A 72089-nucleotide genomic window follows, 5' to 3' on the forward strand; every position below is an offset into this window, starting at 1 on the left:
GGGGGAGGCACACAGAGAGAGAGAAATACTGTCTTCTGCTAGCTCATTCCCCAAATACCCACAACAGTCAGGGCTGGGTCAGGGCCAAGTCAGGAATGCAATCCAGGGCTCTCACATGGGCAGAAGAAATCCAATTACTTGAACCAACAACTGCTGCCTCTTATCTAAGATGTGCATTAGCAGGAAGCTGGAGGCAGAAGTCAGAGCTAGGAATCAAACCCAGGTGCTTCAATATGGGATGTGAGTGTCTTAACTACTAGACTAAATGCATGCCCCATTAAAAAAAATATTTGTTTGGGGCCAATGACATGGTATAGTAGGTTAAGCCTCTGTCTGTGGCACCAGCATTTCACATGGGTGCCAGTTTGAGTGCCAGCTGCTCTACTTCCAATCCAGCTCTCTGCTGATGGCCTGGGAAGGCAGTAGAAGATGGCCCAAGTGCTTGGGCCCCTGCACCCGCATGGGAGATCAGAAGAAACTCCTGAATCCTGCCTTCAGATTGGCCCAGCTCCAGCCGTTTTGGCCATTTGGGGAATGAATTAGCAGATGGAAGACCTCTCTAACTGTCTCCCCCTCTGTCTGTAACTCTGCTTCTTAAATAAATAAAATAAATCTTTAAAAATTGCTTGTTTTAGGAGGGAGAAGAAGAGAGAATATACATGTATATCTGTATATACACGTATATGTATATATAGATACATATTCCATAGATTTCGCTCTGCCAAGATATATAACAAATGACCTCATTAATTTTTTTGAATCTGCAATCATCACATGCTATATAGCCATATTAATTGAGAATAGAGTTATTCAAGATTCTCAGGTTAAGCTTTGGTAAGAATAAAGAGTGGGTTTCATTACTTTCAATTTTAAGATACTGAGGACATGACTGATCAGTCTCCAGTGTCCAAGGGAATGAGGTATTGTGGGGAGCAACTGGGAGCAACTCGGACTAGACTAAGTTACTGGAATTAAGACTTATTCTATGCATCTGCTCTCCCACAATATGGTGCTGAGAAGGGAAACAGCTTCTACACAGCTGCCTCCAGTTCAACCAATAAACTGTAGGACTTGCTCCTGATTGGAGGAGAGCAGCGTACTCGGCGTGTGGGTAGCAGAGTTAGGATTGGCGGAGGAGGACTATAAAGGAGGAGAGAGACGGCATGCACCAGGAACATCTAAGGGGAACATCTAAGGGAACCCGTGCAGCCCCCGAGAGAACCGGCCGGCGGTGTGCCGCTCCCCTGCGGAAGTGGGGAATGTGGCAGGGGGAACTGCCCTTCCACGGAGGTGGAAGGGACAGTAGCCAACCCGGGAAGAACCAGCAGCAAACCCGGGGAGGGCCGAGCAGACAAAAGAACAGCGCAGGGTCCTGTGTCGTTCCTCCACGAAGAGGGGGGGCGACAAGGTATGTTATATTTTTTATCAGTCATTTGGCAATAGGTGCCATTGTAGCTATTCTAAGAATTAGGGTTTAGGGGCCGGCATGGGAGACCAGGAAGAAGCACCTGGCTCCTGGCTTCGGATCGGCGCAGTGCCAGCCGTAGTGGTCATTTGGGGAGTGAACCAATGGAAGGAAGACCTTTCTCTCTCTCTCTCTCTCTTTCTCTCTCACTGTCTACAACTCCACCTGTAAAATTATAAAAGAATACTTAGGGTGTAGAAATGTTATATATTTATTTTAAAATTGCTTGTTAATGCATGAACACTGTGATTGATAGCACATGAAAACTGATTTAATATTTGCCATTTTGTGTCTCTAACGTAGAATAGAGAAGAATTCTCATCTGGTATCGTAGGGAAGAGTGAAAGAGAAAATTCACTAAAATTAATGGACAAGCTGGTGATACCTTTAACTTAGACATATGTCAATTTCACTGTTTCTATAATTTGCAATTTGTTTTTGTTGGAATAGTAATTTAGGACAATAAATAGTGTTTGTTGAAAGAATGGGCACCATAAAACCACATTTGATTGGACTGTTTGTCATTGGAGATTTATCTACATACATGAGTTCATTATGGACATGTATTTGGCCTGAGGGGCTCATAGACAAGATTTCTATATGTGAACTTATAATGTTGGATAATTCTGTTTTGCTTCTCATGTTTTTACTTGAATGATTTTAGAGTGATTTTCTTGTGTTACATTAATGGCACATTTAAAGTTTCATTCATTGCACCTGTGTTGATGTATATTCCTCCTTTCTCAAGACCTATATTTTCTTCCTATTTGCAAATTTTCTGTCCTTGTGGCTAAGCCTGTTGAAGCCATTCTGACACTGAGATCTTTTCATTTTTCCACTGTAATGTCAGCATCACCACCTAACACTTAATGTCCCTTGGTTGTCAGATTTTTTTGAGAACCATAATTAACTAGATACAGGCATCTTTGATGTTTACATGCAACAGATGGCTTAGCTGGGAGAGGCAGATAAATTTAGATTCTGTTGGGCATGTATGAGTAATATACTGGAAGGAAAAATGTGTAGAAAAAACCAACTTGAATTTTTCTGGATTTTGAGAGCTTTGTAAGTTCAGCTTTGGGGAACTATATATTTTTATAACACTGAAGTTCCTTGAAGGTAGAGGTCTGGCATATGTTTCTGTTGGTGAGTAACTGGTGTGAATAAAGGGAAATTCATGACTTCAGAATTTGGAGCAGGACCCAAGGCTAATAATGGCCTCATGGAGAACAGGCAGGTAGCTGATCCTTAAGGGCCTTTTTTATTGTATTTTGAATGATTGTTATAATCTTAATAAAGAATTTCTGGTAGATGAAGAAATGAATGAATGCTGCTAAGGATATTAGTAAAGTCTAGTAAAACTCATAGTTCCAAAAATCCTTTCACATGTATTTTGTCTGAATTTCATGCCCTTTTCATGGGTGAAAATTATTGTCCTTATTTTGTAGCTACGAAAGTCGAAGTCCAGAAAGGGGCAGTCAGCTGTGTAAAGTTCCTGGCTGGTAAATAATGAAGATAGAATTTAACCAAAATTTCAGGTTTCAAGTTTCCTATGCCTTTAGTTACACTCGGCCATATCATATTACCCCTTTTCAAACTGAACTTGACTATCTAGGAGGATAATGGAAGGATTTCTGGAGTGCTGGATATTTATGGAGTTAAAACTTCCTTGAGGGTCTAACCTAGGTCTCCATTTTTTTATGGCTTATGAGACAGGCCGAAAGACCCCCGGATCCTTGAGAATTACACCTGACCCTTCTCATGGCAGCAGCTTCCAACACTGAAGCCAGAAGAGACTCAAATAATATGATAGCTTTTCAAAAAGAAGCAAAGCTATTTTTAAAGCCCTAGAAACTTAATTTAGTTCAAATCATTAACTGAATACTCATTTTCAGTAGACTTCCTCAACTTCTGAATCTGACACTTTTCCTGAGTAACAACATTCACAAATAAAATAACTTTCCCACACTAACACTGGGTGATTTAAATATATATATGCATATATGCATATAAATATATATGCATATAAATATATATGCATATATGCATATATATAATGAAATGATTTGTTGTGAGCTAATATTTTTTCCTGGGTTAATAAGAATGAGCGAATCACCCTACACCCAGGTGTTTGGGAAACAAGATGTCAGGGAGACACTCCGCAGCCTCTAGTCATCATTATTTTAAGTTTTTTCACTTAACTTCCACATATGAGAGAGAACATGCAGTTTTTGTCTTTCTGCATCTGGCTTATTTCACTTAACATAATGCTCTCCAGTTCCATCCGTTTTGCTATAAATGTCAGGATTTAAGTATGTTTTGAAGGAAAGAATAGAATGTAGGCATAGCTTCATTATGGAATTGATAGACGTTAGAACTGGAAGGGAAATTTAAAGGATTTTGGAAAGAATAAAGTGAGAAGAAAGTTGTTACCACAATATCTTGCAATCTAGAGTTTGGTAAAAACTAATATTTAATCCTTCTCAGTTGTGCTCTCTTATGTCTATTTTTCTTATTGGATTAAAGGAATTTAAATTCTGCTTTGAAATGCTGGCTGTCATGGATAATGCAACCTATTATATACTTGATAAAAATTATTTAAAAGGATCTAAATATTTCAGAGGATGTTATCAGATCACTTTTTGCAATTTCCTTCTATAGCACTGTTAGAATTTTCTGATAAATGATGAAACTATTCTATTATGTGTGCTATCCAATATGGTGGCCACCTACTACATGTGGCTACTGAGCACTTGAAAAGTGCCCAGTGCACCCGAGGAATTGAATCTTTTAATTTAAATAATCACATGTGACAAATAGCTACCATATTGGGAAGAGTGTTTCTAGAGGAACTTACTAGATTTAGGATGCTTTTGTGTATCGCTACTTATGTAGGCAAGGAATAAAGTTTTCTGAAACCCAGTACCTTGAAGGAATATATCAAATCATCTGTCAATTTTCTTCCTTCTCCATCTCTTGACAAATAGAGAAACTGGAACCTGAAGAAGTGAAATGGTTTGTCCCAGGTCATAACATTTATTAGTGATGACACAGAAATCAAAAATTAGGTCTCCTAATACAGTGAATAGAACAGATTCTTTAAATGAAGTGCTCAAATTATACAGAAAAGTACAAAATAATTGAACGAGTATCCATTCTCACTACCTATAGTTAGTCAATGCTCCACCCTGTGATTTATTTGCATAGAATGAAACCATTTTGTGACCTCCCCTCATCCCATTCCACCTCTTTCCTTACACTTGTAGTATATGAGGAGTCTTCAAAAACTATGGAACGTATGTATTATGAAGAAACTATGCATGGATTTCAAAAATATTTTGCATGAAATTAAACTTGCCTTTAAATTCCATTTTTCTTCTCCACGAACTTTCTGAAGTGCCTCTGTATGTAGGTTTCTGTAATAATTTGCAGTATAGCATATTTAAAATTTTAAATAAATGGTATTAACCTGGGTGTATCTTTGGGCAATTTTCTTTTTTCTCAGTCACAAGTATTACAATATTTTTAATGTGGACATAGAGCTCTAGTTCGATTTACTTGAACTGTTGACTAGTATTACATTGTATTCTTGTACCACAATTTGCTTATTCATTCTTTTTTTTTTTTTTTGACAGGCAGAGTGGACAGTGAGAGAGAGAGAGACAGAGAGAAAGGTCTTCCTTTGCCGTTGGTTCACCTTCCAATGGCCGCTGTGGCAGGCACGCTGCGGCCGGCGCACCACGCTGATCCGAAGGCAGGAGCCAGGTGCTTCTCCTGGTCTCCCATGGGGTGCAGGGACCAAGCACTTGGGCCATCCTCCACTGCACTCCCGGGCCACAGCAGAGAGCTGGCCTGGAAGAGGGGCAACCGGGACAGAATCCAGTGCCCCAACCGGGACTAGAACCCGGTGTGCCGGCGCCGCAAGGCGGAGGATTAGCCTAGTGAGCCACGGCGCCGGCCTACTTATTCATTCTTGAGAAGTCTGATTTTATCATTCTAAGATTTATATTTTCCCCATTCAAATTTCATATTAATTCTTCCATGTTTGGGGAAAGATTAAATACATAATTAACGCATTGCATCTTAGTCCAAAATTATGGCCTCAGAACTCTGCTATTTGAAGACTGAAAGAAGGAATGTGAGGGTGGACTTTTGGCACAGAGTTTAGGACAAGGTTTGGTTTTCTTACATATCTTATCAGAGTGCCTAGGTTCCAGTCCTTCCTCTACTCCTGATTCCAGTTTTCTGCTAATGCACACCCTGGACAGCAGCAGCAAATGACTCAAGTACTTGAGTTCCTGCCTCCCACAAGGGAGACCTGGACTGAGTTCTGAGATCTTGCCTTGTGCCTAGCTCAGACCAGGCTCTGTTGTGGGCATTTAGGGAGCACATCAGCAGATTGAAGATCTCTTTCTCTCTGTGTCTGTCTTTGTCTCTCTTCCTTTCAAATAATACCAAAAAAAGACAATGAATATGTTGTTAAATCAACTACTGAAGTCATTTGAATGACTTTGGATTGATAAAAATAATAACCATATTTAGAATAACTGACATTTAATCGGTGCTTAGTATGACATGGGCTTATATTAAATGCTCTGCTCATATTAATTTAACAACTTCTCACAAGTCTCAGGAGATTATTTACTTTCTCAATATATGAATAAGTTAGGCAGAATAGGTATTAAATTACTTTCTTACTAGTTTTCTGTTGCTGTTCCACAAATTACTATCAGTTTAGCAGTTAAACACAACACATACGTCCTGTTTCACAGTTTCCATGGGGCAGGAGGTCAGACTTGGCTCAACTAGGTCCTCTGCTTCTCACAAAGCAACAATCAAGGTGTCAGCCAGCTACATGGTCATCTGCAGGCTCGACTAGGGAAGAATTCACTTTCCTGCTTGCTAGTGTTGCTACCCCAATTCATACGTTTGCAGTTGTAGGAATGAGGTTCCAGCTTTCTTGCTGGCTGTTGCTTGGAATCCACTATTAGTTCCTGGCCATCTGCCCTTGCTTGCCACACAGTCCTTTCAAAAGGTGGCAGCTTATTTCTTCAAAGTTAGCAGGTTTTTGAAATCAAGGGGGAGACATTCCATCATGTTTGCCACATTTTACTGGTTAGAAGCAGATCACAGGACCTAGCTATACACAAGGCAGTGGTGTTGCACAAGGGTGTAACTCGGTAGTTCTGAAGGACACAGCCAGTAATTGGTTAAGCTAGGATTCTAACTGATATAGTCTTAGCTCTAGGATCTAGGATCTTAACTGTTATGCCATAGTGCTTGGAAAATATTGAAATGCTGATATAATAATTATAGCAATTATAACATTTGCAATGATACTGAGCACCCACATACATAAGTTACCTAGTGCTAAACTTTTCGGTGTACCAAATTATGACAAAACTTGGAGGCATGCAATAATGGATATTTGTATTTCATATGTCTACAGCAACTGAGTCTAAGGTAGGCTTTGTTTCATGGCTATTCAGATCTTAGATGCTTCTTCCCTGCATTTGTGGATTGGCTAGAGGAGACTTTATCCAGATCAGGCTCAAATAAAGTGAGTTGGCTCTGTTACAAGAGTCTCTTGGGGCACTGGGTTAGGTTGGGCATGCCCTTTTCATGGTGATAGAAAGAGCCAGAGAGAGGAACCAGAAAAACTCTAAGTCTCTTGAAATCTAGGTACGGAATTCATATTATCACATCTGTCTCATTCTTTTCACCAAAACAGGCCACGCGGCTGAGTCCCAAACTATTTGACAGGAAAATAGACCACCACCTCCTGAGAGAGAACTTCAAAGTCACCTGGCCAAAGGTGGTGGGGAAAAGAGAAACAGGCCATAATGCAATCTGTACACCTCAATATAGTAAGAATTTTTTTGATGTTGAATCGTGTGTAGTCGCCTAGGGTGGACAGAACCAGCAGAGGTCTAAAAATACATATTCATTATTTTTGGGTAGCATTTGGCACTCTCATCTCTCTCTTCCTTCTAAGCAAACAACAAATTTCTTATTTGGGTCAGACTATCCTTAGATGAAGAGCAACTTGGGTCTGTCCTCAGACTATATTTTGGTGCAAGAGTTTTCCGTCACTTTTTCACATGCTATTTAATTTTTATAGTGTAAATTCCCATCTCCTAAATTACTTCTAAGTGACTCCAATTTCTAGATCCTCCTGCCAACTATGAGGTAAAATTTTATCTACTATATTTACTTCCTAATTCCAAAAGTTAGAAGACAGAGAAAAATATTTGCTCATTACTTTCCATCTCACTTTAGGAGAGCAAATCTTTACAACTAGTAAACCTGAAGGGCTGGGCAATAAAATTTAGTGCTTAGATCATCCATTTTATGGTCCTATGGATTATGTCACTGTCAAAGATGTTTGAGTATCATTTTCTTTTTCCCAAGTCTCTGAGTTTTTAAAAATGGCTATATTTTGTATTTGTTCACAGAAAAAAAAGTTTATCACCATTAAAATCTCTTAGCAATTTAGTATTTCCACAATGTATGGTGCTGAGAGTTGTACAACGTGAATCTGACATCATACCAAGAAAACCTGTACAGAAAAAGACTCTGGTTATTGGAAAAAAGCAAAACCAGGATATGCATATTTTATACCCAACTGCTTTCCAAACCTCAGTTTCTTCAACTGTGACAAAGCAGACTAGAAATGAGCATTTCAAAGTTCCTTCTAGGACTGAAAAGATAAATGATTTTCATCATTTTTTCTGCTCCCCCAAATTACTTCTTCCACCTACATGTTAACATTCCCTCAGAATTTTCTTAGAGTAACTCTCCCTTATCTTGTCTGGAAAGACTCCCTTCCTTCCCACACATGCATATTATTTGACTGTGAATTAGACTAATATGATAGACCAGGGGTGAGCAAACTGTAGGCCACAGGCTGAGTCCAGCAGCCATCTGTTTTTGTAAAATTTTATTGGAATACTGCCATGCCCATTAACTTAAATACTGAATGTTCACTGAATATATCAGCTTTTGTGCTACGATCACATAGCTGAATAGCTGCAATACACAGTGTGGCCCACAAAGCCTTAGATAGCTGCTATCTAGTCCTTCACACAGGAAGACTGTGGATCCTTGGTATAGACCTGGACTATGTCAGTTCACATAGGAGCACTTGGTAGGTACCTTTTTACTGGAATGACCATTTAATTCATTGTTTCCATATCTTCTATAAAAATATGTGATTATCAAGAAGCTTTCTTTAAAGTTGCATTATTTATTTAAAATAAATAATTTGTTTATCTGAGAGAGCAACAGAGAGGAGAGGGGAGGGGAGGGGAGAGAAAAGGAGAGATTTTCCAACTATTCGTCCACTCCTCAAATGCCCACAATGGCTGGGAAAGCTAGAAATTCAAGTGTCCCATGTGGGTGACAGGAACCAAAATACTTGAGCCTGATTGCTGCTGGCCAGAGTTTGCCTTATCAGGACTGGAATTAGGAACTAAAGTTGGATATCGAACCAAGGCATTGAGATGTGGTATGTGGGTGCCCTAAACAGCAGCGTAACCACTATGTCAAATGGCTCTTATTTGAAGTCAATGGCCTCCCCTTGAACTCCTCCAGCATGCCTTCCCTACAGAAGGCAAGGTTACTGCGGCATTCTTACTGAAAGTCAAGCCACCCTTACTGACTTACGGTGGCCACACTTTACCTGTCTTAAGCCCGAGTATTAACAGAAAGGCAAATAGAAGTATATTAAGTGACTTGACCAGCCAGAGATATTTATAAATCTGTGAAAGAATTGTGATTGATTTAGAAACTTCTTTCCCTCAAATTACCCAGAAAGGCAGCTCGGATGACACATTATTGCTTTGTGAGAGCAATAATGGGCTGGAGGTCTAGTTTGTGACGTGCATCTCATTTGACCCCCTCCTGGTGGCTGACAGATTTCCAGATCTTTCTGTCCATGCTTCAGCTGGCTGGACCAATGATGGCCTTCACTTCCATGTTCCTCCCACACCAAGGCACATGTAGCTTCATTCCCCCTCCCCCCGCCAAACATGAGGTAGACTGCTTTGGGAAGCCGCTTGTGCAGCCAGTATTAGGACTGAAAATACCCAGAGGCTTCAGGCTTTAAGGTTCAAATAGGAACTTAAAAGCAAGAGTTCTTTTTTAGAGGGTTCAGGGCCATGGATCCATAAAAAATGTTGAATAAATTCTCATTAATATGACCATTGAACATAGAACAAGATTTTCTTAGGGTATAATTATACCTTGAGGCAATCTTTGATGCTTCATTAACTCAGGTTTCTAAGATAAATACCTATTTCGGAAGACCCTAGGAGGCAGATCCTAACAGATTTAAAGAGTTCGGGATCTTGGGGGTACTACATTAGCCTGGCATGGTTTCATGAATTCACTAGTTGAGTGTTCAAATACTTTATGGGACCACAGACCTTAATAGACTCCAGGAAGGTAGGGCTTCTAATATATCTGGAAATCACAAAACCACTTTAACCATCATCCTACCTTCTCTATAAACACCAAGCGGGTAGGGACCACGCCAGTCTTTCCCACAAAGCTTCCCTTCATGCACTGCATGACTTCTGAAACACAGTACTGTAGTTTTCCAGGGAGTACACTTACCCCTTATTCTTGACTTCAAATTGAACCTGAAAACCTGGCTGCAAAGTGAAAAAAATCTTCCAATGAGAAAACACTTCATCTAATATCAGTGTGAAAAATGATGCTGCGCTTTACCCAACCTCAGACCTCAATTAACTTGTTACAGAAATTTCACCCAATCAATGAAAATAGGCTTTTATAAGTAATAAGCATCAGTGTGAAAGTAATTGAATACTATTTGACAAGAAACATAAGAGAAGCTTATTACAATTAACCTGTATAATTTTATTTCAGTCCAGTTTTTCTCCACTACTTGTTTTTTTCTCCACTACTTTTTCAACCTCCTGGGGGTCATGATTATCTTGTACTCAAACTATGTTCAGTGAGATAAACTATGTTCAGTGAAATAAGTCATACACAGAAAGACAAACACCATGTTCTGTAGCAAATTGAGAAATTATGGTTGACAACAATTAACTGATTATTTTGAAATACAAGGGTACTTCAAAAAGGCTGTGGGAATAGAATTTAAAATTGTGAAATCCATGTATAATTTTCTCATAATATGCATTTTACATGAATTTTTCTGAGGATGTTGAATGTTCTCAACACAATGAAATGATCCACTTCTGAGGTGATAGACATGCCAACGACTCTGATTTGATCATTACACATTGTAGACATGTATTGAAATGTCACACTTAACCCATAAATATGTGTTGATTTTAAAAGGAAAAAAGCAACTTTTTAAAAAATAAACAAAAATATTAGAGAATAGAAAAAAGGACCTAAAGGTCAAAATAAACAATTTATGAAAGGAGTTTGAAATATGTGGAAATAGCTTGAATATCCACAGATGAAAGGACAATTTGTACAGTTTCTTTTACTAAGTATATGGTCACAATACAAAACATTTGAGTTCATCCCAATAAATATGCCTTTCAAGCATGCTCCACTTGATTTTATCTGTTTTGTCTGTTTTCTCTGATTTGTCTACTGTTATGAGTAAATTGTAGAATGTGTATTTTTATGAAATGATAATGCTATAATATTATTTCTTCAGCAAATTTACTTAGTGCACTTCATTTTTTTTTTAAAAAAGATTTATTTGAAAGAGTTACAGAGCGAGGTAGAGCCAGAGAGAGAGAGACAGGTCTTCCATCTGCTGGTTCATTCCCCAAATGACCGCAACTGCCAGAGCTGAGGTGACCCAAGGCAAGGAGCCAGAAGCTTCTTCCAGGTCTCCCATGCGGGTGCAGGGGCCCAAGGACTTGGGCCATCTTCTACCACTTTCCCAGGCTGTTGCGGAGAGCTGGATGGGAAGCAGAGCAGCCAGGTCTCAAACCGGTGCCCATATGGGATGCTGGCACTGCAGGCTGGGCTTTAACCCACTATGCCACAGCGCCAACTCCTACTTAGTGCATTTTAAAAAGTGGTTATACCTGGGGCTGGCTCTGTAGCATAGCGGGTAAGACTGCCACCTGCAGTGCCAGCATACTATATGAGCACCTGTTCAAGTCTTGGCTATTCCACTTCCAATCCAGCTCTCTGCTATGGCCTGGGAAAGCAGTAGAAGATGGCCCAAGTCCTTGAACCCATGCACTGGCACGGGAGACCTGGAGGAACCTCCTGGATCCTGGCTTGGGATCAGCACAGCTTTGGCCATTGAGGCCAACTGAGAAGTAAACTAGTGGATGGAAGACCTTTCCCCCCCCCCCCCACCTCTCCTTCTCTCTAACTCTGACTTTCAAATAAATAAATAAATCTTTAAAAATTGGTTATACCAAAGAAAAAACAATAGATACCTAAAAAGTGGAACAATTCTTAAGGTCTCTTACAAAGGCACTATTAACTGATAGTCACTATGTGAAATAAGTATATGTTTTATAATTGATTTAATCCTGATACATAGCAAAGTAGAAGCTGTGGGAGTGGTCTGGATGTGGGTGGGGCTGGACTCTGTCAATGAATATGTGTAACTCTGTCAGAAACTTGCTAAATTCACTGTTGCTGGAACAAAGCCCGAAATCAGTAGATCTACTTCTTGAAGAGGGAAATAAGGGCATGGTAGAGAGGATCTGTTCTACCACCCCACCCCCACCTCCCTGCCCCAGCCTAGTCTTCCCCCTTCAGGTCCCATCTGTCTACCCAGATGCCTTCCTCTTACTTCCTTCCACTCCTGTGATTCATGGAATTTTCAGTTTGAAATCTTCAAAAACAGTTTGAAAAGACTACTTGAATTTCAAACCTTAAGTTAGAGGTAAAAAAAAAATCTAATATTGGTAAAAAATGTGCTCAATTCTTTGATTTGAAGCAAAAGTTTATATGCTCTTTTTTAAAAATATTTTCCCAAAAATCCCTTTATTTAAGGAGTACAAATTTCATAAGGACAACTTTAGGAATATAGTTATTTCCACCATAACCATCCTCCCACCCTCTTTCCCACCCAATGTCCTCCTCCCTCTCCTATTCCAATTCTTCATCAAGATTCATTTTCAATTAACTTTATACACAGAAGACCAACTCTATACTAAGCAAAGATTTCAATGATTTACATACATACACAAACAAAACTATTTGAGAACAAATTTTACGGTTAACTCTCATAATACTACTCATTGAGGTCAGAAGTCCTGCATGGGGAGTAAGTGCACAGTGACTCCTGAAGTTAATTTAACAATTAACACTTATGTACTACATCAGTGATCATCCAAGGCCCTTGACATGAGCTGCCAAGGCTATGGAAGCCTATTGAATCCACAATCTCTGCCAGTATTTGGACAAGGCCATAAGCAAAGTGGAAGTTCTCTCCTCCCTTCAGAGAAAAGTACATCCTTCACTGGTGGCCCCTTCTTTCCACTGGGGTCTCATTCACAGAGACCCTTCATGGGACCTATATTCAATTTACTTTATACATATATGATTAACTCTATGCTAAATAAAGAAATCAATAAATAGTATGAAGAAGAGAAAAAAAAAAAACTGTTCCTTGAGAGTCAAGACAAGGGCTGTTCAAGTCATTGCTTCTCAAAGTGTCAATGTTACTTCTACAGATTGCCTTTTAGGTGCTCTATTGGTTCTCACAGATCAGGGAGAACATATGGTATTTGTCCCTAAGGGATTGGCTTATTTCACTAAGTATGATGTTTTTTCAGATTCACCTAATTTGTTGCAAATGACTGGATTTCACTTTTTTACTGCTGTGTATATCCCATAGAGTACATATCCCATAATTACTTTATCTAGTCTTCTGTTGATGTGCATTTAGGTGGATTCCATGTCTTAACTATTGTGAGTTGAGCTGAAATAAACATGGGGGTACAGATAACACTTTTATTTACTGATTTCATTTCCCTTGGGTAAATTCCATGGTGTGGGACGGCTGAGTCATATGGTAGGTCTATATTCAGATTTCTGAGGTATCTCCAAACTGTCTTCCATAGTGGTTTTACCATTTTGCATTTCCACCAAAAGTGGATTAGGGTACCTTTTTCCCCACATCCTCTCCAGCATTTGCTGTTTGTTGATTTCTGTATGAAAGCCATCCTAACCAGGGTGAGATGAAACCTCATTGTAGTTTTGATTTGCATTTCCCTAAAGGCTAGTGATCCTGAACATTTTTTCATGTGTCTGTTGGCCATTTTGGATTTCCTCTTTTGAAAAATGTCTAAGTCTTTGGTACATCTCTTAAGTGGGTTGTTTGTCTTGTTGTAGTGGAGTTTATTCATCTCTTTGTAGATTCTGGTTAATAATCCTTTATCAGTTGCGTAGTTTGCAAATAGTTTCTCCCATACTGTCAGCTGCCTCTTCACTTTCTTATTTCTTTTGCCATACAGAAACTTCTCAATTTGAAGTAATCTAATTTGTTAACTTTGGCTTTGACTGTCTGTGCCTCTGGGGTATTTTTCAAGAACTCTTTGCCTGTGCCAATGTCTTGGAGGGTTTCTCCAATGTTCCCTGATAATCTGATGGTGTCAGGTTATAGATCTAGATCTTTAATCTATGTTGAGTGGATTTTTGTGTAAGGTGTAAAGTAGGGGTCTCACTTCATACTTCTGCCTGTGGAAATACAGTTTTCCCAGTATCATTTGTTGAAGAGACTGTTTTTACTCCAGGGATTGGTTTTAGCTCCTTGGTCAAATATGAGTTCATTGTAGATGCATGGGTTGATTTCTGGTATTTCTCTTCTGATCCATTGATCTATCCATCTGTTTTTGCAGCAGTAGCAGTCTGTTTTGATTATAACTGCCCTGTAGTATGTCTTGAAATCTGGTATTCTGATGCCTCCAGTTTTGTTTTGTTGTATAATATTGCTTTGGATATTTTAGCTCTCCTATGTTTCCATATGAATTTCAGCATCATTTTTTCTAGATCTGAGAAGAATATCTTTGGTTCCTGATTGGTTTTGCATTGAATCTGTACATTCTTTTGGTAGAATGGACATTTATATATTGATTCTTCCAATCCATGAACATGGAAGATTTTTCCTCTTTTTATCTTCTTTTTTTAATGTTTTGTAATCATCATAAAAATTTTTGACATCCTTGGTTAAATTTATTCCAAGGTATTTTATTTTGTAGCTTATTTTGAATGGCATTGATCTTAGAAGTTCTTGCTCAGCTGTGTCATTTTCTGTGTATACAGAGGCCATAGATTTTTGTGTATTGGTTTTATATGCTGCTACTTTATCAAACTCTTCTATGAGTTCCAGTAGTCTCTTGGAGGAGTCTTTTAGATCCCCTATATATAGAATCATGCCATCTGCAAAGAGGGATAGTTTGACTTTGTCTTTCCCAATTTGTATCCCTTTGATTTCTTTTTCTTGCCTAATGGCTCTGGCAAAAAATTCCAGAACTATATTGAACAGCAATGGTGAGAGTGAGCATCCCTGTCTGGTACCAGATCTCAGTGGGAATGCTTCCAACATTTCCCCATTCAATAGGATGCTGGCCATGGACTTGTCATAAATTGCCTTGATTGTGTTGATGAATGTTCCTTCTAAACCCAATTTGCTTAGAGTTTTCTTCATGAAATGGTATTGTATTTTATCAAATGCTTTCTCTGCATGTATTGAAATCATCATATGTTTTTGTTCATCAATTTGTTGATGTGATGTATCATATTGATTGATTTGTGAATGTTGAACCATCTCTGCATACCAGGGATAAATACCACTTGGTCCAGGTGAATGATCTTCCTGATGTGTTTTTGGATTTGATTGGCTAGAATTTTGTTGAGGATTTTTGAGTCTATGTTCATCAGGGAAATTGGTGTAGTGCTCTTTCTCTGTTGCATCTTTTCTGGGTTTAAGAATTAAGATGATGCTGGCTTCATAGAAATACTTTGGGAGGTTTCCCTCCCTTTCAATTATTGTGAATAACTTGAGAAGAATTGGAGTTAGTTCTTTAGATGTCTGGTAGAATTCAGCAGTGAAGCTGTCCATCCAGTCCTGGGATTTTCTTTGTTGGGAGGGTCTTTATTACTGATTCAATCTGCATCTTGGTTATTAGTCTGTTTAGGTTTTTGATGTCTTCATGGGTCAATTTAGGTAGGTTGCATGTGTCCAAGAATCTATCCATTTCTTCTAGGTTTCCCAATTTGTTGGCATACAGCTCTTTTTAGTAGTTTCTAATGATTCTTTATTTCTCTGGTGTCTGTTTTTATATTTTCTTTTTTATTTCTAATTTTATTGATTTGGGTCTTCTCTCTTTTTTGGTTAGTGGGCCAATGGTGTGTCAATTTTGTTTATTTTTTCAAAAAACCAGCTTTGTTTTGCTGAACTTTTGTATTTTTTTTTTGTTTTTATTTTGTTGATTTCTTCTCTAATTTTGATTATTTCTTCTCTCCTGGTTTTGGGCAGGGTTTGCCATTGTTTTTCTAGATCCTTGAGATGCACTGATAACTCACTTATTTGGTGCCTTTCCAATTTCTTAATGTAGGCACCAACCTCTATAAACTTTCCTCTTAACACTACTTTTGCTGTATCATAAAAGTTTTTATATGGTGTATTGTTATCTTCATTTGTTTCCAGAAATTTTTTGATTTCTCTTTTGATTTCTTCTATGACTCACTCTTCATTCAGGAGTATGTTGTGCAGCCAGGCATATGTATTTGCATATATTCTAGAGATTCCTGAGTTGCTGATTTCTAGCTTCATTCCATTGTGGTCTGAGAAGACGCATGGTATGATTTTGATTTTTTTTGAATTTGCTGAGACTTGCTTTATGGCTTAGCATGTGGTCAATCTTAGAGTATATATACTATTGTAGGACTTTTTTTTTCTATATCTGCTTTAACATTATGTCAAGATTATTGTCCTAAGTATCTTTTCTCTAATAGTAAATGCAACTCCTTGTTCATTTTCATTGTACTATTTCTTATGGTTCCCATATGCAAAACACTTAATTGTTTCTTGAAAATAGATACTACAAAGAGACTGAGAGAAAGCTAATCTAAAAGGTCTTATACATATTCACATATAAGCTCATCAACTTATGTACATGTTGACTTTCCAAAGAATCTAAGTATGTTGCCAGTATACTAGGTTATCTGGTAAAGGTATATGCTGCAATTAATATTAGGCGTCCAGCTTCAAGGACAGTTCACTGTATGAAGTACTGAGGTTCTAAGATCCATTCCATACCTCTGGTCATCTGTATTCTATCTAAAATAATGATTTTATAATCTGTGCATTCATTTCTGTATGTATGTATCTCAGTTCTCTCTGGAACTTCATGTAGTTGCATTTGTTTTCAGGGTCCCCTACCTCTACTTTAGGTGATTACAGTTCTTCTGGCTATTCTAGCACATCTGTAATCTGAAATTATTCTTTAACATTATGTGCAATAAATTGGCCCCCAGTTTCAATCTTTTTATGGCTTTGCAATGGACTCAGTCACTTAATGCTTCACCATTTTGTAATACTAGAGTTGGGTTATGTGGTAATGTATAGCATTTTAGGAATATGAATTTGGTAATATGCTAATCTACTATCTGCATCTTTAAACGTTTCTTGAAAATTTGGCAGTTGAGGGACACATTCAACTTTCATGTAGGTTTTTTAATAAGAAAATTATTTTTCCTACACAGATAGAAATGGATTATATGAACAGACAAGCCATAGAGAATCTTAACTTCTTAGAATCTACAAGAACGAGAAAGGTATATGGATAATATGGACGTTTAAATAAAAATGAGACCTGCTTTTGTATTTGGAAGGAAGATGGAACTCTAGAGATTGTTCTCCTCATCAAACGAGAACTAATAAGAACTGATGACTGAGACAGGTGGCAAAATTAAGTAGGCCAACCATCCAATCATACAAACTGACATAAATCAGTTAAATGTACTTTTCAGGCTCAAAACATGGGCTCTGAAGCCCATCAAAATAAATTTTACAGATGGTTTGATAAAATGTCATCATGTAGGATGCAAATCATTTCCTATGCACTTTCAATACATATTTGTTTTTTTGTTTTTAAAAATTCCGGGGCCGGCGCCGTAGCTCACTTGGTTAATCCTCCGCCTGCAGTGCCAGCATCCTATATGGGCACCGGGTTCTAGTCCTGGTTGCTCCTCTTCCAGTCCAGCTCTCTGCTGTGGCCCGGGAGTGCAGTGGAGGATGGCCCAAGTGCTTGGGCCCTGCACCCCATGGGAGACCAGGAAAAGTACCTGGCTCCTGGCTTCAGATTGATGCAGTTCCAGCCGTAGCGGCCATTTGGGGAGTGAATTAATGGAAGAAAGACCTTTCTCTCTGTCCCTATCCCTCTAAGTCTACCTGTCAAATTAAAAAAAAGAAAAAATCCCATTTTAGAGAGTTATCTTAGCTTATAACTGTAATAGCAAGGGTTATAAGAATAAATCCATTTTACATCTTCTATGTTAGTACCTGAAAAATACTCATGTATACACACACATACAACTTTTTATTTGTTAGAAGGTTTATATTTATGAAATTCATTTCAAAGTATTTTGATATTGTAATTTTTCATGACGGTTTCTAAGGGAGCCATATCCCTTTAGTAAGAAGGGAAATAGAAGAGTATTGGCTACTAACATTACTGATCTGCTAGAGGCCATTGCCCTTTCCCGCAATTAGGATATGACAACATTCCTTACTGCTCCCATATTGTACCAGGGAGAAAGTTCAATGCTGACTTTAGAAGAACTGGGAAATGCCATGGACATGGGGAATAGGGAGGGAACTTTCTGATAATCCAGGAGAAGGCAGATTAATAAAAGAGGAGATAGTGTAGTATCAGGGCAGAGATAGGGAAAAAACGTCAGAGTAAACTCTTCCAAAACTAAAGGGACAGGGTGGACCTGCATGGAGGGCACAAGTGCCCACAGCTCAGGACTCTAGCTGCCAAGAGCCTCTGCACCAGTGCTGGAGAGAGAGCCAGCTGCTGCTGAAGCCACTTAAAATTCTCTGCCATTCCCACTGCACTCTGGGAGGGACGGGGGAGACACAAACATGGAGGAATGTGTAAGCAAGGTGAATGTTGATTGCTTCTGTAAGCGGGAAGAGGGTGCGATCCTGGGGGACAAACTGAGAGATAGAACACGCCACAATCCATCAGTGTCTCCCTCCAACACAACCGGAGCTGCAGTGGGTGGAGAGCAGCCATCTTGTTTGTTTACATTCAGGAGTGAAAGAGGGCGGGCTCTGTTTTTGCCTCCAGAGCATGAACTTCAGTAGCAGGGATCACCCCACCTGGGGAACAAGGACCACAGTGGTTTGGAGTGACTCCCCACTCGTCTTGCAGGGGGCACAGTGATGGGGGGCCCCAAGAAATGGAGGCCCAGGTGCTCTTGGGCAAACAAAGGGAGACTGGCCCCAGAGGGCAGAGCTTAGTACTTCAAAGCCCAGGTACCAGCCTACTCAAATATCTGCCTCTCTCAGTTACCAGAAATAAACAATCTCTAGAAGATGGAGCTGCCTGCTTACACTGGCTATTGGCACAGACAGATAGCAGCCCATAGCAGAAGGAAATCAACCTAATAATTAAACCAAACAGGAATGCCGAACAACAAAGGAAAAATCCTGGATAAGAATATAGAAGAACCTATGAACTTGCCAATGGAGCAGAATAAACCATCCTTAATAGAGGCTGAAGAAGAATTTGAAGTCATGCTGGAAAAAGAATTCAGAAAATTAATAATCAGATTACTTAGAAGCAATGAGAAACAGATTCAAGATCTGAACAAAAAGCATGCCAAAGGATTAGAGATCCTAAAGAGAAGCCAGAATGAAATACTGAAAATGAAAAACTCAATTGACCAAATAAAAAATACAGTGGAATCCCCCAGAAATCGAACAGATGAAATCAAAGAGTGAATATCAGAACTCGCAGACAAACTTCCAAAAATACTACAGTCAGATCAAACACAGGAAGAAGAAATTAGAAATTAAAAAACATCGCTGGAGACTTACAAGATTCAATCAAGCACTGTAATGTCCAGATAATAGGAGTACCTGAGGGTGTGGAGAGAGAGTAGGATTGGAAGGCATTTTCAATGCAATAATATCAGAAAACTTCCAACATAGGCAGGTTGAAAGAAACAACCAAATTCAACAAATACACAGGAGCCCTAACAAATTAGACCAAAAAAGGAACTTAACACGACACATCGTGGCAACACTCAGCTCAGTGAAACACAAAGAACAAATCCTAAAATGTGCCAGAGAGAAACAACAAATTACATTCAGAGGTAATTCAATCTGACTCACCCCAGACTTTTCATCACAAACCCTACAGGCAAGGAGACAATGGCATGATATATTCCAAGTTTTAAAAGATAAAGGATGCCAGCCACGAATAATGTATCCTGCAAAACTGTCATTTATGAATGAAGGGGAAATAAAGATTTTCCACGACAAACAGAAACTGAAAGAATTTGTATCTTTGTGTCCAGCCCTACAACAATGGCTTAAGGACGTGCTGCACACTGAAATACAAAAACAAGAACTTCACTACAAAAGAAGACGAATGTAGAAAATAACCCAACAAAACTACAAACAAATCCCAAGATACATAAACAGCTCTTTTAAGGAAACATGACAGGAAAAAAGACAGTATTTAACAATAGTCACACTGAATGTAAATGGTCTTAACTCTACAATCAAGAGACACAGACTAGCTGAATGGATCAAAAAAGAAAATCCATCTATATGTTACCTTCAGGAATCACACCTCACCAGCAAAGATGCATGCAGACTGAAAGTCAAAGGATGGAAAAAGATATTCCAAGCTAACAGAAACAAACAAACAAAAAAAAAACAGCTGGGATGGCCATTCTAATATCAGACAAAATAGACTTTAACACAAAAGCTATTAAAAGAGACAAAGAAGGGCATTATATAATGATTAAAGGATCAATCCAACACGAAGATATTATTATTATAAATGTATATGTACCTAATTATAGGGCATTTGACTACTTGAAAGAATTACTAAAGGACTTAAAGGGAGATATAGACTCCAATACAATAGTAACAGGGCATTTCAACAACTCACTTTCACTAATGGACAGATCAACCAGACAGAAAACCAACAAGGAAACAACAGAGCTAATTGACGCTATAGACCAAACAGACCTAGTAGATATCTACAGAGCCTTCCACACCACAGACACAGAGTACACATATTTCTCCCCAGTACACTGAATTTACTCTAGGATTGACCATATGCTAGGCCATAAAGGGAGTCTCAGCAAATTAAAAAAAAATTGAAATTATACCATGCATCTTCTCAGACCATAGTGCAGTGAAACTTGAAATCAACAACCCAAGAATCTCTGCATCATATGCAAACACACGGAGAATGAACAACATGATTCTGAATGAATGGTAGGTCATAGAAGTAATCAAAAGAGAAATCAAAAAATTTCTAGAAACAAATGAAAATGACAATACAACTTATCAAAACTTGTGGGATACAGCAAAAGCAGTGCTATGAGGAAAGTTTATAACAATTGGTGCCTACATCAAGAAACTGGAAAGGTACCAAATAAATGACCTCTCTATGCACCTCAAGGATTTAGACAAACAGCAGCAAACCAAACCCAAACCCAGCAGAAGAAAAGAAATACTAAAGATTAGAGAGGAAATAAACAGAATTGAAACAAAAAAATACAAAAGATCAGCAAAACCAAGAGCTGGTTCTTTGAAAAAATAAAAAAAATCGACACACCATTGGCCCAATTAACCAAAAAAGGAGAGAGAAGACTCAAATCTATAAAATTAAAGATAGTAATGAAAATGTAACAATAGACACAACAGAAATAAAAATAATCATCACAAACCACTACAAAGAGCTGGATGCCAACAAACTGAGAAACCTGGAAGAAATGGATAGATTTCTGGACACATACAGCCTTCCAAAACTGAGCCATGAAGACACAGAAAACCTAAACAGACCCATAACCATGTAAGAAATTGAATCAGTAATAATTGCACTACCAAAAAAGTAGAGCCCAGGACCGGATGGTTTCACCGCTGAATTCTACCAGACATTTAAAGAACAACTAATCCAAGTTCTTCTCAAATTATTCAAAAACAATTGAAAGGGAGGGAATCCTCCCAAATTATTTCTATGAAGCCAATATCATCTTAATTCCTATGCCCAGAAAAGACGCAACAGAGAAAGAAAACCATAGACCTATCTCCCTGATGAATATAGATGCAAAAATACTCAACAAAATCCTGGCCAACAGAATCTAACTACACATCAGAAAGATCATTCATCCGGAACAAGTGAGATTTATCCCTGGCATGCAAGGATGGTTCAACGTTCGAAAATCAATGTGATACATCACATTAACAAATTAAGAAACAAAAATCATATGATTATCTTAATAGATGCAGAGAAAGCATCTGACAAAACACAATGCCCTTTCATGATGAAAACTCTAAGCAAATTGGGTTTAGAAGGCACATTCCTCAACACAATTAAGGCAATTTATGACAAACCCATGGCCAGCATTATATTGGATGGGGAAAAGTTGGAGGCATTTCCATTGAAAACTGGCACAAGGCAGGGTTGCCCAGTCTCACCACTGATTCAATATAGTCCTAGAAGTTTTAGCCAGAGCCATCAGGCAAGAAAAAGAAATTAAAGGGATACAAATGGGAAAGGAGGAAGTCAAACTATCCCTATTTACAGATGACATGATTCTATATATAGGGTATCTAAAAGATTCCTCTAAGAGACTATTGGAACTCATAGAAGAGTTTGGTAAAGTAGCAGGATACAAAATCAATGCATAGAAATCAATAGCCTTTGTATACACAGGCAATGCCAGGGCCGAGGAAGAACTTCTAAGATCAATGCTATTCACAATAGCCACAAAAACATTCAACTACCTTGGAATAAATTTAACCAAGGATGTCAAAGATCTCTATGATGAAAATTACAAAACATTAAAGAAAGAAATAGGAGAAGACACAAAAAATGGAAAGATCTGCCATGCTCATGGATTGGAAGAATCAATATCATCAAAATGTCCATTCTCCCAAAATCAATTTATAAGTTCAATGCAATATCAATCAAAATACCAAAGTCATTCTTCAAAGACCTAGAAAAAATGATGCTGAAATTCATATGGAGAAACAGGAGACCATGAATAGCTAAAGCAATCCTTTACAATAAAAACAGAGCTGGAGGCATCACAATTCCAGACTTCAAGACATACTACAGGGCAGCTATAATAAAAAGTCTGGTACTGGTACAAAAACAGATGGATAGACCAATGGAACAGAATAGAAACACCAGAAATCAATCTAAACATCTACAGCCAACTCATATTCGACAAAGGAGCTAAGACAAACCTCTGGAACAGGGACAGCCTCTTCAACCAATGGTGCTGGGAAAACTGGATGTCCACATGTCAAAGTATGAAACAAGACCCCTATCTTACACCTTATACAAAAATCCACTCAACATGGATTAAAGATCTAAATCTATGCCACGACATCATCAAATTAATTGAGAGCATAGGGGAAACCCTTCATGACATTGGAATAGGCAAAGAATTTCTGGAAAAGACCCCAGAGGCATGGGTAGTCAAAGCCAAAATGAACAATTGGGATTACCTCAAATTGAGAAGTTTCTTCACAGCAAAAGAAACAGTCAGGAAAGTGAAGAGGCAATGGACAAAATGGAAGAAACTATTTGCAAATTACACGACTGATAAAGGATTAACAACTAGAATCTGTAAAATGATCAAGAAACTCCATAGCAACAAAACAAACAACCCAACAAAAAGATGGGCCAAGGACCTTAACATTTTTCCAAAAGAGGAAATCCAAATGGCCAGCAGACACATAAAAAAATGCTCAAGATCACTAGCCATCAGGGAAATGCAAATCAAAACCACAATGAGGTTTCACCTCACCCCAGTTAGAATGGCCCTCACACAGAAATCAACAAGCAACAGATGCTGGCGAGGATGTGGGGAAAAGGGCACCCTAGCCCACTGTTGGTGGGAATGCAAACTGGTAAAGCCACTGTTTAAAACAGTATGGAGATACCTCAAAAACCTGAATATAGACCTACCATGTGACCCAGCCATTTCACTACTGGGAGTTTACCCAAAGAAAATGAAATAAGTAAACAAAAGGGCTATCTGCACCTCCATGTTTGTCGAAGCTCGATTCACAATAGCTAAGACGTGGAAGCAACCTAAATGTCCATCAACCGAAGACTGGATAAAGAAATTGTGGGACATGTACACTATGGAATACTACGCTGCAGTAAAAAAGGATGAAATCTGGTCCTTTGCAACAAAATGGAGCAAGTTGGAAAACCTCATACTCAATGAAATAACCCAGTCCCATAGAGACAAACAGCATATTTCTCCCTGATTCATGAGAATTAACAGCACAGCTAAAATGAAAGCTATAGAAGCAAAATAGTCACTTTCAGAACTAATGTCCTCAAGAACCCTTGACCTGATTGTCAAGAGACAGTTAACTATTGTTACTTTTTACTGTGTATATCCTTTTGGTTTTGTCAGTTTTTTTTCTTTTTCCTCTGTTTTCTCTCTCTCTCTCTCTCTCTCTCTCTATCTCATCTACCTCAAACTGTAGGCTGAACTCTATGTAACACAGAGTTAATTATATGTATTTTAAAGCAATTGGAAAAAGATACCAGCTAAAAAAGGGAGGGAATAAGAGATGGAGGTGGTAGTCTAAAACTATAAAAAAAAAAGTATAGTTATGCATACAAGCATATAGACTCACCTCTAAGGGTACAGCCTAAGAACTAACCATGGGGTTCCAAACCCATAAGAATCAGTGGTATAAACACCATCTTCAATGTTACAATGATCAACTTAAGTGTTAAAGGCAACAGATAGACCAGTATAAGTTTAAAAGGGATGACATAAATAACATCAAATACTCAGTAAAAATATAATTAAAAAAGAAAGGAGGGACCAACATGGAAGCAGTCCACACAGTAGACTCCTAGAATGACTTTCACAGTAAAATAACATTCCGACCTCAGAATCAACCCATAAGGCTTCCTGGTCGGGCTGAAAGGCCTGCAAGAGCATCTCAGGCAAGGAAAGAGAAGACTGCATAGGGGAAAAAAAACCTACATGGAGGATCTCTGCGAGACCTCAGAGGAAAGGAAGGGTCATCAAAGAAGGAGACACTCTTCTCTGAAGGGAGAGGAGAACATCCTCTTTGCTTATGGCCATGTCCAAATACCAACAGAGTCTATGGTCACAAAAGGCCTCCATTGTCTGTCAGGACAAGAGCCTCAGGTGATCACTGATGTCATAAAAAAGTGTTAATTGTTAAAGGAACAACAATAGTCAATGTGCACTTATTCCCCAGGTAGGTCCTCTGTCCCTATTGAATTGCAATATGAGAATCAACTGCAAATTCTCTTCCCAAACTGTACTCTATATGTTGTGTGTGGGCGTGGAGGCAAATTGTTGCACTCTATGATTAGCATAGAGATGGTCCTCTATGTATAAAGTCATACTAAAAAGATCCATAATGAGTGAGATGGGAGAGGCAATGGGAGGTGGGAAGGGAGCGGAGTGGGGGCATAAGGGGAAGAATCACTGTATTCCTAAAGTTGTATCTATGTAAAAATGCATTCATTAAATAAAAAAATAAAATACAAATAAAAATTTTTTTAAAAAGGACAAAACATCTCAGGGCCGGCGCTGTGGCGCAGAAGGTTAAAGCCCTGGCCTGAAGCGCCGGCATCCCATACAGGCACCGGTTCTAGTCCCAGCCGCTCCATTTCCCATCCAGCTCTATGATATGGCCTAGGAAAGTAGTAGAAGATGGTCCAAGTCCTTGGACCCCTGCATCCGCGTGGGAGACCTGGAAGAAGCTCCTGGCTCCTGGCTTTGGATTGGCAAAACTTCGGCCATTGCGGTCATCTGGGGAGTGAACCAGCGGATGGAAGACCTCTCTCTCTGTCTCTACCTCTCTCTGTAACTCTGTCTTTCAAATAAGTGAAATAAATCTTCAAAAAAAGGACAAAACATCTCACTAAATTTCATAGTACTTACAGTCCAAATGTATCTGGGTTGTATTAGGTACAGCTTCATCAACTGTCCTCTTTAGAGAGTCAGGCAGGCTAATTCCCAAGATGAGAGATGAAGATGAGTTCACATGGGACTGTATGACTAGGATTTTAAACATTTATCATCCTGGGAGAAGAATATTAATATATCAAGAGACGTTAAGTGACTTGATAACATTTATTCTAGCAGCAATGAAACTGGTACTTCAACAAATGCTTCAAGCCATGAAAATTTGCTTTTTCCCATGGCATTACAGGTATCTGACACTAGTGGTAGGTGTTTAAAAACTGACTCTCCCAGAGAAATGCGAAGGCTCAGACTTGGAGTAAATTCTCCCATAATGGCCAATTTGAAGCCACCAAGGTAATGTCACTGTATTCAGAGCTGGAAAGTGATACACAGTAGCACACCACTATGCAGTATTTGCACCGTTCAATAGACACACTTAACTTCAAGCACCTAGATAATAGTAAAATAACTAGGAAGTGATGTGTTAGAATAGTACCTTTACTTTTGATAATTTATTTGGTATAAGTTAATTTTTAAAAATAGCTATTTAACCAGCAGCTTGCAAAATTTCTGAAAATTTAATAATTGGCTGTTGTAAGCTAGTACAAGCTAGCTCCAGCATACAATTGCTTAATATTTGCGTGAAAACTGGGACAATGAATGTCAGCATTTTAAAGATTTCATATGAAATCCACAACTTACTCACCATTTCTTACTTCTCTATTTTTGTGCCTGCAATAGGAAAACTTATACAAGAAAAAACAAGAATATGAGCTTCTTTTTGAAACTCTATGAAGGGGAAAATTTGGAAAACTGAGCCAGGCTTTGAAGTGAGGGCGGAATACAAGAACTAGGCAGAAACTGGGACCTGCCTCAAAATTAGAAAGGAGGCTTAGAGCCTAAAGCAACAAGCAAGAAGGATTTATGTATTCTTGGATAGATTCCCAGAAGAATTTCTCTCATTGCCAATCACCAATGTGTTTTTCCTAGACAATTCATATATATGGCATATATACCATATTTATTTTAGTGCTATAAATTGCTCAGGCTTATTAAAACTTTACTTCCCCCTTTCCCACTTCCCTAGATGACTTGGAATATTTAATTTCTATGATGTAAGATCATCTGATCTTCATTTTTGGATGATTTCCAACTCTTCCCTCTAGCACACAACTGTTTCTTGATACAGTCCTGAATTCCCAGCTGCCTGTAGGAATATCTCCATGGTTCTAAATCTCAATCTGGCCACAATAATTTCATCATCCTCTCTGCTACAAACAAGTTGAACTCCTTAATTTCCTAACTCCTCCTGGTGGTCGGTCTCTTCACCTACTCACCCATGCTAAAATCCTGAGTTTTATTTGACTTTTCTCCTTCATGTCAGTCATTGAGTCTAGTCAATTCTGCAATTGAAAGATGTTCCTAGTATGTCTCCTCTTTTCTACCAATAAGACCTTTCTCTTCTTACAATCAGTTTTATTATTGCTCCAATATGTTCATTTTTGTCAGGTTTATCTTCATCAAGTGTCTTCCTAAAGTCTCTGATTATTTCCTGAAAGCAGCCCAGTGATATTTTTTCTAATAAACCCATTAATTTATTTTTTAAACTTTTATGTAATGAATATAAATTTCCAAAGTACAGCTTATGGATTACAATGGCTTCCCCCCCCATAACTTCCCTCCCACCCTCAACCCTCCCCTCTCCCACTCCCTCTCCCCTTCCATTCATATCAAGATTCATTTTCAATTCTCTTTATATACAGAAGATAAATTTAGCATATATTAAGTAAAGATTTCAACAGTTTGCACCCCCATAGCAACACAAAGTGAAAAATACTGTTTGGGTACTCATTATAGCATTAAATCACAATGTACAGCACATTAAGGACAGAGATCCTACATGAGGAGTAAGTGCACAGTGACTCCTGTTGTTGACTTAACAAATTGACACTCTTGTTTATGGCATTAGTAATCACCCTAGGCTCTTGTCATGGGTTGCCAAGGCTATAGAAGCCTTTTGAGTTTGCCAACTCTGATCATATTTAGACAAGGTCGTAGTCAAAGTGGAAGTTCTCTCCTCCCTTCAGAGAAAGGTACCTCCTTCTTTGATGACCTGTTCTTTCCACTGGGATCTCACTTGCAAAGATCTTTCATTTAGGTCATTATTTTTTTTTTTTTTTTGCCAGAGTGTCTTGGCTTTCCATGCCTGAAATACTCTCATGGGCTTTTCAGCCAGATCTGCATGCCTTAAGGGCTGATTCTGAGGCCAGAGTGCTATTTAGGACATCTGCCATTCTATGAGTCTGCTGTGTATCCCGCTAGCTAGCTGTTGGGTAGGATGAGAGAGTTGACCTAGCCACATACTTCTTTTTATTCAGTATGCTAGGTGGAGCCTGTTTATGTGGAGGCTGAACAGGGTCCCAAGAGAGCTAGTGAGAGCAAGTCAGAATGCAGTTCTAGATTCAGAAGTGAAGGATATAGACCCTACCTCTTGAAAGGAGGTGCTTCAAAATTACATTCCCAATGTGTGTAGATACAGAATGGGTGGAAAACTGTGGCCATTGTTGCAATTTATCAGATGACCAGCTAGAAAAAATATTTACCAAAACTGAGCACATGTATTCTTTTCATCCTAAAATAATAGCATTTCTAGATAAAGTTAAATACCTAAAAGATGCATTCATATCTGCTCATATATATATATGGTATATAGCACCATTCACAATATCCCCAAACAGCAAACTACTCAAGTGCCCATGAGCCTGCCCATTTAGAATAAATGCATTCAGATAAATGCATTGTGGTAATTTCACACCATAGAATAGTATGTGCAACGAGAATGAATAAACTACAATTACATGTAATAATATAGAGACTCTTATAAGCACAATGCTGAAGGAAAGAAGCCAGGCACAGGGGAATACAGGTTTTATAATTTTATTAACAGACTATTCAAAAAGAATATAAATCAATCAGTTCTATTAGGTATCAGGAGAGTGTTACCTGAGGATTAAAGAGATTGAAAATGAGCACCAGGTGAAGTCTTCAAGGGTGCTGGTCATAGTCTGTTTCTTGACCTGGGCACTTAATATATAGGTGTGTTCAGTTTGTAAAAAATCACTGGGCTGTGTTCTCACAGTTTAAACAATTTCTTGAAGGCACATTTTATATAAATTAAAACATTTATAAATGACAGCATATTTGGAAGTATCTGTTCATAGCAGACTCTATTATTCTCCCTCATATTCTCAAAAGAGACTGTGTGGTAACAATTTCAATTGTTATATGTTTAGCATGAAATAATGATTAATTTATGAGTGTAAAAAAGGTACTCAAAGATAATTTTAAAAATGGTCATGTCAACTAAAATCTTGTATTTCAAAATACCCGTCATGCCTGACATATGATGTTGGAATTCAAAAGCCTGAAACCTGGTATTATGGCTGAGTTGTATACCATCTGGACAGTGTCTCAGCTGTCTTCAATCTTTGTTTCCACCTGTTCAGATTGGTGAACTCAGAGCTATATCCAATTTTCAGGTCAATAGCTTTATCTCCATTCCTTTTATCTGCACTCAAAAATCCCACTGAAATGTAACAAAGCAAGCATAACTTTATTGGAGAGATAAATGTATTTTCTGTAAATTATAGAGGGGGCGAAAATCGTTCCAAACTCTGGAGGTACCACAGCAAACTAGACAGATTATGCTCCTTTGCTAAAGGAAACTTACATCATTGATAGCGACAAAATTCATGCAAAATATTCACAGTTAATAAGGATAACCAGTGTATTATGACAGTGACTTAACAACTACTAAATCAGAGCATGGCACTAATATAGTGTATTAATAAGGACAGGGCTGTGTTTTGCTGTGGTAAATATTATACCCCAAATTCAGAGGCATGAAAGAATAACAGTTTGTTTCTTTTGCTGCATGTTGATGAAAGTTAGCTGGAAATTTTACTCCACTTCATCCTCAACGTGGGCTCAACTTTGATCCAAAACATTTCATATCATCATAGTATAGAGCTAGAAACCAAGGGAAAGCACAAATTCGCTTTTAAAGTTCCCACACGAAATCAGCATGTGACATAGTGCTCATAATTCACTGTTCAAATTTAGCTATGTGGCCACACCTAAGTATCAATTGTGAAGTTCTGTCCTACTATGTGCTTGTGGGGGGAAGAGAGACAGAGAGAGAGAAAGAGACATATTATTGGTGGAACAGCTTTCTTTGATTCTTGCTCACAAGGTACACAGTGATCCCTACCTACCCCCAAATGTATCTGTGATAATCACAAAGAATGGCTGAAAACTCGAGCATGAATTGAAATAAAGCTACCTTTGTATTATGTTAATAACAGCTAATCAAGGATTGATGGCAATAAAATATAGAAATACTAGCTATATTAGTTGATTCCCTTCTGTACATCACTATCTTGAGGACTTCTTATTTCCACTTTTCAGAGTGAATTTGGAAGCATAGAAAATGTTAATTTATCTTCTGTCTACCTATTTAAGTGTTCTTTTATGCCATTGTATAACATTTTCTAAATTTTTCCAAAAAGTACCTGCACATGCATTGCTAAATGCATTCCTAGGCATGTCCCAGTGTTTTGTGGTTATCAATACATTTGCAGAACTTTATTAGATATTGCTGATGTGTGGGAAATATGTTGATTTTGATTTGGTGATCTCATGTCCAACAATCCTGCTGAATTCTCTATTTGTAATAATAGCCTATTGATTATTCAGGATTTTTAAAGTAAAATATATTATCTCAAATTAGCATCATTCTTCTTTTCTAATCTGCACACCTCCTTTTTTCTTTTCTAGTATTATTTCATTGGCTAGGATCCCCCATTAAATGCTTAATAGGCTTAATAGCAGTGAGGGGAACAGCATAACTAGTCTATCTTCACTTTAATAGTTAATTTTTAAGATTTCACTATTAAATATGACATAAGACAGGTTTCTTAAAAGATACTATTTTTGGTGTTAATGAAGGCCTTCTTTTTTCAAGTTTTCTAAGAATTTTATTCTGAATGGGTGTTGAATTTTCTTTAAAGATTCTATTTATTTATTTATTTATTTATTTATATGAGAGGCAGCATTACAGACAGAGAGATGGAGAGACTGAGAGGTCTGTCATCACTGGTTCACTCCCCAGATGGCTGCAGTGCCCAGAGCTGGGCCAATCTAAAGCCAGGAGTCAGGACCTTCTTCTGAGTCTCCCACATGGGGCAGGGGCCCAAGCATTTGGGTCATCTTCTACTGCTTTCACAGGCCATAGCAGAGAGCTGGACTGGAAGAGGAGCATCTTCTAGAACTGGCGACCATATGAGATGCCAGCGCTGCAGGTGGAGGCTTAGCCTACTACGCCACAGTGTCAGCCCTGGGTGTTGAATTTTATGAATTGTTTTGTGTTTCCATTGAGAGAGTCAAATGGTTTTTCACATTTAAGTTGTTTATGTGATAGATTACATAAATACATATTTTTGTCTGTCTTGCATTCCTGATTGTAAACAAACCCTGTTAAATTTGTGATATTAACTTTAAAAACCACTATTGGATTATATTTACTGATATGTTATTTAGAACACTTTTTAAAAAGGCTCTATGTACATCTGCACATGTAGTTATTTTCTCTTGTACTTTCTTTGACTAGCTTTGATATTTAGTTGAAACTAACTCAGTAAAATGAGTTGACAGTTTTCTCTTGTTACTAGTATCTGCTGGCACTCTCCAACTGGTATGTTCCTTGAACCTTTTGTATGTTTAGCCTATGACAATTACTTTGCCTATTATTTGTTGATGTGAGAGGGAGATTTTTGAATATAGTTCTTATCCGATTTCTTCAATAGCTATTTTTTATCTACTATTTCTATTTATCTATTTATCTAGCTATTTCTTCTTCGGTCAATTTTACTTAATATGACAAAATAGGATGATTACTCTGCATAATCTGCAAGTCCCAATGGCACGACTCAATAAAAGTTTATTCTCGTTCGTTATAGTTCAGTGTGGGTTAATGGTACCATGGGGGTGAAGATTGCCTCTAATTTACATGGTCATTCAGGGTCTGAGGTTCATTTTATAGTGTAGCTTTGTCCTGTTCCGGTCCCCTAGAGGCCTTCATTTTCAGTCCATAAATAACAAAAAAGTGTGAGAATCATGTTTGGAAGATTTTTATGGACCATTTCATTGGCTAGACTTAACCACTGATTACATCTAACTGCAAGAAAGTCTGGGAAATGGAGCCTAACTATATGCTTGGAAGAAGAGAATTATATGGATACTGATGCACACTAGAGGTCTGTGCTACAGTAATCTATGTTGCCCTAGAAAAGTTTCAATCATATCTATATCTGTCATGAATTTATTCATTGAATTCTATATGATTTTATATAGATTATACTCTTGTCACATGGTTTTAATAATGTTCATTGGTGTACTCATTATCCATTTATCAGTTTATTTGCTATTTTTTCATAAAATTAAGGTTTTGTTCTGTTAAATCTTTTCATTATTTTCTATTTTCTGATTTTATATGCTCTTAGTCACTTCTTCCTTCTATTTTCTTGAGTTCACCCTACTGTTCATTTTCTAGTTTCTTGGATTCTTTTGTTGACTTTCAATCCCTGATATTTCAAAAAGATTTTACTGTTTTTCATAAATTCCATCACACTCTATTGCCATTTATATCACCAATAGTACTAAGGAAAGCTCTCAAACTTCCACAAGTGAAAGGCAGAATACTGTGGGGCTAAGCTTTTAAGAAATGGGCAAAGGACCTCAACAGACAGTTCTAAAAAGAGGAAATAAAAATGACCAACAAATATATGAAAACCTGTTCAACATCACTATCCGTCAGGGAAATGCAAATCAAAACCATGGTGAGATATCACCTCAAAGATGTGAACACAATGTATCAAGGCAATAACTGCACCACCATGTTTACAGCAGCACTGTCCATACTATCCAAAAACTTGGAATCAACCAAGGTGTCCATCATCAGATGGATGGATAAAGAAAATGTGGTATGTATACACATTGGAATATTATTCAGCTATAGAAAAGAATGAAATTCTACTGTTTGCATCAAAGTGGATACAACTGGAAGATATCATGTTGAGTGAAACAAACTAGACAAAGAAAGACAAATACATGCTCTCTCATAGGAAGGAGCAAAATTTTTTTTAAAAAGTAAAGAAAGCCCAAAAACAAAAGCAAAAATCAAAAAATAGGAAAGAAATTCCTATGTGTATCAGTATTGCTACAAATATACTAGTGTAAAACTTTGCTTTATACCTTTGTCAAACCAATGGTTAAGAATGTTATACTACTATAGTTTTAATGATCTGTGATTATCAAACTTACTGTATATGGGTGAAATGGTCATTTTTCCATTCAATTATTATTTATAGCCACTGTCTATCACCCCAGTGAACTAGGGCCTTTTTGCTTTGTACTTGTTAAACTTCTTGTTTGGTGAAGTATTAAGCCTTTCACTGTAATGCAGACTTAAAATATGTTATCACAAAAACTAGAAAAAGGAGGTAGGAGGGATTGAGAGGGGAATGGAAGGAGAGACGGAGGGCATATGATTATATTCTTAGAATTGTATCTACAAACGATATTGAATCTGTTAAAAACTAATCAAAATAAAAATCTAAGAAAAATTGCACACCTGCATCTCAATTATACTTTACTCTTTTGTGTTTCCAACTAGGTTGTGCATATAGTGTGTCCACATATACAGAAGAAAAGGGGTTTTAAACTGTTTTTGCAACAGCACAAGCTACAAAACCAACACATTTAAGAACAACTCTATTTGTATAGACATGTGCTAAATCACTCTCTTTTTTTTTTTTAAACTTTTATTTAATGCATATAAATTTCCAAAGTACGACTTATGGATTACAATGGCTTCCCCCCCATAATGTCCCTCCCACCCACAACCCTCCCCTTTCCCACTCCCTCTCCCCTTCCATTCACATCAAGATTCATTTTCGATTCTCTTAATATACAGAAGATCAGCTTAGTATACATCAAGTAAATCACTCTCTTGAAAAAAGGGTAGGACAGGTGAAAGATGTAGTAAGAAAGTGGATTTAGTTCTTGGAAGGGATCCAGGGAGAAGAAATACTAGAAGATGAGGATGTGTATTTTGGCAAGCAGTATGTAGGAATGAGTACCTACCTTGAAGTTGGCAGTGTTTTGTTGAGGCTATGGTCTTATCCACATTTGTATTTATCCACAGTAGTTCTGGCTCTTGGTAGATGCTCTGAGTGTTATTCAGGCTTAATTAAAAAGTTATAACTGAAGAATGTGAAATATCTATGTAGTCAACTCTGAAATATTTTGTGAAGTTAACATGTAGGCTCAGAATTTTGAGATTGTAGAAATTGGAAGGATTTATATATCTTAGATCCAGAAAACAATCCAGGAATAGGTCAGCCCCTTAATGTTTCACAAGTGTGGAAACTGGGGCTCAAAAATACAAAGTGTGATTCTCATAGTATCCTCAATACACCAATTAAAATTAACAATTACTAGGGAATTTCACGACTCTTGGACCATTTTGTGGTTAGGATAATCGTGTATATATCCAGATTTGATGTATTTTTGTGACTTACTCAAGATCACAAGTTGGCAAATGATGGCCCACAGGGAAAATCCAACTGGATACATGATTTGAAAATAAAGTTTTATTGGAACATGGACATGCGTGCACATACTATCTATGGTTGCTTCCATACTACAGCAGCAAGGTTCAGTAGTGACAGGGACTTGGCTGGCGCCGCGGCTCACTAGGCTAATCCTCCGCCTAGCGGCGCCGGCACACCGGGTTCTAGTCCCGGTCGGGGCGCCGGATTCTGTCCCGGTTGCCCCTCTTCCAGGCCAGCCCTCTGCTGTGGCCAGGGAGTGCAGTGGAGGATGGCCCAGGTGCTTGGGCCCTGCACCCCATGGGAGACCAGGAAAAGCACCTGGCTCCTGGCTCCTGCCATCGGATCAGCGCGGTGCGCCGGCTGCAGCGGCGGCCATTGGAGGGTGAACCAACGGCAAAAGGGAAGACCTTTCTCTCTGTCTCTCTCTCTCTCTCACTGTCCACTCTGCCTGTCAAAAATAAAAAAAAAAAAATAGTGACAGGGACTGTAAGGGCCGCAAAATCTAAAGTAGTTAGGATATACACCCTCACAAAAGAGTATGCTGATCTCTACTTAGGCAGTTCTATTATACGAGGTATCTTGTATTCTGTAGTTTATTAAGATGGTATTTCATGTGATATTCACATTTTTGCTTTTCTAGAGCTAAAATAATCTTAATATTTATTTTTATTTATTTGAGAGGGAGAGAGAGGGAGAGAGAATCTGGGTGACCCACATGGGTGGCAGGGACCCAAGTACTTGAGCCATTATTACCTGCTGCCTCTGAGGGTATGCATTAGCAGGAAGCTGTATTGGAAGTTGGGGGAGGATTCGATCTGACATGGGGTACAGTGTCCTATGCCCCAGCTTGTGTGCTTCACCACCAGCCCATCCCTGGAGCTAAAATTAACTTGGCAATTGCTCATAATTTAGACTGGCTCGACACGTTCATTGTGAGACATAAGGGCATCGATGAACCTCCGAAGAAACTGTTAGTGAGAGGATATTCTTTGATGGTTTGGGGCTTGTGGGTTTTCCCCTGGGTAAGAGAGATGGGTGTTGGAAAATGGACTGAATAAGTAAAAGTCATTCTGAAAGTATTTCCCAGCAATTCTGCAACATTTAGAGTTCATTTCCTCAAGAGTTGCATTGCCTTGGTGCATCATTAGATGCTGCTCATTCAGCCAGAGGGCCCTTTTGAAAGGCAGTGGGATTTGCGCTTCTCCTACAACCCTCAGCAGCTGGGGCAGCAGAGCTTGATTTGGGTGAGGGCACGCTGGAAGCTTTACTTGTAACCCAGTGGCAGCAATGTTGCTTGGGGGAAAGAGGACAGGAAGCTCAAGACCACAGTTTAAAATGCCAACTCATTAGTAGCAATTAGCACTCAGTCATGCCTGGGAGACTGTCCCCATAAAGCAGGTCAAATCAATTACTGCCTGCTCCTTACACAAAGGAGGAGGCCACTGCAGATCGCTAAGGCTAATTCTGGGTCTTCGTGTCTCAGACCAGGAACAGATTTGATTATACAGTGAAGCATTCTCCCCAGAGGAGGGTCTCCCTCTTTGCCTATACTTTGTGTGCATAAAGAAATACAGCTCCTGTCATAAACAGATAATAAATAAATAAAGTCCCATTAGTGTCATCAAGGTTTCGGTTGTAGGAGAATTGGGGCCGACTCCAAGGGTGGTGGAAACCTACGCCTTTGTGAATGGAAACAGGGACCCAGAGGAATGAGTTGCTGGTGAGAGAGACTGAAACACAGCGAGGTTCACACATGACAGGGATGCTGATGCCTCTCATTGACATACAAAAACAGTTCTCAAGAAAATCCAGCAGTTGATTGTGTCTCTGTTTATGGCTGAGCTTGTGAAAGTGTCCTTGTATTTTTAGGAGAAGGGTCAACCAAGGTGCTTTTTGAGCTTCCAGGAGAAAAACATGTAAGGGCTGCACGAGGTCTTGGTATGGATTCTTGGCAGCCGGTGGATGTGCCCAGAGGTGCTTTCTGTCTGAGCCCACACAACAGCAGAGCACATTCCTTGGGAAAGACTAAGAAATTCCTGGTTTTTTTTTTCTAACTTTATTATTTTTTATTTGTGTGTGTGTGTGTGTGAGAGAGAGAGAGAGAGAGAGAGAGAATGAATGAATGAATGAATGAATATGAGATCTTTTCTGCTGGTTCAGTCTCTAAATGTTCACCATGACTAGGGTTGGGCCAGGTTGAAGCTGGGAGCCAGGAACCATAACCCAGGTCTCCCACGTGGCTGGCAAGGACCGATGGATTGATCACTGCTGGCTCCCAGTGTCAGCACTGGTGGGAATATGGAGTACAGGGCTGGAGATGGCAATCAAACTGTGGCTCACTTGGTTAATCCCACACCTGCGGTGCCAGCATCCCATATGGGCACCAGATTCTAGTCCCGGTTGCTCCTCTTCCAGTCCAGCTCCCTGCTGTGGCCCTGGATTTCAGTGGAGGATGGCCCAAGTGCTTGGGCTCCTGCACCCGCATGGAAGACCAGGAAGAAGCACCTGGCTCTTCAAATTTATTGATTTATTTATTTCCTCTATATTATTAATAAATAATAAATTATTTATTTATTATTCCTCTTATTGCTCACATTTATTTATTTATTTCAAATTTATTTATTTACCTCCTCTTTTGTCTCAGGAACTCATTTCTCTTTTCAAGGCTAACTCTTCCATCTGGGTTCAACAGAAGAGAAAGTCTCATAATCAAGTAAGTTTCAGAAGTCCAGTACATTTCTCCTTTTGAGGATTAATATGACACATTGGCATACTAAAACCTTTGAGAAATTGTGCAGTAATGAAAAATGTTTAACTGTTTAAAACAGTATCTTTCATTAACTCTAGAATTATTTCTTGGAGCAACACCTATAAGCAACTTATTTTGGAAAACAATTTGGATAACCAAAATTCTGAAATGTTTTAATAATCTTTTCATCCTCTCATTATAAACTAAGATCTTTGTGAAAATAATGACTCTAATACATTTTTGCTAAATGAAGAACTAAGTGAGTTTACCTATATTACAATGAATATTTATTGAGAACATACTGCAGTGTAGACACTGCAGATACAAGAGTAAGCAAGACACAAAATCCATTTCCCTCAAAGAGCTTCCTTTTTAGTGGATGAGGCAGATTATAAAGAGACTGATGACTATCAGATACAAGGGGAGAAAATGATAGAATGCTTTGAAGAAAAGCAAAGAATTGAAATAGTGTTGAGAGGTCTTTGGATGCTCTATTAGATGGGAGAGGTCAAGAAAAACCTCTTTGTATTGGTAACATTTCAGTCAAGGCTTGAACAGTCCGGAGGAATGAGATATTTGATTATTTATAGAAACAAGAATTCAGGTAGAGGAAAAACAAGTGTAAGGTGGTTTTTAAATATTCCTGCAAATTCTTTTATACCCTCTCTACAAGAGATGGAGCTTCCCCATTTCCCTGAGTATCAGCTCCCTTTTTACCAAGCATATATGACAAAAGTTGCAGTATGAACTTTCCGAGACCAGATCATAAATGGCATTGTAGTTTTCTCCTGGACTTCTCTCTTGGACCGCTTGCTTTGGAAAAAGCCAACTGCCATATTGTAAGGATACTCAAGCAGTCTAATAGTGTGATCTCTTTATTGTTTGACTTATGCATGATTACGGGTATACTGAAGTTATTTAGTCCTTCCAAACTCTACTTAGTTACCACAATCTCTTTTGTTGGACCTCTTTCAGCACGTGAAATAAAACCCACCCAAAATCCAAAGTCCTTTCAAAGCTGAGGAGATAAATCTGTGTGGTGTTGGCAGAGCATGAATTGAAAGGCAAGCAAATAGCAGCAAGGGATTATAAATCCCTGCTTGCTTCAACTATAAACCAATCATTTAATAAGGGGTTGCATTGTCCTGGAGGAAATGGAAAATTATATTCTATGAGCAAATGGTCTGCCAGCAACTGTCTGGAACCTGCAGCATAGGCATCTTTTAATGGTTTTTAAAAAATCAATAACTTTAGTCTTTTAATTAAATTACCATACATAAGAAGAAATCTTAATTATAGCTTCTCTTCTTTCATAAAATGTTCTCCATGAAGAACTGGTATAATCAGATTTGGATTCTTACCAGCCAATATACATAGTTTTCATTGTGTTAGTGGGCTGAGTTCTACATTTTGGGATGCCTAGAAATAAAAACTTGTATAAATTGGGGATGAGGTAGAGTAACAAAATGGAAACCTACTACAATGGCAGCTGTGATATTGTAAATCCCATCTTGGGCTCTACAGAAGGGATGGGGGAAAAAAATCAAGATTTCAAACAGCAGACACAGCATATAACCTGTTCCTATTATAAGCAAGAAGAGTAGAGAACTGGCCAAGGTCCAGTTTTGAGAAGGCACCTAGAGATTTTTAATATATTGGTGAGAGCAGTGGGTGTTTTCAGGAATAAAATGCTAGCATGGTGCTTCTTAAAATATCCTAATGCAATGGAAGTCATCACTTCAGTTACTCTATTTTAATTAGATTTGCTCCTCTGTTTATTTCTTGTTTGTGCTTTATTTTTATTTTCCTCATCCTCCTGCTGTCCTGGGGCTTTTCCACGTTAGCACAGGCGGTGATGCTCAGTGGTACTGACAGGCTGCCAGGCTGAAGCTGCTTCTCTCCCCTGGAGCTTAGCTTAACCAGCCCCCTGCTCTGATTCATGATCTAGAAAATTCTCTGTGCTCAGGTATGACAGAATTAACCCTGCACAGATGCTGGTCACAACTTATTGACCCTTCTCTTTAACCTATCCTATTACTTGTCAATCATTTTCTAAAGCTACAGACCTGAAAGTGAAATAATACGAAACCTCAAAACATTAAAAAAACACCCTATATTCTTTACATGGGGAAGACTAATTTAAAAGTCACCTTTCCTTGCTATAGGCATGAAATAACATACATGTAGAGGGTCCTCCCTTTTTTTTATTGCTACGCAAATCAATGTGACTCTGTGAGACGCATTGTGAAGAACTCAGGAAGCTAGCTTGGTTTCAACATGCATAGTAAGTAACTTTAGGCACACTGTAGCAATTTTACATAAAATCAAATAGTGTTGTAGATGAGCTGAAGAACATGGATTGAGTATTTCTATATATAAAGCTGCAGCATCATCAACCAGAAATAGCACATAAGACGTGGCAGCTAACCCTTGCACTCTCTCAGTACTGTTCATTCTGGAAGACATGCTTATGTCACAAAAGTAGGGCCAATTCTTTCGTCTCACTTCACTATTTTAGGGCCAATCTTCTCCTCCTAAAAGCCCATAAGTAGGTTCACAGGAAAGCCGTGAAGATGAACAGATCACAAAATGAGTCCTAGAAAGAATACTCACAGAAATGAAGACTCCAGCTTGGAGAAGAACAACCTTATGGCCATGCAACGGGGCACTTTTCTCATTCCACGAGTATAAAAGCCAAGTTGTCTGAATGGTACTGAAGATTCAGTTCCCGCATTGGAGGCCTCTTCTGAGTGTGTTTATCCTTTGCAGTCAGCGGAGGGTCCTGTTTGTCTGCCAGGCTTGTCTCAGCAAATGTTCAGGAGACACTCGTCTTGGTCTGATACTTCCTTATGTCCTCAGCCATCTACAGCCCCTGTAGTTTTGCCATATTGGGGCTGAGATGGAGTTGAGGAATTTGTGTGATAATTGGGTGCTTCTCTATCAGTTTTTCCTTGAAGATTTTTAAAAAGAGAGACCATGCACCCCTTATTTGGTGATTCTCCCAAAGAGAGATGTGGGACTGTTACCGGAGAAGCAAAGGGTCCTTGTCTTTGCACAAGAAAGAATTCAGGTGTGAGACAGAGAGCAGTGGAAAGCAAAGTAGCAAGGTTTATCAGGGCAGGGACATCCGTAAGAACGGATGGGCACCTCTCCAGACAGGACCTGAGAGAGAGTGCCCAGTTCACATTTAGGCTGGGATTTTTAAGGGGATGGGTCTTGCCTTCCCACCTTTTCTCTCCTCCTCTCCTTCTTCTCCTTCTGAACAAAGGACTTGTTGGGTGTAAATATGAAAAATTCCTTTCTGAGTTTTCCCCCTGAAGTTATCAGACAGGGGAAGCCTGGCTGGCGTTGCCCTGCCTTAGAGGAAGGATGCTTATCAGGCCAGGTAGAAGGGGCAGGACCCCCTGGAAGGTTATCAGGATCCAGGCAGGACTTTGAAGTGCAGATACTAGGCTGCACATGGAAGGTTATCGGGTAGAAGGGGCAGGACCCCCTGGAAGGTCATCAGGATCCAGGCAGGACTTTGAAGTGCAGATACTAGGCTGCACATGGAAGGTTATCGGGTAGAAGGGGCAGGACCCCCTGGAAGGTCATCAGGATCCAGGCAGGACATTGAAGTGCAGATACTAGGCTGCACATGGAAGGTTATCGGGTAGAAGGGGCAGGACTCCTGGGAGGTCATCAGGATCCAGGCAGGACTTTGAAGTGCAGATACTAGGCTGCACATGGAAGGTTATCGGGTAGAAGGGGCAGGACCCCCTGGAAGGTCATCAGGATCCGGGCAGGACTTTGAAGTGCAGATACTAGGCTGCACATGGAAGGTTATCGGGTAGAAGGGGCAGGACCCCCTGGAAGGTCATCAGGATCCAGGCAGGACTTTGAAGTGCAGATACTAGGCTGCACATGGAAGGTTATCGGGTAGAAGGGGCAGGACCCCCTGGAAGGTCATCAGGATCCAGGCAGGACTTTGAAGTGCAGATACTAGGCTGCACATGGAAGGTTATCGGGTAGAAGGGGCAGGACCCCCTGGAAGGTCATCAGAATCCAGGCAGGACTTTGAAGTGCAGATACTAGGCTGCACATGGAAGGTTATCGGGTAGAAGGGGCAGGACTCCTGGGAGGTCATCAGGGTCTGGGCAGGACTTGGAAGTACAAGATGCTGGGCTTCTGGAGCTTCCACAGTGGGTGCTAGTCGTTAGGCCTTTCTCACACACACAGGCTCAATTTCTGACTTCCTACCTAACAGGATCATCGTTATTAGCTAATTGCAATTGAAGTGTGTCATAACCTGGATTAGACAGACATCCCATGTTTGATTCTCGCAGGCTAAAACGATCAGTTACCATTGACCCAGTGGAAAGGAAAGAGCTCACTTTCTCAAAGCACAGTTTAATGGAAGTAAACCCCGTTGTCATGTGTACTGGTCCATTTTCTGTTGCTAGAACAAAATACTTGAGAGTGGGTATCTTATAAGTAAAGAAGTTTACTTGGCTCACAATTCTGGTGGCTAGCTAGTTCAAAGAGCATTACACCAGCACCCTGGCAAGACCCCCATGGCTGTGTCTACACAGTGGCCGGAGAAACAGCTGCATACAGAAGAGCCCAAATGCATGGGAGGGCATCCCTTTGTAATGTCAGGAGTCAGGTGGCTTAATAGGCAGTTAGGCCGGTCCAAGTGGAAAATGAGAAAAAGGAAGTCCCGCTATGCTTCCCCTAAAAGTTATCTTTAGGAAGATTAAGGTGCCAAATCCCACTGCCTGTGTCTCCCCAAAAGTCCTGGTCCACTCCTTGGGAGCTTCCAATTTTTTCCATGAGAATGGCAAGGGAGTGGTGGCTCCACCATCTGAACTCTGCTAGGGCAGATAAGACTACAAATCAGTTCTTTTGGTGGGTTTTATCTCTGCCTTATAACTGTTGTTAACTGATTTTCCCCAAAAGTTTGCTTAAAAGCCCCACTACCACTAGCCCTTTGGGTCTCCCTCTCTTGGAGCTTCCCGCCCAGACACAGCAGGAGGTTTCTGACTTATATAAATCTTGCTTTTCTCTTTGCCTTGTCCACATGGAAATTGGGCGACGAGGAACTGAGGGAGGTAATCTTTCTCCACCTCATACCAATCTCTGTGAGACTAGCATTAATCCCTTCCAACCTCAGCACTACAACCATGGGGACTGCACTTCCAGCACTTGGGGGACAAACTCAAACTGTATCAAAACACAGCACTTGCAAAAGTCTGAGGGAGGAAGCATGAAATGAATCGGCCTTCCCAAGATTCTGTAGGTGATAAAAAATTCAGAACCCGGCATCTGACATCCATCTTTGTTAGATGCCTTCTGGGATTCTATACTAGGCAGTTAGCTTTGTGGCCAACCTTGCCACTGCTTAAATGTGTGCACTGCTCCGTCTCCCTGGTCCCTAAACACACAGCCTGGATGGCACTGGTTAGGGTAGCCAACTTGTCCTGGTCTGTCTAGAACCTTTCTGATTTTACCACGGAAAGTCCCCAGAATCTGCCTCAGTCCTGGGGAAACAGAGATGGTGGGGCTCCTTACTTGGCTGCACAGTATATCACCTGGGGAGCTCTGACAAAACCCACACTGGATGAGCTACATAGAGATGCTGTGGATGGAACCCAGGTGATTGCAATGTACAGCCAAAATTGAGGTCAAGTGCTTTGAACTCATGGATACTTCATGTGGAAGCCATAGCCTTCAGATGTAAAATGGCACAGATATGCCTATCTTCTGTATCCTATTCATGACGAATGGTGTCTGCATTTTAAACAGATTGAATTTATCAGACATTTCCTTAATTCCCAGGATTGAAGACTATTTTGTTTCATAAATCCAATCCTTGAAGGAGCACAGCTGATGGTGACAATAGCAAACAAAATCTGTATGTAATTTGGAATGCCACACACCTCTTCCTGGCCTCCTTTTCTTTTAGCTCCTCAGGGAGGAGACTCAAAGTGGCCATTTGGAGTTCGTTATTCATAGGGATGTTATCAGCTCACTGCCCTCACCTGTCTTTGGGGCTGTCACCAGTGAAAGATGTCACTCACCCCACTTAGGCTACCTCATGTTTAAAGCCTCTTCAACCATACTTATTTTGAAAAATCCCCCAAAGAAGACAATGATTTAATTTCCGTTAGTAGGGAGAACAGATGCACAGGCATCGTCAGCAGATTCACACCTCTTTCCTTTGCTGGGTTTCAATGACGAACAGCTAGATCGTCTAGGGATAAAGATAATCTGAGTAACTCACTCAGTCTTAAAGGCCAAGAAACTCACAAACTGATGTCGTAAGGACATTTGCATGTAGAGGGAAGTGTTTTTAATCATTTATACAACAAATAGTTGAGTTGCTCTATGCCAAGCACTGACCTAATGACTGTGAATATAATGGTGAACAAAGTATTGTATAGTCTCTAACTTCATGGAAGTGACATTTTGGGTTTCCCCTTACCATAAAGGACTGAATTATCAGTCTCAAAATTTCAGGCATTAGTAGAGAAAATTTTCAATCATTGTGAAATTCTGTACATCACAGTCTATGGGATATCATTTACTCCACTGTCAGAAAGCTTGGCTCCATAGCTTTTTTTAAACACAGTGATATTTATTTAAGTATATTTATTTGTATCCACATACAACCATTTCAATATTATCTACTTTGAAGTCTAAATATTTACTGAAAGCTTATTACAAACCAGGTACTACTTGAACAGACATGGTGAAATTTCTTTCCAGACAAGAATATCTTTTAAATTTAAAAATTACTACCAATACCTTCACCTCTCATTCTCTTATTTTTCTATCAAGTATCTAGTTGAGCCTGTTGGAAAAAGAATCATAGAGGCCCCTACCTAGATTTGTTTTCACAGGAGCCTTAGGCATTAAACCTCTGGCAATGAGTACACCATGGACAGTTTGACTCAAGAGATGGTTGATAAGCTTTTGAAGAAAACAAATCTTAGTGGGTCACAGAAGGGGAACAAATAAGATACAACAAATGACATCTCAATGGAGTGGCCTGGCATGCGGAGGGCTGGCTGTGCCCCATTGTTCTGGAGGCACTCCAGCTACATCGATTAGTACTTTAAAGAGTCACTCATGTTTATCTTCTAGTAGGATTACTGCTTGAATTTCAAGATTCTCTCTACTTGACAAAATTGCGTAAATTGTATTTTTCCTTATTCCCTCTGTATTGTTTATTTTCTTTAATCTTTGAGAAGATGAAGTTTTACTAAATTCATTTTTGTATGTTGTATGTGGTTTTGGTTCTCAACGATAATGCTATCTGAAATCATAGCACTTAAGATAGATTATATTGTGTTATTAAGGATAACATTCTTAAAATAAAAATCATTTGGGGGGCCGGTGCTGTGGTGCAGCAGGTTAACACCCTGGCCTGAAGCAGTGGCTCCCATATGGGCACTGGTTCGAGACCCAGCTGATCCTCTTCTGATCCAGCTCTCTGCTGTGGCATGGGAAAGCAGTAGAAGATGGCCCAAGTCCTTGAGCCCCTGCACCCTCGTGCGAAACCTGGAAGAAGCTCCTGGCTCCTGGCTTCGGATTGGTGCAGCTCCGGCCATTGCAGCCAATTGGGGAGTGAACCGGCAGATAGAGGACTTTCTCTCTCTCTCTCTCTCTCTCTCTCTGCCTCTCTTCTCTCTGTGTAACTCCAACTTCCAAATACATAAATAAATAAACCTTTTAAAAAAATAAAAATCAGTTTTAAAAAAATGAAACTGTCTTTAGGCTGTTTTAGAACCTTGGCAGTTTTATCTGGCTGTCTCTATCTATCTACCATCTATCAATTCAGTTTTTTGTTTTTTTAGCGTATATACCTTTATGCTTACTATAACTAGATATCATGTAAGAATGTGAGGGTTTGGGGCAGGCATTGTGGTGCAGTAGGCTAAGGAACTGCCTGCAAAGCTGGCATCTTACATGGGTGCCAGTTCAAATCCTGGCTGCTCCACTTCCAATCCAGCTCCTTGCTGATGCACCTGAGGAAGCCATGGAAGATGGCCCAAGTACTACGACCCTCTCTATGCACATGGGAGACTCAGATGGAATTCCAGGCTTCTGGCTTCGGCCTGGTCCAGCCCTGGCCATTGTGGCCATGTGGGGAATCAACCAGCAGATAGAAGAGATTTTCTCTCACTCTCTCTCTCTCCCCCTTCCTCCCTCCATCCCTCATTCCACCCCCTTCCCTCCTCATCCCTCTCTCCGTAACTCTTTTAAATAAATAAATATTTTAAAAATGAGTAAGAGGGTTGCAAATGTGAACAAACTTCTTCCTATTCGTCAATTTATGTAGTTGTTTTTAACAACGACCAGACTTAGTTTGGAGATAATGGCTTCAAGGTAGCTTACACCAAATACGATGCATAGTGACAGATGATGACTGCTGTTCTCTAAAGTAAAGAAATGCAGTGGTTCCTGGGATAGTTCTTTGAGTCCCTCTGGATAGTGCTGGTAATCAAATCATAATTACTAATTAGCTACACTGTGCAAGGAATGAATGGATAATACTCCTTCCTACTTCTAAAAGAGCCTGTGATTCAGTTGGAAGTAAATGGATGGCAGAGAAGAGGGCATGACTTCCACACCAACAACAAAGAGAAGTTTGAATGACACAGAGGAGATGTCCACAGGCCTTAGAAGCTGAACAAGGGATTGATAGGCTCAGAGGCCCTGGCAGGACGTTTTAACTTAAGCATGTAGTTATCATGGGAAAGCTTGAGAACCAGAGCTTCCTGCTTGGCTCTGTGGCTGACCTCAAAATGACTGGTACCACACCCCATTGTAATAAAAGACACCTGCTCTTCCTCCTTATGCTGGGGAGGAGTGCACAGTAAACTTCTGTAGAGGGTTGGAGGGTCCATATTACTGGCTTTATGGGCCATGTGGTCTCTGTTGCAACCACTCAATTTTATTATTGTAGTGAAAGCACCCATCCACAATACATAAATAAACACATGAACAGGGTGTGTGCTAATGAAACCATATCTACAAAAAACAAGTGGCAAGTCAGATTTGATCTATGGCTGTCATTTGATAACTCCTCTGTTCTACAACTCCAGTATTTGTCTTCTTTTTCTTTGTATTCAATGGCAGTAAGGCAGTCATTTTCAAAAAAGAAAGTTTAAGAAACAAAAACCGGGGGCTGGTGCAGTGGCACAGCAGGTTAGCGCCCTGGCCTAAAGCGCCGGCATCCCGGCGGCTTATGGGTGCCGGTTCTAGTCCCGACTGCTCCTCTTCTGATCCAGCTCTCTGCTATGGCCTGGGAGAGAAGATGGCCCAAGCCCTTGGGCCCCTGCACCTGCATGAGAGACCTCGAAGAGGCTCCTGGCTTCAGATCAGCACAGCCCCAGCTGCTGTGGCCAGTTGGAGAATGAACCATCAGATGGAAGACCTCCCCCCACCCCCATGCCTCTCCTCTCTCTATGTAACTCTGACTTTCAAATAAATAAATAAATCTGTAAAAAAAAAAAAAGAAACGAAAACCAACTAGTCCATATAAATAAGCTCAGAAGATGAATGTTAGAGAGGAAATCACACATCAAATACAATCCATAGACAGGCTTGTCTGTAGTTCATTTGTCATGTTCATTGGTTCTAATTCCACCCTAACAAACTCCAGTTTACAGATCATTTAAATAGATGAAATGTCTCCTCACATTTTGGGTTTTGTGATTGAGCAAAAGTTAACTGACTTACCCATGTCCATCTGACCTGATCTTTGGAGAATGAGCAGGATGGGGTGGGATGTTCCCAATTAAACCTATTTAGCATATACTATTTTAAACATGCAGTGAATTTATGTTTTTAAGAAATAATTTAATTAAAGATGGGGAAAAAGAGTGGGTGAGAGTGAGAGAGAATGACTGAGAATGAATGACTCTTTCACCCATTGGTTCACTCCCAAATGCTTCCAACAGCCAGGGCTGGACTAAGCTGAATCTTGAGACTGGGAACTCTACCCACATCTCCCATGTGGGTGGCAGGGACACAAGTACTTGACATCATCTGATGTCTCTCAGGATATACATCAGCAGGAAACTTGAGTCAGGAGTGAAGTCAGGATTCACACCCAGGTACTCCAATATGGAATCTGAGAATTCCAAATGACTTCTTAACTACTATGCCAAATGACTGCCCCACATGCAGTGGATTCTTATTCATTAATTCCCAATAAGAGCAAAAGAGGCCTGTCCTCAGAATTCACAAGACATATTACACACAGTAACCAAGACCATTCTTTTATGTAGTAAATAAGCCAATATTAATGAAAATATAGCTAGATTATACTAGACAGAGTATAATATTTTCAAATTTGCATATAATAGTTGCATCTATTGGTGTTTATGGGATACAGGGCAAAATGAAAATGTGATTCTTAAGCTCTTTATTAGATAATAATTCTCTCAGATACAGGATATAGAAACCATTCCAGTAGTATTGATAGAGAAAATTTAATATAGATAATATTTCTAGGCATTGGAAAACTAAAAGGAAACATTAAGATATCATGGAGGTAGTAACTGCAAGGAAGCCCCATAATCTCTATATCTCAGGATAAAAAGAAAAAGAAGTGGTTGATGTTAAAATACTGAAGCATGAAGGAAAGGGACCCTCCAAGGAAGTGGCAGTGCACAACTTGTACTGGTATCTCAGTTTGAAAAAGTGGCCCATGATGTCGGAACTCTAAGAAAATGACTTTGGGGGACTGATGGTGTTGTGTGGCTATCAGCATGCCATAAGGATGCTGGTTTGAGCCCTGGCTGCTCCATTTCCAAGCCAGCTCTCTGCTACGGCCTGGGAAAGCAGTAGAAGATGGCCCAAGTCCTTGGGCCCCTGCACGCACATGTGAGACCCGGAAGAAGCTCCAGGCTCCTGGCCTTCAGACCTGCCCAGCTCTGGCCATTGCAGCCATTTGGGGAGTGAACTAGTAGATGGAAGTGCGCGCGCTCTCTCTCAGTAAACTCTGCCTTTCAAGGAAATAAATAATGTTAAAAAAGCTGTTATTGAACGTACTAAGCGGGGTTGGTTCTGAGCGTGTCAGCATAATTTCAAACTGTAACCAATTGCTACTGGGATGAATCGACACTGCTAGGGCAAAAATGCATCGATAGGACAATGTTGACAGGAATAAAAGCAAAACCAAGAAAGAGTAAACCACTTCTTTCTCCTTCGGGCTCGTAAGGTTCCTCTTGCACCCCTTATAGAGAAGAGTCTAATGAGGAACAGTGGCAATGCAGAAATATGGTTTACAAGGCCGGCGCCGCGGCTCACTAGGCTAATCCTCCGCCTAGCGGCGCCGGCACACCGGGTTCTAGTCCCGGTCGGGGCGCCGGATTCTGTCCCGGTTGCCCCTCTTCCAGGCCAGCCCTCTGCTGTGGCCAGGGAGTGCAGTGGAGGATGGCCCAAGTACTTGGGCCCTGCACCCCATGGGAGACCAGGAGAAGCACCTGGCTCCTGGCTCCTGCCATCGGATCAGCGCGGTGCGCCGGCCGCAGCGCGCCGGCCGCGGCAGCCATTGGAGGGTGAATCAACGGCAAAAGGAAGACCTTTCTCTCTGTCTCTCTCTCTCACTGTCCACTCTGCCTGTCAAAAAATAAAAAAAAAAAAAAAAGAGAGAGAAAAAAAAAAAAATATGGTTTACAGAGTCCCAGACTCAGTACCACAAAGACAAGTATGGAGGAATAGGTTTAAAGCTAAGAGTCAAGTGTTTAACAACAGGCAGACCATGTAAGAACATGCTTCTGAAAAGCTGCATGTAAACAAAATCTTATTAAATGAAATAAAATTTCTTCATCAACTTCCAGAATAATTTCAAGAATTGCTTTACATTTCGGAACACAGCTGCAGACTGTTGATCGCTGGACATTTTAAGTTTTCAAAACTTTTTTCAAATCAGGGGTCAGCAAACTTTTTCTCTGAAAGCCAGATAGCAAATATTTTTAGCTTTCTGAGCCATATAGTCTAAGTCACACAACTCAATTGTGTAACCACTGCTCAGTACTGTACCAACTATTCAATTCTGTTGTTATATGAAAATGATCATAGACAATATTGTAGGCGTGGCTGTGTTACAATAGGACTTTACTTAAAAAACCAATTGGCAATTCAGATTGGGCCCACAGGCTATAGTTTACCAATCCTTACTCTAGTGCAATGATTCTCAACCATGGATACACATTTAGTTTAACCTTAGAAGCTTTAAAAATGCTGATGCCCAGTTCCAGCTTCCAGAGATTATTATTCAATTGGTTTGATATGGGGACTGGATATTAATATGTTTTAAAGGCTCCACAAGTGGGGGACCAGTGCCATGGTGTATCAAGTAAAGCTGCCACCTGCAGTGCCAGCATCCCATATGGGCATTGGTTCAAGTCCTGGTTGTTCCACTTCCAATCCAGCTCTCTGCTGTGGCCTGGGAGGGCAGTGGAGGATGGCCTAAGTCCCTGGGCCCCTGCACCCGCGTGGGAAGGCCTGGAGGAGGTTCCTGGCTCCTGGCTTCGGATTGGCCTAGCTCCGGCCATTGCGGCCATCTAGGCAGTGAACCAGAGAATGGAAGACCTCCCTCCCTCCCTCGCTCACTCTTTCTCCCTTTCTCTCTGCCTCTCCTTCTGGGTGTGACTTTGACTTTTAAATAAATAAATCTTTTTTTAAATAATCTTTTTATTTATTTTTTGACAGGCAGAGTGGACAGTGAGAGAGAGAGACAGAAAGGTCTTCCTTCCGTTGGTTCACCCCACAGTGGCCGCTGCGGCCAGTGCACCACACTGATCTGATGCCAGGAGCCAGGTGCTTCTCCTGGTCTCCCATGCGGGTGCAGGACCGAAGGACTTGGGCCATCCTCCACTGCCCTCCTGGGCCACAGCAGAAAGCTGAACTGGAAGAGGAGCAACCGGGACAGAACTGGCACCCCAACTGGGACTAGAATCCGGGGTTCCGGTGCCGCAGGCAGAGGATTAGCCTATTGAGCCATGGCGCAGGCTGAAATAAATGAATCTTTTTTTAAAAAAGGCTCCATAAAGGATTCATATGTGCAACTAGTGTTAAGAATCACTCTGTTCCCTTAATCAAGTGGTCAATCATCATTAACTCTTAAATACTCTAAGAGGATTCACTATTTGAAAGAATCTAGAAGTGAATCATTTTATGAAACAACAATAGATGCTGGAGAGGATGTGGGGAAAAAGGGACACTAACCCACTGTTGGTGGGAATGCAAAATGGTTAAGCCACTATGGAAGTCAGTCTGGAGATTCCTCAGAAACCTGAATATAACCCTACCATTCAACCTAGCCATCCCACTCCTTGGAATTTACGCAAAGTAAATTAAATTGGCAAACAAACTAGCTGTCTGCACATTCATGTTTATTGCAGCTCAATTCTCAATAGCTAAGACCTGGAACCAACCCAAATGCCCATCAACAGTAGACTGGATAAAGAAATTATGGGACATGTACTCTATAGAATACTATACAGCAGTCAAAAACAACGAAATCCGGCCATTTGCAACAAGATGGAAGAATCTGGAAAACATTATGCTGAGTGAATTAAGCCAGTCCCAAAGGGACAAATATCATATGTTCTCCCTGATCGGCGACAACTAACTGAGCACCAGAGGGGAAACCTGTTGAAGTGAAATGGACACTGTGAGAAACAGTGACTTGATCAGCTCTTGTCCTGACTGTTGATGTACAATGTAATACTTTATCCATTTTAGTTTTTTTTTTTGTTCTAGTACTATTGGTTGAACTCTGTGATTAACACACAATTATTCTTAGGTGTTTAAATTTTAACTGAAAAGTGATCCCTGTTAAATATAAGAGTGGGAATAAGAGAGGGAGGGGATGTACAATTTGGAACATGCTCAATCAGACTTGCCCCAAATGGTGGAGTTAGAATTATGCCAGGGGATTCCAATACAATCCCATCAAGGTGGCATGTACCAATGCCATCTCACTAGTCCAAGTGATCAACTTCAGTTCACAATTGATCACACTGATAGGTCTAAGAGTCAAAGGGATCACACAAACAAGACTAGTGTCTGCTAATACTAGCTGATAGAATAAAAAAGGGAGAGAACAATCCAACATGGGAAGTGGGATACACAGCAGACTCATAGAATGGCAGATGTCCTAAATAGCACTCTGGCCTCAGAATCAGCCCTTAAGGCATTGGGATCCGGCTGAAGAGCCCATGAGAGTATTTTAGGCATGGAAAGCCAAGATACCCTGGAAAAAAAAAAAAGAAGAAGACCTAAATGGAAGATCTCTGCAAGTGAGATCCCAGTGGAAAGAATGGGGCCATCAAAGAAGGAGGTACCTTTCTCTGAAGGGAGGAGAGAACTTCCACTTTGACTATGACCCTGTCGGAATAAGATCAAAGTCGGCGAACTCAAAAGGCTTCCATAGCCTTGGCAACTCATGACTAGAGCCTAGGGAGATTACTGAAGCCATAAACAAGAGTGTCAAATTTTTAAGTCAACAACAGGAGTCACTGTGTACTTACTTCTCACATGGGATCTGTCCTTAGTGTGTTGTCCAATGTGAAGTAATGCTATAACTAGTATTGAAACAGTATTTTATACTTTGTGTTTCTGTGTGGGTGCAAACTGATGAAATCTTTGCTTAGTGTGTGCTGGATCAATCTTCAGTATATGGGGATAATTGAGGGTGAATGTTGATGTGGGTGGAGTGGGAGAGGGGGCGGGAGATGGGGGGTGTGGGTGGGAGGGAAGTTATGGGGGGAAGCCATTGTGGTCCATTGACTGTACTTTGGAAATTAATATTTACTGAATAAAAAATAAAAAAAGAAAATCTTTTGGAAACCAGAAACATCATATCCTCTTTGATCTCTGATAAGTTCATATTTTCATGCTAATTTCTAAAAAATAGGAAGCACATGCACATGTACAAATAAGATCTGTGTACATGTATCGGTTTGATGCAAGGTGTTCTCTATGAAGACACTAGTGTCTTATTTATCCTGTATGTATGGCATCTAGTATATGTTTAGCATTCAGTGATGGTCAACAAATAGCTGTTGAGGGAATAAAGAAATAAGCAAATGAAGAAAGAAGTAATGAATTACTTAGAAAGGTTAATTGAGATTATGCCAAGGCACAATGTCTGCTACTATAGCACTACCTCTGATAATTTGTCATGGAGCTAATAACCCTCTCTTTCTGTACATGGATTAATTTCTTTCAGGATACTGGTAAAAGCAAGTTATACGACATCCTTAAGTCAAGGTAAGGGCCAATGGCCATTTCATTTCCTTATGTCACACTTGTAAAATTATATCATAAAAATTGTGTGGATGTCATATCATTTACATTTGTATAATGTTATAAATATTGTTTCACTAAAACACACCATGTACATGACAGTATACTCTTCTTGCACTCATATTACGATCATTATCATAAATCCCTCACCTTGTGATAGTCACAGCTGCTTTCAGGAAAATGTAGTATATATATGTATGTGTATAATGTCTACATATGAAGTGGGCATCGAAAGTGTAAAAATTATTAAATTTTAAAGCATAAATAAGCTTATAAAAATTCTCACCCTCTTTATTTTCAGTCTCACATGTAAAGTCCTCAAAATTCCAACAGTGTTTTGTATGGTGCTGTAGTTTCTATGGAAACTGTGTTTATAATATCACTGGTGTTATTAGTGAGAGAAACAGGGGAGATATAAATACTAAAGATGATAATGTTGTTTGCCTTTGTCTTATTGGACTGCTTCAGGCACTGGGACAGGTTGGGTATAATGGAAAGCAGCAGCTATGGCTGTAGTGGGAATTACACCTGGATTTCATTATTGAGAAATCAACTCTGCCAAAGTTTTATAATCCAAGACTTCCCCATTATCTTATATTGAATGTCTTAATTACAACAAACTATTCTATTTTAGAAACATGCAGTTATTTAGTCCTGTTTTTGAGTAATGAGATTTTAAAATATTTTGAGATTAATTTTAAAATTGAAGTGAAAAATTGAAAAAAACCATTGTAACTTCTTACTGTATATTTGCCATTACAATGATTCTGAAGGTTTCATCAGAACACAGAACAGTTGACAAGTCATATGTCACTTTCTGTGAATACTGTATTTTTCACATATGAATATTTGCACTGCTAAGGAAGGGCTCTTAGTACCTAAGGACTTAAAAAAAAAAACTCTCGTGTGATCTCTAGACTTCCAGTCTTTTTTTTTTTCACATTGGAAGACAATTCTATGGTTTATTTCTAAGCAAGGAGTATTTATTTCTGTACATGGAGATCCAATTTTCCCAGCACCGTTTGTTGAAGAGACTGTCCTTGCTCCAGGGATTGGTTTCAGCTCATTTGTCAAATATTTATTGGTTGTAGATGTGTGGGTTGATTTCTGGAGTTTCCATTCTGTTCCATTGGTCTACATGTCTATTTTTATACCAGTACTAGGCTGTTTTGACTAACTGCCCTGTGGTATGTCTTGAAGTATGGTATTGTGATGCCTCTAGCTTTGTTTTTGTTGTTAAGATTGCTTTAGCTATTCAGTGTCTTTTGTGTTTCTACATGCATTTTAACATCCTTTTTCCTACAATAATATCATTGGTATTTTCACTGATATCACATCAAATCTAAAAATTGCTTTTGATGGTATGGACATTTTGAGACAACCTAATCTTCTAATCTAAATCCTTTAGCTTTTAATGAAGACCTGTCTTTGAGTTGTGTATTAGTCAGGTTTTCATTACTCTAATAAAATGCCTGAGGTATCTAACTTAAAAAGAAAATGGTAATATTTAGCTCAGTTTTGGAGGATCATAGTCCAAGATCATGTGGTCCCATTGGTTTGGTCCCTGAAAAGGGCAGAAAGCAATCATAGAATTCTTATGGAGAAAGAAGTTCATGGTAATCCAGGAAGCAGAAAGTCTGAGACCTACACAGACTTCTAAACAACCCTTTCGCGAGACCTACCTTCCAAGGGCATGACTCCAATGACCCAAGGACCTCCCACTTGGCCTACCTCCTAAGGACTAATATTGGATTAAATTTCTACCCTCTTACTATCATTATCGTATGACTTTAGGGTGTGTATGTGTGTGTGTGTGTATATATATATATATATATATATATATTCCTGAGTTCATGAGCTAAATTTAGTTCAAACCATAGCAGGTGGTTTTGTGGTTCAGGTTGTTTACTTGCTGTGATGATCTTTATGCCATTTGCCTACAACTTGAGTCTGGGTTTCTTTGTGGAGTCTTTGGTGTACACGCTTGTCAATGTATACTGTGTGCTGGACCAGCATGTTTGCCTAGGTGGCATTTATTATTTTACCTATTATCAGCATATGCAGGCTATCACACTCTGCCTACCAGCCCTGGCCTACTTTCTTAGCATCTTTTGCATCCAGAATGTAGGGCTCATTTCAGGCCACTGCCTTTTTCATCCCGTTTTATTGTGCTGCAGTTTCCTATGACACATCTGGCTATATCCAAAGATATTAAAAATCATAAATAATTTACATAAGCCTTCATATTTTACATAGAAAAATGCTTTTTCTCAAATAACTCATGTATTTGTAAATGCTGTCAGAATTCTTCTGAAGTCCATCCAGGCCACATGGTTTGAATAACAAATAAAATTTTCCTAAAGTCGTTTGGAAGAAGGAAGGGAATGCATTTGAAGGAAATACAAGGCTCAGTTGCAAACCAAACTAGTCAAGATATTTGTAAAGAAATTTATTTTGTTAGCATCTTCCTTTTCATGATTTTCCTCTCCTGTGGAAGACCCAAGACTCTGTGTTCACCAAACTCTGTCTTACAGGGAGACTCATTCCTTGGCTTCTTCACAGTCAAGGCCACATATCTAGGTTCTATGCAAGCACATGGTGATGGAAGCTATTCAGAGTAGTCCCAAACCAAGTCCTTAAAAGCATCCATCTCCTTTGCCAGCTGTCCAATCTTCCCTTCTCCTGCTGCCATAATCTTTGGAGGCTCTGTGCTCCTGATGGTGCAGCTACAAGACAGCTGTCTCCATTACCATATCCCTGAGCCTCACTGCTCAATCTACGTTGGATTTTTAATGGGAGAATACACCTTGGACAAACCATTTGGATTTATTTTGTTGCCCATAGAACAGCCTAACCACCTAAAAAATACATCTCTTTTCTAGTTTCCTCTTTAACATGCCCTAAGATATAACTAATGACCAAAACTTCTACCACAGCAGGATTAAATTACAACAATCTATAAAATATCACCATGGTATTATTCTAGTTTATTATATTTATAATGTCTCTACGGGTAATGAGTAAATGACCTATTTTATGATGAATACACATGTAGCAAATTCTTACAAACACAAACCTTTGTGGAACAGATATAACTTTTGCATATATATGTCTATATTTCCATAGTGTCATGAGACTCAGAGATGGTAGAAATTATGACTATTAATCACACTCGTCTTGAGACTCTTTCTACTTAATTTCTAGGACACCGTATTCTTCTGACTTTTATCCTTTCTCAACAGCCACTAATTCTAAGACTCTTGTTGATTTCCTCTCAGCTTCTTAAATTCTGAAGATGGCTGCACAAGGTCTCAGTCCTTGAATCTGTTCTTTTCAACATGAAATCTTCACTTGATTTTCTCACATATTTTCATGGCTATAAATATACCATATACACCAAGAACTCTTAAATTTATATCTCCAATTGTGATTCTCCCCTGAATCCAGATTGGTATATCCAGTTGACTTCTTGACATCTCTATTTGGATGTCTCACCGACATGTCAAACCTAGCATAAACAAAATTAAATTCATGATCTCTCTCCCAGAAACCTCTTTCTATTGCAGTCTTTCTCATCTCAGTAACAGGCAATTCCATTTTTCCAGTCACTCAGGCTAAAATTCTTGGAGTCATCTTTGGCGCTTCTCTCTCAGCTCACACATTCAATCTGTCAGCAAATTCAGAAGCCAACTACTGACTTCCCCACTGCTTCCACAATATTCTGTCTGGATTATTGCCATATAACTGTACTACCATAATCTATTTTCAACACAGAAGCTGGAGTAATCTTGTTAAAATGTAAGTCAGGTCTTGTCATTCCCTTGTTTAAAATCTTCCCACTGGCCTCCTATCACACTCACACTAAAGCCTAAGTCCTTATAAAGACATACAGAGATCCACCAGCTCAAAGCTCCATTGCCTCTCTAACCTAAGGATTCAAAACGAGCCACACTGGCCTCCTTCCTATTCTAAAAAACCAGGCATCCTCCCAAGTCAGGCTGTGGAGAGGAAGCCTCACTGTTCTATGTTCCTGGACTACTCTTTCTCCCAGATACCCACATGCCTTCTCCCTCCTATCTTCTGGGAGTTTGTTTCAATGTTACTTTCACAGTGAAACGTTTGCTGTGACCGGCCCATTTCTAAAAGTATCCCCCAAACTCAACCCTACCTTTCTTCCATTCTTTAAATTTCTTCATTGCACAATACAACATCTGTCACTTATTTTTTTTCTCTCTCTCTGATATAAATTCTAAGATTTTCATCTAATATTAATTGCTATATCACCAGTATCTAGAGTAGTACATGCCACAATGTAAGTGATAAATACATCCTTTAGATTAATGAGTGAAGAAATGAATTTTCCTTTAGTATTTAAGTGGTATTGACCTTAAACTACTTCTGACAGATACTTAAAATATTATCTCAAGGTGGCCTCTCATTCAGTGTATTCCAATTAAATCCTATTACTGGCTAACAGGATATATGCCAAAATTTAACAACCTTCATTGTTCTGAGTATTATTCCTATCTAACCTGCTGAGATTTAGAGAGATTTCTGTTGCTTGGGTGGCAAGATGTACAAAACTTGATTATATGATCAAGGGCCTAGTCAGAAAAGACCAAGACTACAGTAGATATTTCAATCGCAGAAAGGTAATTTAGGGATATTGTCACACAATCTTTGAAGAGTAGAGAGATCAAGAAAGGAGCATTGAAGTATTCCAGGGATTATAACTGCAGAGAGTAGCTGTTAGAACTGGCATAGGAAGAATGCAATATAGATACTGTGTCGCTCCCCCTCTTCATGGAGGAACGACACTAAACCCTGCCTAGGCTTCATATCCGAGTCACGGCACCATTATGTCGCTCCCCGTCTTCGTGGAGGAACGACACAGGACCCTGTGCTGTTCTTTTGTCTGCTCGGCCCTCCCCGGGTTTGCTGCTGGTTCTTCCCGGGTTGGCTACCGTCTCTTCCACCTCCGTGGAAGGGCGGTTCCCCCTGCCACTTTCCCCACTTCCGCAGGGGAGCGGCACACCGCCGGCCGGCTCTCTCGGGGGCTGCACAGGTGTTCCTTCAGATAGATGTTCCTGGTGCATGTTGTCTCTTTCCTCCTTTATAGTCCTCTTCCACCAATCCCAACTCTGCTACCCACACGCCGAGTACGCTGCTCTCCTCCAATCAGGAGCAGGTCCTACAGTTTATTGGTTGAACTGGAGGCAGCTGTGTAGAAGCTGTTTCCTCCTCTCCCAGCGCCATATTGTGGGAGAGCAGATGCATAGAATAAGTCTTAATTCCAGTAACTTAGTCTAGTCCGAGTTGCTCCCCACAATACTGGAATGATCAGAAGTAAGAAATTTGGAAAATATCTTATTCCAAGTCATTTAGTACTTCCACCTTTAGGTATATACCCAAGAGAAATGTAAATATACATATACACAAAACTTGTACAAAATGTTCATAGAAGTATTCATAATAGCCAAAAAACATGAACAATCCAAATGTCCATCAACTGATGAATGAATAAACTAAAGGTAGTATATCCATATGATGGAATATTATTTAGCTATAAATTGAAATAAAGTACCAATACACACATGCTATATACAACATAAATGAACCTTGGAAAACTATGCTAATTGAAAGAAGACATTCATGAACACCCATAAATTGGGGGCAGGCGTTTGGCCTAGCAGTTAAGATGCCTGCATGCCATATTGGAGTACCTCGATCAATACCTATCTCGGGTCTTGATTCTATCTTCCCACTGATGCCAACCCTGAGAGGCAGTGGTGATGGCTCAAGTAGTGATGGCTCAAGTAGATGGGTCTCACTCATGGTTCCTAGCTTCAGCCTCACTAGCCATTGTGGGCATTTGGGCAGTGAAACACGTTATGGGAGCTCGCTCTCTTTGTCTCTCAAACACATTCTTAAAAGTCCCTATGTTATGTGATTTCATTTACATGAAATCCCAAAATAGGCAAATCCATGGAGATATAAAGCAGATACATGGTTGCTGAGGGTTGGACGAGGGGTGGAAAATGGGAAGTGACTACAAATGGACAGTGGGTTTCTTTTTGGAATGTTGAAAATATTCTAAAACTGGATCATGTTGGTGGTTGCAAAACTCTGTGGATACATGAAAAATCATGGAACTGTTCATTTCAAGTGGGTGAATGATACACCAACAAAGCTATTAAAAATAGAAACTTGGAAGAGGGGCTCTGTGAATCTAGGATACAAATCACTGATTGGGAGCCCAACCTGGTGCTTTTGCTATCTCTAAGGAAACATGATAAAGCCAAATTTGGGATGGATAAAAAAAGCTAGAAGCAATAAACTACACTGTTGGGATAAAGGTCTGTTGCTGTGGGGTGACACCCACTATGACAGCAAGCTAGCAGCCGGTAGGGAATCTTTTTCTCTCCTCCAGTCTTTTAATCTCTGACAAGGTCCCCCTACCATCAGAACTTTGTGGGAAGGCACATGGCAAAGGAGAAATGCAGCTTGCTGGGTTGCAGTCTCCAAACAGAGTACAAAAGGGTGGATTTGAGTTAATAATGGCCTGAAAGCTGAGAGAATGCACACTTGTGTCACTTAAGTATCCACACACATCCTGTTACACATATTTTAAATTACCTCCCAACAAACTGACACATTTATTTTTCTTCCTAACAGTACCCAACTATCCTTCCCATAAACAAATGTGTGCTCATCTTCTCTTCAAAAGGAAAAGTCCCAGCTTTCATGCTAGTCTACTCTAGTTGGCAGTCACTCAGGATAGAAAGTAGTTGATCCTACACACACACACACACATGCACACATATGCATACAATGAGCAGGAAGGAAGAAAACATATCTTAAGACTTTCTTTCACCTCCACTTTGACTACGACCTTGTCTAAATATGATCAGAGTCAGAGAACTCAAAAGGCTTCCATAGCCTTGGAAACTCATGACTGGAGCATAGGGAGATTACTGATGCCATAAACAGGAGTGTCAATTTGAAGTCAACAACAGGAGTCACTGTGCACTTACTCCTCATGTAGGATCTCTGTCCTTAATGTGCTGTACATTGTGATTTAATGCTATAATGAGTACCCAAACAGTATTTTTCACTTTGTGTTTCTATGTGGGTGCAAACTGTTGAAATCTTTACTTAATGTATACTAAACTGGTCTTCTGTATATATAGAAAATTGAAAATGAATCTTGATATGAATGGAAGGGGAGAGAGAGCGGGAAAGGGGAGGGTTGCGGGTGGGAGGAAAGTCATCGGGGTGGGGGAAGCCATTGTAATCCATAAGCTGTACTTTGGAAATCTATATTCATTAAATAAAAGTTAAAAAAAAAGACTTTCTTTCTATAATTGAATAAGGTCACCATTTATACTTTTTCTCTGTGCCAGTTTGTTTGTTTCCTCTATCTGGTTGGATGGTTATGCCTAATTTCATTTGTGTGGGGTTTTTTGGTATCATCAAGTCTTATTCTTAGACATTGAAAGAAACTGATGGATCTCCAGAGAATCCCTTGGATTCTACATGTAATACGCTCTGACCCCATCGAGTAGCAGTAACTCAGAATCCTCGTGGTAATCCAGCTCAATCATCTCAACCAGGACATTATTTTACCCTTATTTGACTTAGGATTCAGGGGCACGAGGAGTTCAAAATAGTCAATATCGGTGTCAACTTCCAATTCAATAAGGCCATGGTTGTTCCATGATTCAGACTAAGTTCTCCAAAGCACAGCAGTCAAGCACTGAGTTTCAAAGTAAACATTCTGTGAGTAGGATATTCAGGGAAATGCTGGGAGGAGTCACTTCCACTTCCATTCCTTGATTCCTAGGTCCATGACTTCTATATATGGAAGTTAGACGTAAATATTGCCTGTTTATCCAAAGCATTTTCTACCTCCCATGAGATACAGCCTAACGTTTTCATCTTAGCTCCCAACTGTTCATAAGTAAACCTTTAGTTTGGCTCTCCTTTCTTCTATTGGATAACGCTTTTGGGTGATGGGTATGTGGCAAGATCAATACATTCCATGGATATGCACTTAATGCCACATTTTTTTCCTGTGGACTGAGTGTTTGGCCAGAAGCAATGATTTGTGAGATATCATGGTGGCCAATAAAGCGTACCGTATGTGTACAGATGGTAGTGATGGCAGAAAAATTCTCAGCAGGCCAAGTGAAGAAAGAACACTGCTTTGTCAGAAGGGATCTAGCATAATTAACCTGCCTCCAGGTGGCTGGCTGGTCCTCTGAGAGAATACTGCCATAGCAGGGCCTGAGCGTTGGTTTCTGTTGTTAATTTAGGTACTCAGCAGTAGCAGTTGTTGGGTCATCCTTGTTGATAGGGAGAGATAGCATACAGGGAACAGAAAGTCCCTTTACTTTCTTTCCACTTGCCAGTTTTCCTCTAGTACCCTCTTATTGATTGGCCAAACCAAACAGGAAGCTCAGTGGTAAGAGAGAAGTGTAGTTTAACTGAGTCACAGTCATAGTTTCATGAAGCAGAATAAAGACAGGTAGGTGACTTTAGTTCCAAGAGACAATAGCTTACCAACATTTGTACTTGGTAAATGTAAGTCTCTTTCTCCTGGACAGCAGAAACTTAACAAAGGTCGGACTTCTATTTGAACTAAGGCTCATGGGGGTGTAACAGATGCGCATGGCCTTTGCTGTCAAGTCTACTCCACCACAGAACAGTTACGTGGGAGACTCAAAGAAATCAATTCTTATGAGTGTCTGTTTTCCCATGCATGAATGGGGAATAAAACTATCTCATGTCTGTTCTGAAAATTACATGAAATACATTGAGGTAACAGTTGTGAAATAATCTGTTACTCAAAAATATTGCTTCTTATCCTCCAAATTTCCAATTTAACCAATGGTCACTTATCTTGATTATGGAATGACATTACCTTTTAGAGGTGGTTCTCAGTGGGAGTTATTTTGGTCCTCAGGAGACAATGTGGAAATGTCTGGAGACATTTTTGTTCATCACAGCTGGAGTGGGTGCCAATGACAACTAGGAGACAGAAGTTAGGGATGCCTGTAAATATCTTACAGTGCACAGCCCCAATAACTAAACTATAGGCTCCATGTAACATTAATGCTGAGGTTGAGAAATCCTGCCCTAGAGAAGGAACTATGAAGACGACTTATTTGCTAAGGTCACTTTTTCAGATGAGATGCCCAAAGAGATATAATTGTCAAATGGGTTGAACTGTGGTAACTGATTCCTTGCCACATTGCCTTGATTTCGTTCCTAGTCTTGTTCCCAAATGGGTTCATAATGGTGCTTTAAGATTATATTGCAACAGAGGAATATAAGAGCACTTAAAGAAGATAAACAGCTGCAAAATGGCTAGAGAGCAGTCATTTTTTTTTTCTAAATTTACTGTAGGCTTATCTTCTGTCTCACAGAGAAGGGGATGAGCCAGTCACCTACTCTCTTCACCAGATTCAACACCAGTGACATCCGAGACAACTTCAGCAGCAGCAAGACGAGCTAAAATTCATGATATGTTCACCATGTACCAGGCACTATGCTAACCACTTTCTATACATTATCTCATTTTATTTTTCTTTGGAGGTTCAGCTTTTTGTTTTGCTCCCTTATATTTTGCTTTCAAATCAGATCAAAGTGTTAGCTCTTTAAATGGGACATGGTGTGAGTTTTAATGATTGGGAATGTAAGTGCTATGTAGGTATTATGCTTTGCGTGTTCTTCCCTGAAAAAAAAAAAAAATCTAAAGAGAGAAATGTCATTGACTTTCAGTCATTCAGTTTGATGCAGGTATTCTATATATGCGACTAAGTAAAAGATGACATCACCTCACCATTTTCCATCTACAAAATCATTTTGCACTGGATTTTTGGTTCTATAATATAATAACCTCAAAGGAAATAACATCACAAATCTTGCAAAAGAAAAAGGTCAAAGACACAGTGACTTTGTGGAAGATGGATGAATTTTCCAGAAATTTGGGTCACTAAATATTTGATTTTGTTAAGTCACAATGATAGACTATTTCTGAAAATATGACTCTCCACAACTCTACATTGAGGGAAACAAAATAAGAATCAAACTCTAATACAGTAGCAACTCACACCCACATGCACTTGGGTTACTTTAATAGCTTCCTTGTGCTGGAAATAGCACTGGCTTTGGAATCAGAGCTTTGCTGACTTCGTGCATACTACATAATTTTTAAGCGACTCAATAAAGTGAGATAATTAGACTCACTTTGCAGAGTCTTTAGGAGGATTATAGAAAGAACAAAAGGCATTATGCCAGTATACAGCTGAAACTCTGTAAATGCCATTGGCACTCTGTTTCTGTAGTATTAAAATGGCATTTTCAAGGGATCAAGGTAAACATCACCAGTAATAAGATATATCAAGAGCATGAACTCCTTGATATGATGCATTCTGCCAAAAAATGCATAGTTCCACTCTGTTAAAAACATCAGACAAATTCCAAATGAGAGACATTCTACAAAATAACCAATCATTACTTTTCAAAAATGTCAAGATTCTGAAAGATGGAAAACCTGAAGAACTGTTGTAGATGGAGAAGACCAAGGAGAAATAGGAGTGAAACACAGGTGGTATCTTGGATAAGGTACTAGAATAGAAAAAAAAAAAAAACATTAAGGGGAACATTGGTGAAACCTGAGTAAGTCTTACTGTTGGATCAATTATATTCCAATGCTGGTTTCTTCTTCTTGATGATTGTGCTATGGTTAGGTGAGATGTAAACATTGGGAAAAACAGGTGAAATGCATCAGGAGACTGTACTATTTTTGAAAATTTTATGTGAGTCTAAAATTAGTTCAGAGTAAAATAAAGCAAATCCAATAGTTTGCTGCAGTTAAATAAATATATTTATGACTCATGGTAACCGTGTTTCGAGAAGTCCAAGCAGTGAAAGTTTCAAAAGCAAATGCCTTTCCTTCTCTAGGGCCTAAATGCACTCTCAAAGTCACGTAAACATATAAACAAACACACATATATCTGCAGGACAATTTGAAAATGTGTTTCAGATGCCTTAGAACATGCAGGCATCTTAGTTTTGCCATTCCACATCTAGAAATTTATTCCAAGGAAACCATAGTGCTCTTTTTATAATAGGCACTCAATACATATCAGATAAGCAATTGAATGGCTCAGAAAGTAGAAATAAAGATGTCTTTTCTGGGATCATTTATCATAATAGAAAGAAGAAACAGCCTAAATCTGTGGCAAGAAACAATTGAATAAATAATGGCAGTTTCCAGGAGATGTTAATTTGGAGATTTACTGACATGGAAAGATGCTCTGAATAGACTGCTAACTGAAGAAAAAGAATTACAAAATAATCCCATTTTTGCTAAGAAAATATACTTTAAAATATAAGAAATATATATCTAAATGTTCTCAGTGATTGTCTCTGGATGACACCATTTTGCATGCATGCATGTTCAGATTACAGTTTTTGGTCAGACAAGAAATTACAATAATCCAAAATCAGCAGCCAAAATCACACTAAGTGGTATTAAAGGAAATGAGTCCAAGATCTTGTAGAGCATCTGGACTCTTCCATCATATCATGGCCATGAAAAAGAATTAGAAAGAAGACTTTGTAAAGTCCCAACCTCCAGAAATTTGGAGAGAGCTTCTGCATTGTTGTGGGTCCTCAACACAGGGTAGAAGAGGGGTGAGTAGAAAATCTATGCTCTCCCCATTCTAGTCAGGAGGCCATGAAGGAAAGTAGTGCTAGAACTTGAAGTGCATCTCCTAGTGTTGGGCAGTCCAGAGACTGGTATCTAACTCTTGCCTGAGAAAACAACAAAGGACTGAGGACTGAAGTCACGCTAGTGCTCATCAGATGAAAAGAGAAAGTGAAAGAAGGGCTAATAGACTGCACTGTTTCCAGAGCCAAGAGAGGGTTTCTGCACTGGGGTGGCCTGAATTTCCACTTTGTAATATAATGCATGCAAATAGGAGTGTTTTCTTTGGATCAGATTGGGGGCTATGAGAGATACCAAGCCACTTTGGGAGTGTTTGGGGGCCTCTCTAAAATGGCAACTCAGGAGACTTGGAAAGAAAGAAGTTGTAGAGGGGTTAATATTGTGGCATAGTAGGTTAAGCCTCTGCACGTGGTGCTGGCATCCCATATGGGTACTTGTTTGAGATCCAGCTGCTCCACCTCTGATCCAGCTCCCCAATAATGCACCTAGGAAAGCAGTGGACGATGGCCCGCGTGGGAATCCTGGAAGATGCTCCTGGATCCTGGCTTTGGCCTGGTCCAGCCCTGGCCAGGCCATTGTGGCCATTTGGAGAGTGAACCAGTGAGCCAGCAGATGGAAGATATTCATTCATTCATTCTCTCTCTCTCTCTCTCTCTCTCTCCCCACCCTCTATCTCCCCTCTATCTCACTGTCTCTCTCTTCCTCTCTCCGTAACTCTGCTTTTATAATGAATAAAAAATAAATCTTAAAAGAGGTTGAAGATATACCATGAAAAGTCCAGGGCCTAAGGGAGAAATCAGATGTGTCCTGTAGGCAAGCAGACTCAGAATAGTGTAGACCTATAGGGAAAAACTGAAGAGGACTTCCTATGTCACTGGAAATAATTTTAAAGCATTCTTGAAGCTCACAGAGAATGATAATAATTTAAGGTGTTACTAGCACAAATATGAGCATTCCCCCTTCTCCTCTTCTCTTTCCCCACACCCAGCTGCTTCCAAATTAGTGATAGGTTTTAGTATAACCCCTGGGTATTAAAATACTCATTCATCTCTAAACAGTGACAATAGACCACAGCTTGAATTGAAAATCTGAAGAGTTTCTCAAAAAATCAAATGTAATTGAGTCACAAGGTAGAATCTTGGGTGGTTAAGTGTGGTTATTTTCTTGTTAGTTATCACAGCTTACATTAGTACTAAGAATAAAGTAAAATAAGAGGCACCTTCAGGTACAAATGAGTGTAGCATCCATCAGAGAACAGGTAAGTTGTAGAAGGAATAAACGACATCCATAGAAATGGAGGCTAAAAATTGCTTGCACTTTTTTTTTTTTTACAGCCATACGGTAAATACTAATTATAGAAGAAGTTCACAGTTTTCTAGAGAGATCTAAAGAGATACTAAAAAGAATTGAAATATATGAATTAGCTTTTCACAAAGACTTTACTCACTGGAGGAGATAAAAAGCATTTGAATTTAATCAACAAATAGATGAAATACTTAATTTGAAAAGCATGGAATGCCTTTGTTGGGCAACCCTTATTTCTCTTTTCTCCTAATTCCACTTTGGCTCATCATATTACAACTTGACTATGCCTTCACTGTGACTATGCGCTGATCAGTGTGACATTCCTTCAACAGCTGTACTAGTTTCCATCCCTAAAACTCACTCCCACTGCTATTCAAGCAGGACACGCCTATGACTGTGGTGAAGCAGTAAGCCCTCCTGGGAAGATTCAATGTACACCTCCTATTATCGTGGACTAACTCACTTAAAATAGTCTTTTATCTTTGTTGAGGAAGAAAATGACAGATATTTGTACCTTTCCTTGGAGGGGAGCTAGGCATACTCTCACTTTAAACACTGGGAAATGTAATTCCCCTAATTTCTTTCAATAAAAGATATAAAATCATTTTACTATCTTAATTCTCCTCATGTAACTCAAAGAACCATGGTAAGAAAGCAGGATATTCCATTGAGTTGACACCATCTTCCTTCTATAGCAGGTAGCAATTGATGATCATGCACTTTGGAAAGATTCTTACAAAGGCAAGGTGTTTAAATGTTGCTATCAAAAAGTGGTGGTCGGGGCACAACTATAAATGATCAGGAGGATTTATAAAAACCAGAAGTGTTCTGTACCTGGAATGAACTTGCAAGCAGCTTCAAATTCTTATCCCGCTTGTGACTTAACTGAACTAGAAATTTCAAAGCACTGAGTCAGGCCAACTAAACTCTAATTAGCAGACTTCTGCAAAAATAAATCTGCATGGCACCATACAGAAAGAATTGGTAAATGACCTATGTTGATGTTATTGGAAGTGGTTTATTAAAATCAGTATTACTCTTTGATTTCTTACTTTCATTGATGTTTTCAATTCAACAGCCAACCTTCTATCCTGAATGCATTGAAGAAGAGACATTCCACCCTATGTCCTAGAGTACAGGTTGGTAAGCCCCAATCTATTGGCCAAATCCAGCCTATCATCTGTTTTTGTAGAAACTATGAGCTTGGGATATTTCTAAATGATTGAAAAAAATCAAAAGAAGATTATTTGGAGGTATATGAAAATTATACACAATTCAAGTTTCTGTGTCTGTGAATAAAGTTTTAGTGGAATGCAGTCCTGGCAATTCTTTTAAGTATTGTCTATGGTTGCTTTAAACTACAACGGCAGACTTAAATAGTTGTGACACAGACTATATGGCTCACAGGGTCACGATTATATCCTCTCGTGTTTTACAGAAAAAGTTTGTTGACCTCAGGCCTGGAGCATCTGAGAACTTTCTTCCCTCCCTTTTTCTCTCCTCTGGTTTAGTGGTGGGAGACAGTTCTGGCTGCCTTCATCCCTCAGGGCCTTCTGGGTCAACATTGCCTTTCTGTGCACTAGGATTCACATGAGGACAAAATGCTCTTCTTGGCAATCAAACATTTGTCCGTGTCAGGACTAAATGAAAAGAATCAAGAGCTACTATTTAATGCACATTATTTACTCACACAAAAGCTTTATTTAAGTACAGACCACTCTGAGCTCATCTTTTCCTTTCTGCTTCCTTTTGGATCAGGTTGTCTGAAAGAACAAAGCAATCTTTTGCTTTCATTCTATTCTAAAAGAATGATGTAGGTGAATGACCTGGAGAAAATTGTGTGTTTTTTTTTTTTCCTGCTTGATTTTCCTTTTGGAGTTGACAGATAATCTTCCTTTCTGATTTACTAGAAAACACTGATATTCAGAGTTAGATGTTGGATGGTCAAATATATGATTTGAAACAGGAGAAAAATAAAAATCACATGATCTCTCTCTCCCTCAGAAGGAAGTAGTCAGGGACAAAAGAGAAAATAGGGAGGATCTAGAATTGCAAGTTTCCTCTGGAGTCAAACAGTATATAATGGATTATTAAAAAGGGGTCGGGGAGCTGTCAAATGCTCCGGTGAGCCAGGTTCCGGTGGAACGAGACATTAGCTGCACATTTTGACTGAGGAACCAAGGTACAAGATGCAGCTGCCTGAAGCTGGCTTCCCTAGCCATGCAGTCTGAGACAGGAGTGCTGTGCAAGTCATTGAAGAGAGGACTTTCAGGCAAGCCCTGCAAAGGAGTAGAGAAAGCACAGCAGGCAAGGAGAGAGGCTAAGCAACAAGGGTTCGGGTGCAGTCTAGCCTCAGCCCGAAGCTCTGGGGCGGTCTGGGGCATTACCAGCACCACAGAATCTGCCCCAGCATGTAGCAAAGAAGCAGGGTCTGCTCCCTAGCGCCAGACAGTGGGTAGGGGAGTGAAATTTGCAGGCACCTCCTAGCAAGGTCACACCAGCTGCCAATGGCAATCCTCCAGCGAGAGAGCCAATGGTCTGTGAGCAAGAGGCGCCCACAAGACTGATAACATCAGCCAAGGGATCAGATCCCAAAGGAGGTTGTGAGGCAGACCGTTATGCAGCACTGGTGATGAGGAAACAGCTCGTAACTCTGGGGCTCTTCCAGGAGTTGAGGGTGTTGAGGAAAACCCTCATCTGAGGGAAAAAGCCAGGGTGGCACTGCCTGCTGTTCTGTTGTACAGCAGGTCAGACCTGAGGGAGGGTAATGAGAAACTTCTAGTGAGCATCAAAGGGCTCAATTATCATATGGGACTGAACACCCATTGGAGACTACATTCTGAGATTCAAAGTAACCACTGACACTGTATTACTTAAGAACAAAAATCAAAGTGACTGCATTCCCTGCTTATAATCCAGGGTCAGGGGAAAAGCTAGCCCTGCTTCAGGGGCTTTAAAGGGAACAGTGGACACAAGATGTTCTTGCTTTATGATAACATCACCCTCATCTTGCTGAATAGTGTGACAATCTGTGCACTTATGTACTTAAATTTTGTGGCCGTTGTTTCTAGAAATAATCAGAACTTTCAATTCCAAGGACAATAATTATTCATATTCACATTTTCAAGTTTGTCTCATAGCATTCTCTTTTGATTTTAAAACATCAGGACTGGAAATACATTTGTAAGGGGTGCAGAGGGAAGCAGGTAGACACCATCCGGGGTTGCCGATGGCTGTCTAATTTCAGTTTTTTACCTTTCCTGGACTCCAAGAGATTAGTTTACTAATACCCTTGTAATAAATGCCTGCTTGGCTCACTTGAATGCACTCTGGCACTTGCAACCAAAAGACTTTAAGGAAGGACTTATTACATGGGATGTTCGTTATACGGGAGGGTCTATGAAGCAGTGAACCAGTTCCCTAAAGGGTATGTGTCTGCTGTATGCATCATGCAATGAAGCTTCTGTCTGGAAAGATCTGAAAGTCTTTGCAGAAAGTTATTTGTTTCTGTTCATGTAATGCAATTATCCTGTTGAATGTGAGATGAGAATAAAATGTTTTCCTTTGCTCAGCCTATCCATTTGTAAGAGTACACAGAGAACCAAATCTACTGATGCCGACACGAATGTGCGTGGGGAAGCTCACCAGAAATGAAAACACTAATTTATCTCAGTCTGGTGATTACTCTGGCTCCTTCTTTCCCCTTAGTATAAATTGCTAAGAATGTGAGATTGTGTCCTGACTGGAGGTTTGTTATCACTTCACTTAATTAAATCACATTATCTGTGGCATGGAGTTGTAATTATTTCCTCCTTGTCTTATGCCCATTAGTTCAAAGCCTCACATTTATTTATAAAACATGGTAGGTTTTCATCTCTCTTATTGCTGCTGCTACCATGGTAGATGTTTCTTGTTTTTTTAGTTTTTAGTACATTGGGAGAGATTCTCATGAAACTTTGTACAATACATGCAGGAGTCATCTTTTTTATGTGGATGTAAAGACTTAGGCAATTTTCTCTAGAAGAGATTTTGACCACATAATTAAAAAATTCTATAAAATGAAAAGGGAAATTTATTATAAGGAATTTTTTTCCTTTTTAAACCAAGCAGCTGGTTTCATTATCAATTTTCCCATGAGTGTATGTCGATGCAAACAGTAACCTTGGCATTAAAGAAAACAACAGTCTTGAACCGAAGCTTCATCAGAGAAACTGAGGACAATAGCATCACTGTGTCATCTATGAGTGCAGGAATGTGAGTGGGGTTCTACTTATGAGAAATTTCTTTGAACTAACTCAAAAGCAAGCTCCTGGATGATGACATTCCTTTTCTTAAATTCTGTATAAAACAACAATGTTATTTTTTCCAGATAGAAAACATAAGCATACACTTAAAAGGAAATATTTATGTGGCTGACCTTGTGCCAAGTGTTTCACATGAACTATCATATTTAACCTTTATGAATATCACTATGATTTTTGCATTAACTTTTCCTTTTTATGCAGTTAAGATAATTAAAGAAAGCTTGCTCAAAGTCCCATGCCTATTAATGCACCTAATTGGGATTTAAACCTGCAACTGTTCAGTTATCAGATCTTTTTTTTTTGCTTTCTTTTTATTTAATGAATATAAATTTCCAAAGTACAGCTTATGGATTACAAAGGCTTCCCCCCTCCATGACTTACCTCTCACCTGCAACCCTCCCCTTTCCTGCTCTCTCTCCCCTTCCATTCACATCAAGATTCATTTTCAATTTTCTATATATACAGAAGACCAGTTTAGTATACATTAAGTAAAGATTTCAACAGTTTGCACCCACATAGAAACACAAAGTGAAAAATACTGTTTGGGTACTCGTTATAGCATTAAATCTCAATGTACAGCACATTAAGGACAGAGATCCTACATGAGGAGTAAGTGCACAGTGATTCCTGTTGTTGACTTCAAATTGACACTCCTGTTTATGGCATCAGTAATCTCCCTATGCTCCAGTCATGAGTTTCCAAGGCTATGGAAGCCTTTTGAATTCACCGACTCTTACCTTATTTAGACGACGTCGTAGTCAAAGTGGAAGTTCTCTCCTCCCTTCAGAGAAAGGCACCTCCTTCTTTGAAGACCTGTGCTTTCCACTGAGATCTCACTCACAGAGATCTTTCATTTAGGTTATTTATTTATTTATTTTTGCCAGAATGCCTTGGCTTTCCATGCCTGAAATACTCTCATGGGCTTTTCAGTTGGATCTGAATGCCTTTAGGGCTGATTCTGAGGCCAGAGTGCTATTTAGGACATCCGCCATTCTATGAGTCTGCTGTGTATCTCGCTTCCCATGTTGGATCACTCTCCCCTTTTTTATTCTATCGGTTAGTATTAGCAGACACTAGTCTTGTTTATGTGATCCCTTTGACTCTTAGTCCTTTCATTATGATCAATTGTGAACTGAAATTGATCACTTGGACTAGTGAGATGGCATTGGTACATGGCACCTCGATGGGATTGAATTGGAATCCCCTGGTATGTTTCTAACTCTACCATTTGGGGCAAGTCAGCTTGAGCATGTCCCAAATTGTACATCTCTTCCCTCTCTTATTCCCACTTTTCAGTTAAATTTCAACACTTAAGAATAACTGTGTATTAATTACAGAATTAAACCAGTCATATTAAGTAGAACAGACAAAAAAACTACTAAGAGGGATAATGTATTAAGTTGTTCATTAACAGTCAGGGCTATGCTGATCAAGTCACCGTTTCTCATAGTGTCCATTTCACTTCAACAGGTTTCCTTTTTGGTGTTCAGTCAGTTGTCACCGATCAGGGAGAACATATGATATTTGTCCCTTTGGGACTGGCTTATTTCACTCAGCATGATGTGTTCCAGATTTCTCCATTTTGTTGCAAATGACCGGATTTCATTTTTTTTACTGCTGTATAGTATTCTAAAGAGTACATATCCCATAATTTCTTTATCCAGTCTACCGTTGATGGGCATTGAGGTTGGTTTCACGTCTTAGCTATTGTGAATTGAGCTGCAATAAACTTTAAGGTGCAGACCGCTTTTTTGTTTGCCAATTTAAATTCCTTTGGGTAAATTCCAAGGAGTGGGATGGCTGGGTCGAACGGTAGGGTTATCTTCAGGTTTCTGAGGAATCTCCAGACTGACTTCCATAGTGGCTTGACCAGTTTGCATTCCCACCAACAGTTTGTTAGTGTCCCTTTTTCCCCACATCCTCATCAGCATCTGTTGTTGGTAGATTTCTGTATGTGAGCCATTCTAACCGGGGTGAGGTGAAACCTCATTGTGGTTTTGATTTGCATTTCCCTGATTGCTTGTGATCTTGAACATTTTTTCATGTGCCTGTTGGCCATTTGGATTTCCTCTTTTGAAAAATGTCTATTGAGGTCCTTGGCCCATCTCTTAAGTGGGTTGTTTGTTTTGTTGTTGTGGAGTTTCTTGATCTCTTTGTAGATTCTGGTTATTAACCCTTTATCTGTTGCATAGTTTGCAAATATTTTTTCCCATTCTGTCGGATGTCTCTTCACTCTCCTGACTACTAACTCAGTGTTAAATCGCATGGCTGAGACACACTGGTGTGGGCAGTCAACCCAAGGACCGGTCGGTCCCTGACTCAGAAAACTCTTGCCAGGAGTTCAGGACCGCCCTCCGCTTAGAGTCCCTCCCCCCAGCATAATCGCAGGGCAATC

The 72089-nt window shown here is 39.6% G+C and overlaps 1 long non-coding RNA gene across 1 annotated transcript; it reads left to right on the forward strand.

Annotated features, from left to right (window-relative positions):
- Positions 1–1156: 1156 nt before the first annotated feature.
- Positions 1157–44716, forward strand: LOC149119092 (uncharacterized). Its single transcript, XR_016228647.1, has 3 exons — positions 1157–1408; positions 36935–37003; positions 44510–44716. It is a non-coding gene; the product is annotated as an uncharacterized LOC149119092 (long non-coding RNA).
- The last annotated feature ends 27373 nt before the right edge of the window (positions 44717–72089 follow it).

This window comes from Oryctolagus cuniculus, chromosome Y, assembly GCF_051225735.1.
Source record: "Oryctolagus cuniculus isolate XC-2025 breed Fujian yellow rabbit chromosome Y, ASM5122573v1, whole genome shotgun sequence".
Classification (NCBI taxonomy): domain Eukaryota; kingdom Metazoa; phylum Chordata; class Mammalia; order Lagomorpha; family Leporidae; genus Oryctolagus; species Oryctolagus cuniculus.